General features: G+C 46.6%; 5 protein-coding genes and 1 pseudogene across 12 annotated transcripts; 1 reads left to right on the top strand and 5 right to left on the bottom strand.

Annotated features, from left to right (window-relative positions):
* Positions 1–17555: 17555 nt before the first annotated feature.
* LOC136498532 (heavy metal-associated isoprenylated plant protein 35-like) lies at positions 17556–19557 on the bottom strand. Its single transcript, XM_066494439.1, has 3 exons — positions 19256–19557; positions 19090–19165; positions 17556–18942 (listed from the first exon to the last, which is right to left on the bottom strand). Exons 1-3 carry the CDS (start codon positions 19514–19516, stop codon positions 18209–18211), a joined length of 1071 nt encoding a protein of 356 aa, XP_066350536.1. The 5' UTR covers positions 19517–19557; the 3' UTR covers positions 17556–18208.
* A 2923-nt stretch (positions 19558–22480) lies between these two features.
* Positions 22481–26038, bottom strand: LOC136496844 (APO protein 1, chloroplastic-like). 6 transcript variants are annotated; one of them, XM_066492604.1, is made up of 6 exons: positions 25756–26038; positions 25490–25567; positions 25214–25394; positions 24357–24703; positions 23046–24136; positions 22481–22949 (listed from the first exon to the last, which is right to left on the bottom strand). In XM_066492604.1, exons 4-5 carry the CDS (start codon positions 24542–24544, stop codon positions 23302–23304), a joined length of 1023 nt encoding a protein of 340 aa, XP_066348701.1. In that variant the 5' UTR covers positions 24545–24703; positions 25214–25394; positions 25490–25567; positions 25756–26038; the 3' UTR covers positions 22481–22949; positions 23046–23301. The 6 variants fall into 6 exon arrangements, with proteins under 6 accessions (XP_066348701.1, XP_066348702.1, XP_066348700.1 ...); XM_066492605.1 differs by having other exon boundaries at positions 25256–25394; XM_066492603.1 differs by having other exon boundaries at positions 25260–25394.
* Positions 26039–44359: 18321 nt separating this feature from the next.
* LOC136498123 (cysteine-rich and transmembrane domain-containing protein WIH2-like) lies at positions 44360–45272 on the top strand. Its single transcript, XM_066494064.1, has 3 exons — positions 44360–44519; positions 44612–44795; positions 44924–45272. Exons 1-3 carry the CDS (start codon positions 44486–44488, stop codon positions 44967–44969), a joined length of 264 nt encoding a protein of 87 aa, XP_066350161.1. The 5' UTR covers positions 44360–44485; the 3' UTR covers positions 44970–45272.
* A 942-nt stretch (positions 45273–46214) lies between these two features.
* LOC136497547 (lecithin-cholesterol acyltransferase-like 4) lies at positions 46215–50612 on the bottom strand. The gene is given in 12 exon segments (XM_066493382.1): positions 46215–46840; positions 46942–46995; positions 47120–47174; positions 47544–47701; positions 47785–47967; positions 48245–48345; positions 48692–48743; positions 48866–48936; positions 48939–49000; positions 49144–49262; positions 49429–49520; positions 49897–50612. Coding segments are annotated over 12 exon segments (1599 nt in total). The 5' UTR covers positions 50132–50612; the 3' UTR covers positions 46215–46423.
* Positions 50613–52585: 1973 nt separating this feature from the next.
* LOC136498054 (uncharacterized) lies at positions 52586–55080 on the bottom strand (annotated as a pseudogene).
* A 2837-nt stretch (positions 55081–57917) lies between these two features.
* On the bottom strand, positions 57918–64196 carry LOC136497455 (protein NARROW LEAF 1). Of its 3 annotated transcripts, none has more exons than XM_066493256.1 (6): positions 63883–64196; positions 61900–62427; positions 61621–61764; positions 59970–60210; positions 58810–59310; positions 57918–58632 (listed from the first exon to the last, which is right to left on the bottom strand). In XM_066493256.1, the coding sequence occupies exons 2-6, from the start codon at positions 62377–62379 to the stop codon at positions 58244–58246; spliced, it is 1755 nt and encodes a 584-aa protein (XP_066349353.1). In that variant the 5' UTR covers positions 62380–62427; positions 63883–64196; the 3' UTR covers positions 57918–58243. The 3 variants fall into 3 exon arrangements, with proteins under 3 accessions (XP_066349353.1, XP_066349355.1, XP_066349354.1); XM_066493257.1 differs by having other exon boundaries at positions 58526–58662; XM_066493258.1 differs by lacking the exon at positions 63883–64196 and having other exon boundaries at positions 61621–61779; positions 61900–62038.
* Positions 64197–70319: the final 6123 nt, after the last annotated feature.

Raw genomic sequence — 70319 nt, 5'->3', positions numbered from 1 at the left:
TCTATCCTAAACCCGGTTATCAACTTCTCTATACAGCCTATGACCTGGTGAAATGAAATGCCCTAGGTTATACCTTTGCCTTGCACATTCCATTCCATCTCCTCCTAATATTGATGCAACACATGCACCAACACGATCAACAATGATATGATCCACTTCATATCATCTTGTGATCATATTGGTTCATCGATCTTGACTTCACTTGTTTTTCACCGTTGCCTTCGTCCATTAGCACCAAGTCTTGCTCAAGCTTCACCGCCACATGGTCCATCGCTCCAAAGCCTCCAACTTGCCCTTCACGCTTGCAACCGGTCCGTCAAGCCAAGTCATATCTTGATCTTCTCTACCGTTGATCACATGACTTAGTGTCATGTCTCATGTGCAATGAGCTCCTTCATCATCACATGTGTGAGCTTTGCAACATCTTCGAGCCATCTTCCACCTCCATGGCATATGTTGCTCACACACATATACCTATGGACTAATCACATGTGTATCTCATATATACATAATTAGTCCACCTAAGGTTGTCACTCAATTACCAAAACCTAAACAAGGACCTTTCAACCTAGCCGTCTACCCCTCAACCGTGGGATACTGAGGCCAACAAAGGTAACTTCTAGCTCATACTCCATGTGTACGCTATCGGTTACTACTCTAGCGTTCAGCCAGTAACATCCGTCTTTATCAGGAGTCCTCTACTAGAGCATCCACCATGGGACGGACTGATGTACCCATAAGAATATAGCGACCAAGACTAACTTAAAGTAGAACTCACTACCTCAATTTAGGTCTTGGTCTAAACATGTATGTATGAAATATTAAGCACAAAGTTCTATATGCTAAATGAATAACATAAGAACTTAGCTCTAAGTTCATAACATAGCTATAATGATATGATAAGAGCAAGAACATAGAACTCTTCATATTGATCATACCAAGAATTCTCCAAAGTACAAGCTCTCCAATGAAGCTTCTTGCCTTGCTCCAAATACAACTACTAAAAATAGCAAAAGAGTACAAGTGTGGAGGGTGAGAGAGCTCAAGTGTGGTGTGTGCTGAGAAGGGCACCTACACCCTATATTTATACATGTTGAGGTCGGTTTGGCGCATGAAAAAATAGGAAACATCTCAAAATCGCCTCTACATGCCGCCATGCAACCGTCGGTGGAAGATGGGCCTAGATCGTGCCGCCTTGGGTGCGGGCGCACCTAGGGTGCAGCCGCACCCTGGCTAGCTTGCCTGGCCATCGCCTTTGTCAGGTGGGCTCATGGCTAGGCCTGGGATCCTTCCAAGTCGGTGCTTGCCCTGGTTCATTGTGTAGTTGGGCTTTTGCTTTATTCTTTGGTGTAGGATCTGCATTACGCTTTGTCTGATGGTGTATTTTGACTATAATTCCCTTGTATTCAAGTATGAGTCTACAAAACAGTGAATCTCCAATACAAGTGGAATTATGCCAATAGTAAAGGCATATGTGTGTAAAACATGTTAGTTTTCTCCTTTTTGGAATTAAGTTGGTAGTTGGATTTGGTCGATAAGGACCGCCAACAACATCCTCAGTTGCTCATCCAAGACAGCTTAACTTTCATTGTTTTCATCCTTGATGTCTGTTCATGGTAGTTCCCATCCATCATAAACCAGTCAACTTAACTTGAATAAATGCATAAAAGGATCACCAACATAGACCTAGGGGTTTAAACTGACAATTTCCACAAGTTTTGGTGAATCTATGTTTTAAGCAGGGTTTATCTAGAAAAATGTCAAGGAGGATCAAATCGTCAATTAAAATCATGCTTATCCATAGTGAAATCAACTCTAGAAGGTTCCAGAAGACTCGAGAGGACTCCACACCGAAGCGGGGGCCAAGCCACTACCAGGTGGGGCCGACCAGCCCCACCTAGAGGCTGATCGGCCCCTAGGGGACCCACCAGTTAGCCTCCTTCGTATGTTAGTTTCCCACCACCTCCTAGGATGCATCTACACCGTCCTTTAAGTCGGTTTGATCCAAGGGCTCACGTTAGACGCTCCGGCCTATATAACCAGCCCCTGCCCCTGCCCCCCCCCCTCCAAAGCACGCTGCCATAAGTCAAGATTAGACCAGAAATTAGGGTTTCTATAGAGAAGAGAAGAGAGCTCTAATTCTTCAAGTTTCTAGTATAGACTAGCTAGCAAGGTTCAAGTAGAGTTTGGGCTATCGCTCAGGATTTTGGATCTATCGTCTGGAGACTGGTATAGCCATTATATCTCTTTACTTATGATTTTGTGCTACTTTAATATTATGTTGCTATTTATTATGTTCCTAGTTTGCTCTAGTAATATGTTTGATATAGTTATGATTGATGATGAATATATGCATATGTTCGTAAAGCTCTTAGCTCAGTTCTCGAGAGAGTTAAGTAGTCAACATTATGTAAGCATGGTGCTTAGATATTGTTTGCCTGCGGATACATTCTGTACTCTGGGTCATGTGGTAGATCATGGATGTGACACTCCTATTGAGTCCTTTGTAGTCCACTCCCTGTTTGTAGAGCATGTAGAATGTGATTTCGAAGGAAGACAAGCTCTCTTCTTAATCTTCCTTAGTAATGTTCCTTATGCATAGATCCAAAGTTAGTTGTACTATAGATGAGAGTGTATATACTTAGGTGTAAAAAGGACTTAGTAGATAAGTAATGACTTAGGAATCTTTTGCTCTTAACGAATCTCCTGCTTAGCCTTACTATATTTTATGAGTATATATTTCTATCTCTATAATACCATTATTACCTTACACTTATCATTTATTTATCACTTGACTTACCCCTGTCATAGCATGAGAGTGGTTTTATCATAAGTATACATATTTGTCAATATCTCTATGCCAACACAACCCCATAGCTCCTCCTATGGATAAAATATAAATAATGATACCTGGTATACTCATAGATAAAATGCTACAATGGTATATTATCTGTGCACTTGCGGATACCTTATATATATAGTTTACAAGTGTTCTCATAATTACTAATAACGCATTTCTAGCATCATGCTAGGGATGACAACTTAGTTAAGAGTGATGCTAAGAAATGTCAACACTGTCTAGCCTAGTGCGGTAGTGCCGCACCTGAAGAGAGGCACTGCCGTAGTGCGGCACTACCGTAGTTGAGCCACATCACTGCCGTGACTTAATGGACCGTTGGGGGTTGGGGGTATTTATATGAGAGAATTCCTTATTTGATAATGGGAAAATGAGTCGTTCCTTTCTTGGCTCTGAAATTTTCTTCGTTCCCTATTTGACACTCACTTCAACTTTCATCCCTAATTTGACACTACCGTCAAATCCGTTAGCTAACGGTGTTAACTGGCTGTTAAAAAGACATTTTTACCCCTAGAAAAAAAAGCGGCGAAGCAAATTTGAGAGGAAAAAAAACATGCGCCTTTTTTTGCAGCTAGGCGCATGCATCAGAGGCGGGCGTAGGGTTTTTTCTCTCAAATTTGCTTCGCCGCTTTTTTTCTAGGGGCAAAAATATCTTTTTAATAGCCAGTTAACACCATTAGCTAACGGATTTGACGATAGTGTCAAATTAGGGATGAAAGTTGAGGTGAGTGTCAAATAGGGAACGGAGAAAAATTCAGGGCCAAGAAAGGAATGACTCATTTTCCTAGTGTTAAATAAGGAATTCTCTCTATTTATACCTCTCACACTCCCCTCCAACGACTCTTCTCCTTCCTCTGGCCATTCAGACCAACCAGAATAGAAAGTGCTCACTCTCTCTCTCTCTTCTCCATTGGTGACCTTGAGCTCCCAAGCATTCCTTTGTGATTTCCCCATCAATCCTTGAGAGAAAAGGCTCCAAAACTTTATTAGAGAGCAGGTCCATTGATCCCCAAAGCCTAAGAGCACTTGGTTCCCGTTTTAGCTAGTGGATTATGTTTGTTACTCTTGGAGCTTGCTCCTAGCCGGCTAGAGCGTCGCTCGTGGAGCTTGCCAACTTGTGTGAAAGCCTCGGGAGGTTTGTAACCATCTCTTGAATCTAGTAGACTCATCTCTCATCTCAAGAGTTAACTCTCTTGACTTGAGATCGAGGAAGGGTTGCAAAGCCCTAAGCCTTAGTGGCTAACCTCAACAACGTGGACTTAGGCAAGCCTTGCTGACGAGCTAAACCATAGGAGAAATACTTGTGTAACCTTGTGCTTCATTTACTTCACTTGCATTTTATATTGTTGTTGAGGTGATTTCTAGGGTTTAAGGTCGATCTACTTGTATACACTTGTGCTACTACTTTCAGTTGTCGATCTGTGAACTACATAACTGTAGGAAGCCTAGTAATTTCTTCCAATCTAAGTTTCCATTCATAGATTTTAAACTGTGCCACGAAGTTATTTGCAGGTGCGGTAGTGCTGCTGTTCTGGCCTGGCAGTGCCACAGGCTCACAGCGACAGTGCCACAGGTTGAATTTGATATTTGCTTGAGTTCTGTTTTAACAGGCCTATTCGCCCCCTCTAGGCTAACCAGAGATCCTACACAGATGCATATACTCCCTCCATCCCAAATTATAAATCATTCTAATTTTCTTGGAGAGTCAAATCATCTCAAGTTTGACCAAACATATATAATAAAATAATAATATTTATGATATCAAATAAGTACCATTAGATTATATTTTCATAATATACCAATATCAGGTCATAAGTCTTTGTAAGTTTTTTTATAACTTTAGTCAAAGTTGAGATGCTTTAACTCTCCAAGAAAGTTAAAATGATTTATAATTTGCAATGGAGGGAGTACTTGTCTACAAAACTAATTACAATGTTTAATGGCATCGTGATTGTATCATCTCTTATAGTCTATCAACGAAGTTTTATACTCCCTTTGTTTCAAATTATAAGTCATTCTGACTTTTTACACTAATTTTGCTATGTATTTATCAGTGCCTCTGACATTGGGGACGATCATGTTGGATGCCAAATCGCTCCACCAACTAACAACATTTGGCATCCAAAATGATCGTCCCCAATGTCAGAGGCACTAACGTCATCGGGCGCACAGCCACCTGACAACAGGCCACATCGCCACGGTCGCCTCCGGTCGCTGCAGCACCACAGGAGCCGACGCTAGAGAGCCTCCATGGCCCCCTCCCCGCTAACAACGATGCCAAGGACAGGACCCGCCATCATGGCCACCCCCCAGCGCCATGGACTCCCCCGCGAGACTCAGATGCTGACTGGGCTAGTTGTTTAGATACTCATCGCTCCACCTTGAATTATGCTGTCTTTTTAGGCGATAATTTGGTCTCCTGGTCTTTGAAGCGCCAACACACAATTTCTCATTCCAGTGCTAAGGCTGAATATCGAGCCGTTGCTAATGTTGTAGTTGAAATCTCATGGCTTCAGCAATTACTTCATGAGCTTCATTTCTGTCCCCGGCGTTCCTTAATGGTTTTTGTGATAGTGTTAGCAGTCATTTATCTCTTAACCAATCCAGTGCAACATCAGTGCACCAAACATGTTGAGATTGGTTTACATTTCGTTTGGGACAAGGTTGCTACCTGGGGAGATACGTGTTCTTCATGTGCCATCCACCTCCCAGTATGCGGATGTTTTCACCAAGGATCTTCCTACATCCATTTTTATAGAGTTTCGCTCCAGTTTGAATGTGTCCACTCCATGCTAGTGTTGACATTCCAACTACGAGGGGGGGTGTTAGAATATCAAGTATTTGATTAGTTGGACTCTTTGTTTTCATATTCCCTCTATCCTTTCATATCCCCATGTATTTCTATATAAACACCTCTTGATATTAATGGAAATCTGAGTTGAGTTAATCCACCAATACTATTTGTGTGATATTGCTACCTATGTACTCTAGATGTATCGGATATGGACATGTATCATTTCTGTGCTATAGCTTGTCATATATCTATGCTAGATTGCTCTTTTATATACATATAAACTACTGTGTGGTGCTTGATCTGATCTGTGCTCTTGTAGTAAGTGCGGCGGTGCCACGCCTCTAGCCTAGCAGTGTCGTAGCTAAGGAGCAGCAGTGTCGCACCTAGCTATCATAGCAAACTCACTTTTGTGCATAAACTGTCATTTGCATCATAATTATATACTTGACACAGTGTGCAACACCCCACAGGAGCATGGATGTAGGGTGAGCCCCATCACTTTCACTAAAAATGTGAATCTTGGCCTCTTATGTCATATTGAGAATTCAACTCTCTATTCACACATTTAGGGAGAGGCTCTACACCCATGGCTCAAAAAATCTTAGTTACATTTCATATCTTTTGTAAACTCTAATTGGGTTGTCATCAATCACCAAAAATGGAGAGATTGAAAGAACAATCAAGCCCTAATTGTGGGTTTTGGTGATAATAACCATGTAATTAGAGGACTAATGAAATTTATCGAGATGACAAGCAGGGAATTTAGAATTGAGGATGTTATATGAAATGGAGGGGCCCTAATTACAAATGTTGATGACTTTAAACTCAAAGGAGGTTTAAATTCTTTTATATTTCAAATTTGAGTATAGGAATGCCGTACTATAAAGGGGGATATAATAAACTTGCTAAAGTGTGCAACCAACTGTTCAATCTTATACACATACATCCTTAGTTGCTCATCCAAGATAGCCTAACTTTCACTATTTTCATCCTTGCTGTCTTGCCTGGTGCGGCAGGCCACACTTGAAGAGAGGCACTACCGCAGTGTGGTACTGCCATAGTTGAGCCACGACACTGCCATGACTTAATTGACCGTTGAGGGTTGGGGATATTTATACCTCTCACACTCCCTTCTAACAGCTCTTCTCCTTTCTCTAGCCATTTAGACCGACCAAAATAGAAAGTGCTCACTCTCTTTCTTCTCCATTGGTGACCTTTAGCTCCCAAGCATTCCTTTGTGATTTTCCCATCAATCCTAGGAGAGAAAAGGCTCTAAAACTTGGTTAGAGAGCAGATCCATTGATCTCCCAAAGCCTAAGAGCACTTGGTTCTGTTTTAGCCCCGTGGATTGTGTATGTTACTCTTGGAGCTCACTCCTAACCGGCTAGAGCGTCAGTCCGTCGAGCTTGCTAACTTGTGTGGTAGCCCTGAAAGGTTTATAACCATCTCTTGAAGCTAGTAAACTCACCCCTCATCTCAAGAGTTAACTCTCTTGACTTGAGATCAAGGAAGGGTTGCAAAGCCCTAAGCCTTAGTGGCTAACCTCAACAACTGTGGACTTAGGCAAGCCTTGGTGATGAGCTAAACCATGGGATAAATACTTGTGTAACCTTGTGATTGATTTACTTCACTTGCATTTCATATTGTTGTTGAGGTGATTTCTAGGGTATGCGGTCGATCTACTTGTATACACTTGTGCTACTACTTTCAACTGTCGATTTGTGAACTACATACCTGTAGGAAGTCTAGTAATTTCTCTCATCTAAGTTTCTATTCATAGATTTTGAACTGTGCCACGAAGTTGTTTGCAGGTGCAGCAGTGCTACTGTTCTGGCCTAGCAGTGCTGCGGGCTCAGAGCAGTAGTGCCTGCGGGTTGAATTTGACGTTTGCTTGAGTTCTATTTTAACATGCCTATTCATCCCCCTCTAGGCTAACCAGAGATCCAACACAAATGCATATACTCCCTCCATCCTAAATTATAAATCTTTCTAATTTTCTTGGAGAGTCAAATCATCTCAAGTTTGACCAAACATATATAATAAAATAATAATATTTATGATATCAAATAAGTACCATTAGATTATATTTTCATAATATACATATATCATGTCATAAGTCTTTGTAAGTTTTTTTTATAACTTTAGTCAAAGTTGAGATGCTTTAACTCTCCAAGAAAGTTAAAATGATTTATAATTTGCAATGGAGGGAGTATTGTCTACAAAACTAATTACAATGTTTAATGGCATCGTGATCGTATCAGGTCTTATAGTCTATCAATGAAGTTTTATACTCCCTTCGTTTCAAATTATAAGTCGTTCTGACTTTTTTACACTAATTTTGCTATGTATTTATCAGTGCCTCTGACATTGGGGAAGATCATGTTGGATGCCAAAACAATTTGGCATCCAACATGATCTTCCCCAATGTCAGAGGCACTAGCATCATCGGGCGCGCGCCACCGACAACAGGCGGTGTCGCCACGGCTACCTTCGGTCGCTGCAGCACCACCGGAGCCGATGCTAGAGAGCCTCCATGCCCCCTCCCTACCAACGACGACGCCAAGGATGGGACCCATCACCGTGGCCACCACCGGCGCCATGGCCTCCCCTGCGAGATCCGACGCTGATGCGCCTCTGAGGAGCTCCCCGTCCCCGCCTCTAGCGACGCCGTGACCTCCTTCTCTAGCAACGGCGGCATCGAGCCCTCCCCTGGATCCATCGAGAACTCCCCCAGGCTATCGCCCCTGGCCGCATCGGCGGTGGTGGCCCTCGCTTATGTCATGGGCATGTCTCTCTCCCCCTTCGCCGCTCCATGGGCACCGGCCTCTCCCACAGCAGCGGGCCCATCCACCTCCGCAGAGGATAAGGGGAAGACAGTCATCATCCGGGGCCACGCCAGGCGTCGTCGTAGTTCATGGCATGATGAGGGGAGATTCATGCCGGATGCCCGCCACCAGCCACCACCACGTGCCAGTCGCATCCACTCCCCATAGAGGACCATGGCATAGGCGCCTCACACCCAGCAAGGCGCACCCTAGGTCCTCCACGTATGTTGCTGTAGGGGGGGCAGGTCATGTCGTGGGAGCCTCGCCCATGGCACCACGTCCCTAGGGCCAGTGCATGCGTCGACATGGATGGCTTCATGTTGGTCGAGAGTCATCGTCGCTGGCATCGTCGGGCGTGCGCTTGAGTCTCCCACCACCACCTTGTCCCATCAACTCTCATGGGTCGCTACTTCAACTGCCTAGCGAAGGACCATGTCATCGCTGCCTACCATTTTCCATCATGCTACCTTCACTACAGGCACCTTGGTCACCGCGCTCATGTCTGCAAGCACGGCCGCTCACCCATGCACCAGCCCGCTCATGGCATAGGCTCTCTGAGGCCCCACCTAGTGCACCCAGACAATCGTTGCCCTCCGTTGCCATCCCACACTAACCGTGGTAGATTGGGGCCATGGCCGCGGTGGCACTGTTTCAACGACGGCAACGATGGCAAAGGCAACGGCGGCGCACCTGACCCATACCTTGGTCCTGGGCAAGGTCTAGCGTCCCACGAGGCGCCACATGTCATCATTGGTGATATTCCCTATCTGTTGCGCCCGGAGGCGGTCCATGGGCCTATGGGCCACGCTTGCTGAGGTCGCTGGAACATCAGCTGCTTATGTCACCCATTATGTCGCCTTCCTCCGGCATGTCGCCCAAGCCCGCTCAAGAGTATTAATTTCAAATTTCGTCGAAGCTAGATGTCACACCACCAAGATTGATCCAATGCTCTGTTTCACTGACTTGGCAGACTCAGCGTGCTCGCCGCCAGGACCAGGATCGCTACTTTTGGTCTTTGAGCTAGAGATGGCGCTACATTGCACACAGCCGCTGATGTCGTGGGCATCTGTGTTGGTGGCCGAGGACCATGATATCATGGCTTTGTCCAATGCGTCGCCCGTTGATCGCATCGACAATACTACGGGTGATGGCAACCCTGTAGGCGTTGGTGTAAGGTCGAGATGGCGACTAGAGAGGGTGAATAGTTGTTACTAAAACTTTATCGCGTCGGCTAACCAAAACAAGTGCAGAATTAAAACTATCGGTATAGCCAAGACTACACCCCTCTATCTATGTTCTCTAGCACCTCGATAAGATACTAATTAAGCAGCAAAGGTGCCGGGCTAGCTAGAGCTCACCTAACCAATTCTAGGAGCAAGGTCACACAAACCTATGTAACTAGTACTTCAAGCAATGAGGGAGCTCCTACACATGCTAGTAAGCAAAAGCACAAAGCTAACTAAGCTCACTAGCAATGCTCAATAATAAGGCAACCAATGTCAAATTAAAGAGCGCAAATACTTAGCTACACAAACTAAGCAATATGACTAACAAGGTTACACAAACCAAATTAGTCACGCAAGAGAGCTACTTCTATGCTACACAAGCAAGAAGGTAACTAGTGAGCTACACAAGCTAACTAATTACAAGAGCAACTACACAAGCACAATGTATATAAAAGTAATCACAAGCTTGTGTAAAGGGATTGCAAACCAATGGGAAGAACAAGGTTGAGACGGTGATTTTCTCATAAGGTTCACGTGCTTGCCAACACGCTACGTCCCCGTTGTATCGACCGCTCACTTGGTGGTTCGGCGGCTAATTGACATCACCCGCCAAGCCCGCATGTCGGGCACCGCAAGAACCTACCCCAAAAGTGAGGATAGCTCAATGACATGCTCAACTAGAGTTGCTCTTCGTGGCTCCCGTGGGGTGAGCACAATGCCCCTCACAAAGCTCTTCTCCAGAGCACCGCACAAGCTTCTTACAGGCTTCGACGGAGACCACCACCAAGCTGTCTAGGAGGTGGCAACCTCCTAGAGTGACAAGCACTACTGGCTTGTAACTCAATCATCTAGTGCCACTCGATGCAACCTCACGATGCAATCGCACTAGAATCGCTCTCTCACACAATCGGATGATCAATATCAAGCATATGTGAGATGGAGGGCTCCTAAGCACTCACAAGCATGGACATAAAGTCCCCTGAGGTGCTCAATGCAAGCCATGGCCAAGACCACCTTCTATTTATAGCCCCATAGGCTAAACTAGCCGTTACCCCTTCACTAGGCAAATTTCGGGACGACCGGACGCTCAGGTCAGATCGACCGGACGTAGGACCTCAGCGTTCGATCGCCCGATGCTTGCCACGTGTCATCGGCTTAAAATGATGTTCACCCGATCTTAATGGTCAAGTGATGATCGAACACAGCTGCTCAAAGTGACCAGACGTAGGACCCCAGTGTCCGGTTATTTCTAGTAAGGTTCCAGTCGCGATCGGACGCGTCCGGTCAGTCACGATCGGACGCAGCATCATCGTCTGGTCCTTCTCCAACTTCTCTACATCGCCTACGTCACCGTATGTTAGCCTGACCAAACGCACCGTGTTAGCGTCCGGTCACCTTCAGCGCTAGCGTCCGGTCAAAGACTAACGCCTACGTGCTCTCTGCTGCCACTGACCGGACGTAGGACCCCAGCGTCCGGTCACCACGTGTTTCCAACTTGAGGACCTTTCAATCAAAGTGACTCTAGATCAATCCAACATTTATCACTTTTCTGGTAGATTCTGTACCCTTTAAAGAAATAAGCATATCTCCCAAAGTACAAATCTAAATACCACAATGGAAGTGTGCATCACTAAGTTATCTAGCAGCTGTAAAAATTTGAGCTTCATTTGACTTCTAGATTTCTACCAGATTTCAATTCTTTTATCACTACTATATGCTGAAAACTGCTGCACTATAGCTGATAAGATTCACTCCAAAACTGAAGCATCTCTTATCCAATTCTCATAAAATTTGTACAGCATCTTATACCATAAGTCTAGAGCATGTACACTAATTTTTATACCAATCCAATAAGTTTTGATCACTCAAACATGGCTAAGATCATAGCTAGCTTAGATTTTACAATATAGGATAGATTTCAATAATTGAGCTGTACTTCATCAAATATGAATCTAACTTGAAACTAACTCATTTGAATACTTTCACAAGACATAAATCCATTCAATCCACTTACTAAATATTATCTTATGAACTTATCCAACACAAATCAATCCAAACTTGATTACTAATCAATTATCCATTCAATCATCTCATAGAAAGCAGCATTGCATTTTTATCTAATTCAATCAACTCATATGCACCCAAATGAAATGATTAATAAGAGATATACCTTGTCTAGCTCATGATCATCCAACTAGCAAGCTTCAACTCAATTATTTGCAAGTCATCAAATATATCCAATGAATCACCAACAACTTGAATTATAGCACTTGTATGTTGATAATACTTGGACTTCACTTAATTTTCACTTGGCATTGGGTTTGGATGTGAACTAAACTTCATAACTTGATTCAACATATGATGAACAATATGAGATCAATTGAATCAAGTCTCCAATGTCAATGGTACCTACAAATAATCATCCACTTTTTGATGGTACCCAAACAATTTTGGGTCCTCTCAAGTTAGGTGCAACATACTTAGGCATAGCCTTAGTATGAATAGCAGGATATTTTGCAATAGCAACCATAGAGGTACCATTACCACCCTTCCTAAGCATAGAATCATCTTTAATTGAAATAGGCTTAGGGGTGTTACCTAGAGGACATGAATATACCATGTGTCCTCTTTCTCGGTATGAGTAGCACTTTCTCTTTGATTGAGCCTTCTCTTCCTTGCTCATGTGGTGCTTCTCATTGCCTTGCCTCTCATGGATTGATTGAGCCTTCTTCTCAAGCTTGGTAGGACACTTAGAGGCAAAGTATCCCATACTTCCACACCTGAAGCACTTGATATGAGCATAATCTTTCTTCTCATCTTTATTCTTGCTCATCATGTTGGCATCTTGAGTTTGCATTAGATGCCTTGTCTTTCCACCCCTTCTTATTTTCTTCTTCTTTATCATCAAATCACCACCATCTTCATGGTTGATCTTGATTTGCTCTTGGGGTGTCTTCTCTTACTCAACTTGTGGCTTTGGTTGAGGCTCTTCTAGTTGCTTCACTAATTGTTTGGTTGGGCACATTGAGGTAAGGTGACCCCAAGTGTGGCACTCGAATCACTTCACATGCTTGAGCCTCTCTTCTTCTTTTATCTTCTTGAGCTTCTCAATATTAAGGCAACCATTTGCAAGGTGTCCTGCTTCATGACACCGATAGCACATGGTATGAGAGAGCTTTCTTTGTTGTATCTTCTTCATCTTTCTTTCTCTCTTTATTTCACCCTTTGTCATCTTTTTCTTGAAGCCAAGGCTACACTTGTCACCATAGTTTCTTTGAGTCTTTAACATGTGCTCAAATATGACTCTTGAGTTGTAGCACCTCTCTAGCTTGTTGCTTAATTTTTTCACTTATTCATTGAGCTTATTGTTCTCCTTCAAAAGGTTAGTTTCATAAGACATAGAAGTAGAACAAGCATCTATATGTGAAGAGCATGGCATATCTAATAAATCATCACAAGAGATGGATACATGCTTCTTGCCTACATCACAAGGGTTAGCAACAATTGGTGATTTATCATTTGATCCATGTGATAAGCTCTCATTATTTTTAAGTTTTTTTGTAAACATGTTAATGAGAGAAGCATGTTGTTCTAATAATTCATCATGAGATGCAAGAAGTGTCTCATGATTTAATTTTAGCTCATCATGTGAAGATTTAAAAGAATCAAGTAATTTCTTATGTTCTTCACAAGAGTTCTTTAGAAATGAGTTTTCATTTTCTAATTTTAATGTTTTAGCTTTCTTATTTTCTAAAGACACGGTCATTTTAGTAAGTCTACTAACAAGCTCATCATATGAATCAACATGATCAACCACATTATTATTTGATACCTTGGTGTCACCTTGTGACATGAAGCAATGTGGTGAAGTAGGAGAGCTTGTAGTAGCAATGTCATCCGGGCATGATCCATCATCATAACCATCAAGTGTACATGGGGTAGCATCATCATTTGCAACACTTGTGGCATCATCAATCTTGCCAAGTGAACTTGTAGTGGATTGATCATCATCGTCACTTGACCATGAGGTGTAGCAATCTTCCACAATCACGGAGTTGAGGTCATGCTCAACATCCTCATGCACCTCCTTCTTGGGCTCTTCCTTCTTGAACTTGCCATCATCCCATGTGGAGGAATTACCGAAGGTGCGCTTGATGGACTTCCATATCTCACGAGCGGTTCACGTGTAGTTTACTTGTTTCATCAAATCAAAACCCAATGCATCCATTAGAAAACAACAAGCATGTGCATCAAGTTTATAGAGAACTCTTTGAGCGTTGGTGAGATTTCTATGGTCCAATACATGAGTGAGACCATTAGTGACAATCCACCAAAACTTAGGTCCCTTTGCACAAAAATGATCAAGCATGTGATTTTTCCATTGTGCAAAGTTTGTGCCATCGAAAATATGTGAGTCACACTAAATATCTAGCCTACTAGACGCCATCCTCTCGGGTCGGTGAGGACCACAAATGAGAGACCTAGCTCTGATACCACTTGTAAGGTCAAGATAACGACTAGAGGGGGATGAATAGTCGTTACTAAAACTTAATCACGCCGGCTAACTGAAACAAGTGTGGAATTAAAACTATATGTATAGCCAAGACTACACCCCTCTATCTATGTTCTCTAGCACCTCGATAAGATACTAATTAAGCAGCAAAGGTGCCGAGCTAGCTGGAGCTCACCTAACCAATTCTAGGAGCAAGGTCACACAAACCTATGGCACTAGTACTTCAAGTAATGAGGGAGCTCCTACACATGCTAGTAAGCAAAAGCACAAAGCCAACTAAGCTCACTAGCAATGCTCAATAATAAGGCAACCAATGTCAAATTAGAGAGCGTAAATACTTAGCTACATAAACTAAGCAATGTGACTAACAAAGTTACACAAACCAAATTAGTCACGCAAGAGAGCTACTTCTATGCTACACAAGCAAGAAGGTAACTAGTGAGCTACACAAGCTAACTAATTACAAGAGCAACTACACAAGCATAATGTATATAAAAGTAATCACAAGCTTGTGTAAAGGGATTGCAAACCAACGAGAAGAACAAGGTTGAGACGGTGATTTTCTCATAAGGTTCACGTGCTTGTCAACACGCTACGTCCTCGTTGTATCGACCGCTCACTTGGTGGTTCGGTGGCTAATTGGCATTACCCGCCAAGCCCACACGTCGGACACCGCAAGAACCTACCCCGAAAGTGAGGGTAGCTCAATGACACGCTCAACTAGAGTTGCTCTTCACAGCTCCCGTGGGGTGAGCACAATGCCCCTCACAAAGCTCTTCTCCGGAGCACCGTACAAGCTTCTTGCGGGCTTCGACGGAGACCACCACCAAGCCGTCTAGGAGGTGGCAACCTCCAAGAGTAACAAGCACCATCAGCTTGCAACTCGATCACCTAGTGCCACTCGATGCAACCTCATGATGCAATCGCACTAGAATCGCTCTCTCACACAATCGGATGATCACTATCAAGCATATGTGAGATGGAGGGCTACTAAGCACTCATAAGCATGGACACAAAGTCCCCTAAGGTGCTCAGCGTAAGCCATGGCCGAGACCACCTTCTATTTATAGCCCCATGGGCTAAACTAGCCGTTACCCCTTCACAGGGCAAATTTCAGAACGACTGGATGCTCAGGTCAGATCGACTGAATGCAAGACCTCAGCATCCGGTCGCCCGATGGTTGCCATGTGTCATCGGCTTCAAACATTGTTCACCCAATCTCAACGGTCAAGTGATGACCGGACGCAACTGCTCAAAGTGACCGGACGCAGGACCCCAGCGTCTGGTTATTTTCAGTAAGGTTCCAGTTGCGACCGGACGCGTTCGGTCGGTCATGATCGGACGTAGCATTAGCGTTCGGTCCGTCTCCAACTTCTCTGCGTCGCCTACGTCACCATATGTCAGCCTGACCGAACGCATCGTGCCAGCGTCCGGTCGAAGATCGACGCCTGCGTGCTCTCTGCTGCCACTAACCGGACGCAGAACCCCAGCGTCCGGTCACCACGTCAAACTGTCCACACTCTACGGGCGGACACTCTACTGGTGGAGTTTTGAACCTTTTTCGTCTCCGTTCCATTGCCGAGTTGATCCACATCAACTCTAACTTCATCTCCTTTGTAAATGTGCCAACACCACCAAGTGTACAGCACCATGTGTATGTGTGTTAGTGTTTTCACAATCATTTTCTAAAGAATTAGCCACTCAAATTGCCACTCCACTCAATCCTAGCGACCATGCAAAGTTAGATCACTCGAGTGGCACTAGATGACCGATATGCAAACAAGTTTGCCCCTCTTGATAGTACGGCCATCTATCATAAACCCGGTCATCAACTTCTCTACACACCTATGACCGGTGAAATGAAATACCTTAGATTATACCTTTGCCTTGCACATTCCATTCCATCTCCTCAAATATCGATGCAACACATGCACCAAGATGATCAACAATGATATGATCCACTTCATATCATCATGTGATCATATTGGTTCATCGATCTTGACTTCACTTGCTTTTCACCGCTGTCCTCGTCCATCGGCGCCAAGTCTTGCTCAAGCTTCACCGCCACGCGGTCCATCGCTCCAAAGCCTCCGACTTGCCCTTCACGCTTGCAACCGGTCCATCAAGCCAAGTCTTGTCTTGATCTTCTCCACCTTGATCACATGACTCAATGTCATGTCTCATGTGCAATAAGCTCCTTCATCATCACATGTGCGAGCTTTGCAACATCTCCAAACTGTTTTCACCTTCACGGCATATGTTGCTTACACACATGTACTTGTGGACTAATCATATGTGTATCTCACATAAACACGATTAGTCCACCTAGGGTTGTCACTCAATTACCAAAACCACACAAGGACCTTTCAGCTGGACAGGAGGAAAGCGTCGATGCTAGGCCGATACAACATGGGCCTTCACCTACCGTGGGCTCGCCATGTGACCAGCCTCTCCTGGAGGCCACGGTGGCAGCCCAAGATCAAGCTCAGGCGACGGTGCTCAACATGTCAAGCCCGCCTGTTGTCGGATCGCCTACAGCGCAGCCTCCCGTTGTAGGTCCAGCTACGGTACGCCCAACCTATCTCCAGGACTTCATCGAGGGCCTCAAGCTGCCGCTCGACAAGCCCCTCATCCAGTCATCGCCGCGCCTCCTTGTCTCATGCGTTCCGGTGGAGAACCTCGTCCCGCGTTGCAGTGACAGGCTTGCGGCGAAGTCTGTCTACCGCGACCCCCAGCCAGAGAAGCAAGCCAAGTGTGTCATGCTGAACAAGTGGCGGCCCTCATCCAGTGCTCCACAGTAGTCGCCAGTGACATCCGACGCTGCCATCGCCACTCGTTTCCCCGACACGTTCCAGGAGCCGTTGTCTTCATCCAAGCGCGCGGCAATGCGGGAACTCTTCCCCATGGCTGGTGCTCGCAGGAGGCGGGCGACGACATAGGCGTCTTGACGGGCTCCCTCAACGTCGCAAGCTCTTCAGTCGTACATGTTCCACCGCCTAGCGGTGCTTTATGTTTGTGTTCAACCCCATCGCTCATGGCACACGGCGCCCTTCTAACTTCTTGTTAATGAAATACGTACTACGCATGTTCTGGAAAAAAAAATCATATTGGATGCAGAGCGAGCACTAATCACTCTCTGCCTTTGTGGAGATGCATGTGTAATTACGCGTATTACGCGTCAATCTCAAATGTGCGGTCCAGTTCAATCTGCCTCTCACCATCGCCTTTAGTTATTCCCCTGTTAGAACGAACAAACGCGGGTCAAGACCAAAGCAAAGCAGCAGCGTCGATCGAACCTTCCAACCCTCTCTTCTTCTCCCTCACACAAGCCACAGGCTCTATCAGCTGATCCGCAACGGGAGGTCCGGTACGGTGGTCGGTCCAGTCGGCCACGGAATCGGCGACGGCGACCATCCGCCAATCAGCGAGCGGGCCACGGAATCCAGCAAAGCAAAGCAGCCTACCTACCCCGAGCGCGGAGCCGGGGGGCGGCCGCCGTCTCCACGAGCGCCGAGATGCCATTGCCGAATCGAAAAAAGCCTCGGCTGGGCCGCGGGCGCACTTTTCTCCACTCGTGCTGTTGTTGTTGGTGTCCTTGCGTACTCGCGGGGACGCGCGAATCGCCCGGCCGGCGCCCGCACGCGATGGGACACCGCCGAGCACAGTGCCGGAACCGCGCAACAGGTCCCCCGACAGCAACACCATTCCGTCCTTTCGATTAGTTAACGTATGGTACGTTGACAGAACGGGCCCCCGAGGGGGACAACGAGCACTCCATCATGGCTTTCTTTGATTCTTTCTTGCATTGGTCACACTGTGCGCGCGAGCGGGGGGTGGGCAGATGGCATCGCCGTCGATGCGATCTGCCCGGGAAACCGACATGGCGATATGGCATGGCCGCATGGCGCTACGGCGGGCGCGAACGGCGCCCGCCGCGTGGCGTGGCGGGCTGGCGGCGGGTGTTGGTCCGTCCGTTCGTTCGTTTACGGCGGTTCACATGACGCTGCAGCCGACCGTGTTGTCGTCATTGAAGTAGTCCTCGTCGAAGCGGGACGGCTGCGGCCGGACCTGCGGGTGCCGCTGGGCCGCCGCCATCGGCATCATCATCGGCGGCGGGGGAGGGGGCATGCCGTAGTAGCCGTAGTACGGCACCGCCGAGACGGCCGGCGGCGGGTAGTAGGCAGGCACGTGCACCGGCACCACCATCGCCGGCTCCGCGCGGTGGTAGTGCGCCTGTGCCTGCGCCTGCGCGTGGTGGTGATCGGGCGCCACCGCCAAGGGCTTGGCGCCGAATAATCCGTCGGCGTCGCCGCCTTCCTCGCCGCTCCAGCCGGCGGCGGCGTCGTCCTTGCACGATGGCGCCTTCTTCTCCCCCCTGCCGTGGTCGCCATTGTCGCCCTCGGGCATGGCGCGCGCGGCGGCCTCGCGCGTGCACTTCTTGCACCCCTCATGCTTGCTCGGCGCCGCCTTAGCCGCCGCCTTGTCACCGGCGTCGTCCTTGCCCTTGCACTTCTCCTCCGCCGCCTGTGCCGGCGCCGCCCTGTCGCCGTCATTCCTGCCGCCGTCGTCGCGCTGCTTCTTGCCCTGTTCAGAAGCCGCCGGCGCCGGAGGCAGCAGCTCGGCGATCTTGCCGACCTTGGCCAGCTTCTTCACCAGGACCTTGACGTCCACGTCGCCCACGACGGTCACCCGGTTGTGCGACGGCTGGATCTCCGTCCTAAGCACGCCTGCACGCACGCCCATTGACGCACCGCACACACGTACGTCAGCACCAGGCCTTTGTCTCAGCGAAACAACAGAGCAGCACAATCCCAAACGCGACAGAGACACTTGAAATCTTTAAACTTGGGGCAGAGGAGAAGAAGGATGGTGACCTTTCAGGCTCATCGCCTTCATCACCTTCCTCCTGCACCCGTCGCAGCAGCTCACGTTCACCTTCAGGTCAATCCTCTGCACGCCACCATGGAGCCATGTCAGTCGATCAATGGCAACAGAAATAAGAGCACGCGCCGATCGAGCAAGCTAAAGCTTCGGTACTACCTTGAGCTCTTCTTCCCTAGCCATGGCGATGATGACTACGGCGCTGGAGCTCGCCGGAGAGACTGGCTCTGCGTGGGAGCTGAGCTGCTGCTGACCAGACCAGCTGACTGCTGCTGCTGAGTGCTGATGACGCCCTTCGCCGTTGCTGCCGTGCATTTTATACACGGCCACATAGGCAGCTTTATTAGCAACTGATGGACCATTAGATACCCCCAATCGTCCACGATCCGTTGCTCGATTCCGAGCTGTATTTACTTGCATTATTTTAGTCGCCCTAGCTTGAGGGAGAAGAGGTATATACCGGGACAACTCAAGCTCGTGTACTTGCAGTGCAGCCGCTCACTCTTTTTTTCCCCTCTTTCTCAGAGTTTCTGTGCTTGCGCCAGCATCATGGATTGATAGGTTGTTATGTGATGACATGTTCTTTGGCCAGCTCTAATAACAATGATATAGAGCGAATGTTCTTTCCTGAATCCGTACATGCTCTTCTCAAATGAATGAGAAGAATATAAAAATGCACCGCTTCTGAAAGTAGTTAGTTGAAAGTGCTCTAGGATCTCTGCAGTTACTATCATATAGAGTCTGTTGCTCATGATAGTGCAGTGCTCTGTTTCTCACCATCTAAAAGTGCTCATGATTAACCGGAGAAAACGTTATATACAGCTGAAAACTTGTCATGTTATTAACCGGAGAAAATAAAACAAGTGCCCATACGCATATTCAAAATTAACCGATTGCTGCAATTACACAGACAATTAACACAAAATACCCTTATACCTGCTTCCTCTATTCCCATTACCGCCATTGCAACAATCTGTAGTATATCGTATCTTTGTAACTGGCCAAATAAAATAGCATAATCAACTTCCTCGCATACAAGCAAGGTCTTTGAGACAAAAACTGAAGGCAAGAACATTTTAGCTGTAATTAAAAAACAGTAAGAAGCCAATCCAGCTTCATTGACCTACGAAACAAACTAGAGCCTCACGTTTCAACCACATGAGGAAAAAAACAAAGAAAAGAAAACGTGTGAAAGGCCTTCTCTTGTGGAACAACTGCAACAAACATAGGGCGTGTGAACCTGCATGGCAAGCCTCAAACTGGCCAACAATACGACTTGTGCTCTCGAGCTTTTTGGAGTCAATTGCTGATACTGTCTATGCAAGTCATCCAAGGGACAACAAGGAAGCTATCAGCAATGGCCATTAATGTAGCTGAAGCTTCTCCATGTTTATGCTCTGCAAAAAACATTACAGGCAGCTTATCGCCGGCAGGAGGTAAGCTTGCGCCAGAGCAAGGACGTCACGCCCGCATAGGGCTTGTTTGCATGCTGTCCTGGAAAGCATGCCTGATTCAAACAACATTATCAAGTGTTAGATTTCTAACGCTTGTTGTCGGATCAAGCTGCATGGCCTGCAGCTCCCAGGCCAGGCAACAACCAATTACCAAACACCTCCCAAGTCAATGAAGTGACAATGGAAGTCCATGCAATATACTAACAGTACAAAGAATGAAAGAAATCAACTACAGCAATAGTAGAATAAAATTTGGTTGGTGCATGTGATTAGCTTAATTGAGGATTACATATGAGAAATTGTGAACTCAAATTGTATTTGTAGGTCTTCTCGATATTTGCATAATAATTGTAATTTATATGATAAACCATAAGGATATCAGACCAACTAGCGCCCTGACGTCCGGCGCGAGGCCCGCATTCGGACGCCGCTCCCCATGCCCCGCGCCTGCACTCCATTTTGCACGCCCCACCTGATCAGATTCTACGCCGCTCAAACGACTCGCCTCACCCACGCCGCCCGTCCCCACACGAGCCCATGTCGTCTGAACATCACCAGCATTGAAAAGAGGAGACACCGAGGCGAGGCAATAGAAGGCGAGGAGGGAGATGCAACACCCAATCTACTTTTGAAACATCCAAATGAAACATTTACAACATACGTTCGAAAACAGTTGAAACACTTGAACATATGTCTGAAACACTTGTAAAAACACCTAAAACGCTTGAAAAGGCCATTGCAAAATATATGCAACAGTCTAGATAAAATGCATGTAACATATGTGTGAAACACATGCAACATTCTGATAAGCACACTTGCAACATACGGCTAGAAAAAACCTGAAACATTAGGAACAAAAGCTCGCAACATATGTGTACAACCATTGCAATATATGCAACACGATCAACTTTTGCAATATTCACATGAAACACTTGCAACATCCAGATGAAACATCTGAAACACTTGAAACATACATTTGTAACATATGTTTTCCAGTGCACAATGTCACCTTGCTGCTTAGACGAATTACGGAGCTCAATGCCACTGCGGCACATGGAGCTCGCCAATACGCCTCTGGGCGAGGACCTGCTCGTCGGCCTAGGTGAGCACCTGTGCGAGGCGTGCGAGACCCCCTGAGCAAGCACCTGCTCCGCAGCATGGGCCAGCGCACCCTGGGCGCAGCAGAGGACGGAGGCGCGGCGGGGGATGGCGGTGGCGGCGCACCGGAGTGGCTTGGCAGGGTCGTCGCCCGAGCGCTGCGCCTCAAAAGTGGTCGCGGGCCGCGCCTTGCTAGGCCAGCAGCCAAGCGCCGGAGGCGGCAGGCGAGCGGATAGGAATGAGTAGCTGATTTTTTTTGTTTAGAAACGGATGAGCAGGGGTCTTGGGCCGCGCGGCCCACCAACCATCCCGCCGTCCGGACGTCCGCTTCCTAGCATTAGCGTTAGGATATGTAGAAACTCAAATAATTCTTAAATTGAAAGTATGGTGATCAGCCATAACTATATTGTGCAATTGAGTTTGTGACAACTATGAAATGCAAATTTTCTCTGTTCTTTTTATAAAATATATAACAATATGAAAGTTTTAAAAGATTAAACTACACAAACATAGCCACTCAAATGCGCGGACCAACTTGCTGGGTAATAATATGACATGAAGAAAATGAGAAAACGTTCACGGCTATCATCCATTTCGTACAAACTAATAATGCAACATGAAGGTTCCTATTATGAATTCCTACATGTTCTTTTAAAATGGAACTTGCACAGATTCTGAAGCAATGAAGTTCAAATGCAAGCTGACAAGCTTGTCATATAAGTTGCCATTGCAAATGCTCTAAGCTGTAGGATCTCTCTGCAGTTCATCATACAACTGACCACACATGGATGCATCTTTCGTCTATGGCTCATTTATCACCATCCATTCCATATACAGCTCAAAACATTTCATAAGCACAATTAGCGAACGGCACTGAATAAGTAGCCTCCGCATGCATGTTACAAAGTACTACTATACAGCAAAAAGGGGAACGCAATATGCTGACGATCTGGTAGGACTATACATGTAGCCATACCCCCAAAGTGTCGATCTGGGGACGGGCACAAGTGCATAGGACAGGCTTTTAGTCCATGATTAACTACAGCCAGGCGCACAAATACCCGAACAAACCACTCTAATTAGTTTAATCCAAAGCATTAGCTCACAATTGTACCGATGGAGAAAGCGGAAGCCCATCTGTATGGTGATGCCTGAGCATTCTAAGTGCCTCACAGTCGGTAGGAATAAAGCAGCTGCGGCCAATAAACAAGATGGGATGGGCATTATACATGTTGCAGAGACCATCCCTTTTCACTTTCAGGCTGGCTTGTCATTGCGCGTCCTTGGTTCATGCGTTAAACCTGCAAAAGTAGAAGTCCACTGGTTCATAAGAGAGATGAATTGAATGGAATCGCTGAAAAGGCGTTGGTAAGGAATACAGGATATTCGGGGATCACCTTTCAACGAATACTTAAACCAGATCTTCAACTCAGTTTTAAATTCCGATGGATCATGATTTAGCTATGCTACTTATATTATACAAACTATGCATCTGCTGCTCCCTGAGCAATACCACAGGGCTAAGAGCCCCACCATCACAGCATGCCTGGAAAGTGGCACCTTTGGTTGGAATCTGTACTCTGGACAAGAATTGTAGGGTAGAAGTAGGAACTGCAGGGTGCAGGGTAGAAGTACAAGCGTAGAACATTGTTGTTATGCAGCCATCCGAGCTTCCTCAGAATCTGGGATGACAATGTCAGTCCTCATCATGGGTCGATACTCGTCAGGTATTTCAGCCCCCGCCTGCACACACAGTTCTACAACAGCTGGAGCTTTGCCATAGAAACTCCTGAGAGAGGATCTGAGAGGAGGGCCACTGGGGTCAGGGACATGCCACACGTAGTTGGGAGGGATGACCTCATCAACCACCGCGTCCTGCCACCCATGCTTGCCATCCCGCCACTGGTGCTTGAAAGCCCCGCAGAGCTTCACATTGTGGCCCCATGGACCGACATGGACCTCAGAGCAGTACCCACATGCTTTCACAGTGTACTTGCTCATCAGCTGCTCGACGCCTCGCCTGACATTGAGGTATGCTCTCAGTGTCCTCTCGGCGAGCTCTTGCACATTTGATGGTGAAGGTGACTGGCCTTGTTGGTTGCTGAATGTGTCGAGCTCAGCAAGTAGAGATACATAGTCTTCTGACCGGTGTGGCTTAGGCTCATCAACAAACTCACCGCGGTCAATCACCTTCTTGCCTATCATCCGGACAGGAGCAGTCCGTCGCCTCGAGGGATATTGTGGTAAGTCGACACCAGCCTGAATGCATAGCTCAACAATTGCTGGAATCCTGTCATAATCAAACCTGGTATCATGCTTCACTCTCCGTCCAAATGGGTCAAAAAGATGGTAAGACTCGATTGGGATGAGGACATCATTGATGGAACCTCTGGCCCAAGAGTGATGACTGTTCCGACACTGGCTTCCTGAACCGTAGCAGTCTTGGATCTGGTGGCCAACTGGACCAACATGGACTTGAGGGCACTTTCTGCAAAATCACCAGCCACCAACAAAAGTTCAGGATACTTGGCAAATCCTTGCAGACAATGCTGATTTCATGCATGCCTGTGTAAGAGTGTGTTCAGATAATACTGCTCTTCTTTTTGGCACCTACAAGCATGATGCATACACACACACACGCACACACCACCATGATACTACTGCTTGTAATAACAGCTGCTGATATACTGAAGCATTTTTTTAGTTACCTGCAGCCATAAACTGTAACAACATTCAGAAGTTGAGAGAGCCCTCTGATGAGCACTTTCCAGTTATCAAGGACTTCATGAGCAACCGGAACAAGCTCTGGCACAAGCAAACCATTCTTTGGGGGTTCAAGAGGCTTCTCTATATGCATTTGTGCAAGCCTCTTATCTCGCCGAGAAGCTTGCAACATCTTTTTAATTGGAACAGGAAAGGGTTTCTTTTTGTTTTTTGGATGTAATTCTGGAAGATCGACGTTCTGTGGTTCCTGCTTCTTTCTAGAAGTACCAGGAGAGTACTCGCAACAAGTCCTTCTTAGCTTCCAGCCAATCCGGTGTGGTTGGGATCCTACCTGAACATGTAAACAAAAAAGGACAAGTGTAAAATATATATATTGAGACCATTCCACAAAACCCCAAAAACTCTGAGAGATCGATGAGGCACATTGTATGAACGCTTATATGGTGGTCTTTGAAATATAAAGATTGGGGCTCTGCCCTTGAACTCTAAAAAAAAAAGACTGAGAGATCGACAAATTATTTTTGAATATTATCTGCTTGCATAGTAGTCATAATTAGTGCAAGCTGAATGAGGAACTCATATCACAAAAAGCAAAATCCCATGTGTCATTGTCAAAATGACACTGCAACAAGCATGGAAACACAATGTAAATTGGCTACGTAACTGCACGAGCTGTTTATCTTGTTAGCCGATCCTTGACGAGACCCCATAGACCATAGTAAAAACTAAGGAAGAACATGGGCATACTACTGACGTCAAACTGCATATGACAGATATTGACAAAGTATTTCACTGTAACGAACTACACAAAAATAAATGGAATAGCTTCCCTTTCAATCACCTAGAAAGATTGTATGCCACACTTTGTGTTAAATGTCCTAACCTACATGCAGTTTCAGGCTGCTTCTCCTTTGTGTGTTCAAGTAACGCATTCATAACTGAACGAAACTAACTGCAAAGCGCTACCATCACTGTCTTGTTTATTATAATTCTGCCGACGCCAATGGAGCTGAAGGAAACACCTAAATCAAGGATCAAAAGGTAAATGTAAGAAGGTGGCAATACACGATTTCAACTGCCATAACTACTAAAATGCTGAGACGGTAATGAAGCCTACTGTTCACAATCTCCATTGCCATCGCCGAAGAATGTATCCCCCGTGTGGTCAGTGCATTGGCGCAGGTCTACCTACCTACTTCAGGCAGGGGCGGACACAATAAAGGACATGGGTGAGAGAACGAAGTTAGTAGGCACAATACAGGCATACATTACACTCGTGATTCCATCAGATCCGAATACAAATAGCTTATAAATTAGCTTAAATCAGGGTTCGGGATGCTCAGTTTTGCACAGAAGGAATGGAAGAGAGTGGGGCGGGCATACCTGGTGTGGTGGGTGCTCGTCGCCGGCAAAGGGTCCTAGAGACCTGGGCAGCTGGGGCCTGGGAATAAGGCGGCGGCGGTCGGAACAGGCGAGGTGAACGGAGAGAAAAACAGCAAGCAGGTGTTCCAATAGAGGCGAGCAGGGGAAGGGGGCTTGGCGACGTCCCGCGGCGGGCGAGTCGGGTTCAAGGGGTTGCCGCCGACCAGCGAAACCGAGAGGTAGCGGATGAGAAGGAAAATGGCAAGGGGGCTAAAAATATCCTCCCGTTACATTGACACTGGGTCTCCACTTGACCCTTTTGGTCGGAGGCTGAGGTTTGCCTGGATGCGGGGAGCCTGGTTAGACCAGCTGAGTTTGGTTCCAGGGACGCAGGCTCAACTGTTGCAATGTAGTTTGTTTGGTGTCCTTTTCCAACTGGGTCTGGCTACTGGGAGATTGTGCAGAAATTCCAACTACCTCTCAACTGTCTAGTTCGATGTTTGTTTGCTGGACAGCATCCGCCAGTACTATGTGCAATCGTCTGCACCAGACAGCAACCGCAAACACACATGAGAAGAGCAGGTACCAGAGCACAATTATGAATGGACAATGAAGCTAAATAGATCATAGTTTACTAGATAAGAGCACAATTAGTAGTGTCATTACAACATTATAAATTAGAGATTACAATTACTAACTAAAAGTTACAGCCATTGCACTTCTTCAGCTTGATCCACATGGCACACAGCAGAGCACAAAGGAAAAAAATCACCACAGTTTTGCAACTGTTAGTAGTGGGTGTTGATGTAGGGTTAGAAGTAGAGATTGAGTTGATTGTTGAGTTGAAAGCCGTCATTGCTTCCTCATAAGAGCTGTATTTCTTATGCACAGCTCCACGATACCCCAATGCATACTTACTGCACTTAGCCCAACTGGTGTAGACCTTGAAAACAACATACCAAGCACATATTGTTCTGCAGTTAACAAGCAGCAAGGCCTCAGTCAAAATTGGTTCATGTGCAAGCCACCAATTTGTTCAATGAGGCTGTCTAGGTGCAGTGAAGGTAGTTGTAGATAAACTCAAGAAACAAATCGTTGGAATACACATGGTAAAGGTGCAGTAGACATCACAGACAACTGTTGAAATGCCTCGGCTATTCATCTATTGCATCATAGGCAAAAAAAAAGGTATGTGGCCTCAGACTTGATCATGATTCAATACATTCTGATAACGGTCACTGATGGCACTGCTGAAGTATCAAATAGAACAAAATAGAGGAGGGCATGTTTGTTTGCCTGGAGAAGCCAAATGTAGACAGTAGAAAACCAAGTTCATGACAGCCATGGAAGCATGAGAGACATCCAACCCAAGCCATCAACAAAGAATAGTAGGGGTTGTTGCTTGGGTATGGGCGTATCTCATGGTTTAATGACAGCCATGAGAAACACATACAACTGAGCATAAGCAGTGCCACCTAAATACAAGATTGTGTCATCATCGGCCTTAAAGAATAGAATCGGGACAACAGCAAGAAAGCCATCAAAGTCAAAAGAACCAAGCTCATGACAGCCATGGAAGCGTGAGACACGTCCATCCCAAGCCTTCAGCAGCAGGAGCACCAGCACCAGCAGGAGCTGGGGCAAAGACAGACCCACCATGTAGCATTGCAGATGCATTGACAAACCCAGCACCACCACCAGCACCATTCCCAGCCATCTAAGTTCCATGTACAACACACTTGTCATGAACCAAGCACATAATATGGAATAGCAGGAGAACAACAGATCTGGAACATAAAATAATTGGTCTCAGTTGGTGTCCACAAAAGAAATATTACATAAGTCCAACAAAGCAACATTAGTTCCATACAAGGCAGCCTTATCTTATTACATTAATTATCAGGACATGAAATGCACAGCAAGGTCCTATGAGCCCCCCTAGAATCCCACATGGCATTAGAGATTATATCCCCAACTGATGCCATTGTAGGCACCTCTTATGTCTGCAAAGCATTGATAGCTGGACCAGTGGAAGAAGAAGCAGGGTTTGCAACACACTCTGCTTCAGTTGGTACTACTTCATCAACCCCAAACCCCAGGATTCAATTATGCAGGATGCAGCAAGCCTAAACCAGCTTCACTTGTGTATTGAACTTATGAAATGGCTTGTTATCTAGGATTCGAAAGCAGTTCTTGAGAGCACCAAAGGCCCCTCTCAATGGTCACTCTAAGGGGGTTGTGCCTCGGGTTGTACAGCTCCTTGGCATTTATAGGGTTATGCCTAGGACCATACTCAGATAGGTGATACCTCACAACCCTATAAGGAGGCAGGAACCCAGGTCTACAAGCATAACCAGCATCCACTAGATAGAATTTCCCTACAAGGAGAGTGATGGATTGGCTTACAAGACAGAATTTTATGGTTTAAGATGAAATATGCATATATGGGTAATGATGTTACCTTCAGGAACACTCAGCCCCCCATCCCTCTCTATAGCATCAGCTAGAACTAAAGCGTCATGAGCAGACCCCTTCCACCTAGCTAGAACATATGTGAATTTGAGATCAAAATCAATAGCTGCCATCACATTTTGTGTACAGCTGCCTTTCCTACCCCTGAAGGGCCCCTGTATGTGCCTAGGCACCCTGCCAACACATGGGTGCCATCAATGGCACCAATACAGTCCTAAGATGAAGGATTAAACATAAGTACAGAAATACAGTCCTAAACCCAAGATAATGGACCAAGGTAGCAAACAGTTACCTTGAAAAAAGGGTTCCACCTATGACTACCTAGGATTTTGACATGTGTTGAACCAGATGGTTGTTTGATCATCTCAGCCCTTAGTTCCCCAACAGCATATAGAACCTGGTGGAAGTGTCTACTAATTGTCTCTATAGATCTCCTAAAGCTCTGATGGACAACTCTAAACCTCTGATTGTGCCCAACCACATGGAGAAACATGGCAACTTGTTCCTCAACTGAGGAATTAATTGTGTCTAGAACTAAACCCCTCTGCCTAAACAAGTCGCAGAGTGCAAAAAAAGGTGCTCTACTCATCCTAAGCATGGCTATAAACTCAACATCAATTGAGTTGTAAATGAGAGAAAGGTTCTTCTCTATGTGCTCATCTGCTTCTAGCCTAGGGCCATAAGAAATGGGCTCATCTGTAATGCCTCTGGTGTTACGAGCTCGCTTAGTGAAAGTGCATCTAGCCCTTTAGTGGGGTTTGGATGGTTGAATGACAACGTGATTAAAGGTCTAACCCGTTTGCTAAAGTGTGGACAGGTAATAGGTTATCTCACAGGTACTTAATGAAAGCCAAAATGATGCATTGTTGTATAAAACAATCTAGTTCAAGCACAAGACAACAATGCAAATGGAATTCATGCAAAGGCTTATTTATTATGAATTTTCATGTTCTATGTGAAAGCAAGCTCGTAAGAATTAATTAATGAGACATAAGGGATTGCATATAGAATGGTCTCATATTTGAAGCTTGCTAAATTGAAATGAAAAAGATAACAATACAAATGAATGATTGATTCAACACAAGATGTGACTTGATGGCTTGAGATGGTGAAGATAGCAAGGAAAACTTCGAGGTACTAAACAAGGGTGAAGGGCAACCGACGGCTTGGCGGCCAAAGAACCTAGCTAGGGTGAAGAAGGAAGTACTTGCATTTAGTTGAGGTACTAATCAAGCTACGATGGTCATATTGATATGGAGGATCAAATCTATATTGGACAAAGTGTTTGAAGTGACTTGATGCATTTGGAGTTATTCATATTTGATGAATGGAATAAAGTCATGTGCTTAAGATGGCTATGCTCAAGTGACAAGATCAATATCAACATGTTGGCACCCTTACTTGATGAAGATTGAAAGAGACGGCATTAATTCAAAAGAGGTCAACTCAAGCTGTATAAATTCATTTTTCTTTAATCTTGAGTTTAATAGGTATGTCGTACTATTAAGAGAGGTGCATCATGTTGATAGATAATGTTTCATAAGTGCTCAAACCAACCCATATGAGTTTTGAGTATTTGAGAGACAAAAGAGCTAACTGATTTCTTGCTGGTCTGGCAATACCGGACGTGTTCGGTATTCATACCAGACGTGTCCGGTACTTGCCCAGTAATGATAAAATTCTTGTTCTTGGGTTGGTTCGTCGGGAGTTCCGGCAATGGTCAGGAGTTCCAACGTCTCGCACTTTAACTGACTTGGAGAGTTCACTGTGGTCATACCGGACGTGTCCAGTATGGACGACCAGAGGCCAACGGCTAGTTTTCAAATGCCTTGAGAGTCAGGAGTTCCGACGGTCGGAAGTTCTGGCATGAGTCGGGAGTTCCAACACCTCACATATTTTAACTCAGCTACATGGTTTTCAAATATGCTGAGGGTTGGGAGTTCCGATGTGAGTCGAGAGTTCCGGCATTCATCAGGAGTTTCAACGCCTCACATTAACACTGTAACTTAATTACTATTGGCGTAGTGTAAGTCATACCGGACGTGTCCAGTATGCACGTGTCCGGTACGGCAACGGCTATAAAATGGTTAGTTTTTCTAAGGGGGTTATAAATACCCCCAAGCCTCCACCTTTGGAGGCTGCTGATTTTGCTGATACACATACATGTTTTGAGCCTTGCCAACTCTCCCAAACCCTCTCTTAGTGAGTGTGTGATCCAAATAGCAAAATCCATTTGTGGGTTAAGAGAGAATTTGAAAAAGAGAGCAAGCCACCACTTGAGCACTTGTGCATATTGTCTATTTTAGTGATTCGCATTTGTTACTCTTGGACTCTTCGGTCCTAGACGGTTAGACGTCGCCGGAGATCACCCGAGAGATTATGGTATGCCTCGGAAAGTTTGTAACGGTCGATTCTGCCGCCTCGGAATCAACTAGTGAAAGGAGGAAAATGAGTTGAAAAAGACTTCGGCTGGAGTGACCTTCGTGGTATCCTCTAGGGCTGACCTTTGCTGGGTCGCTCGTTGCCCCCTTAACGGAGAGTAGGACTTGATTCGCATTTCATTCGAATATTTGTATTGCTCTTGCTCTTGTGCAGGTTATCTATGTATATTGTCATATCTAGTAGGTATCTGCAATTTGATTTGAAGTTAGAAATCGAAAGAAGCAAGTTTAGGGCTGTTCCACTGAAACCGTGTATACCGGACACATCCGGTATAGCTACCGGACACGTCCGGTATTGATCACTATGACAGGCTATTCTGCAGAACACGTACATACCGGACACGTCCAGTATACCTATCGGACACGTCCGATATTTCCTGCCTGTGCTGAATATATTCATTATCTGTTCTAACTTTGTATTGCAGGGTTGTAACTTTTATATATATTCTTTATACCTTGTTTACTCTATGGCTAACTTGTGAGGGGTGGTACTACACTTAATTTGGAGTTTCCATTTTAGAAACTCTCTTTACTAATCGTTTTCGTATTTAAAGGTGTTAATTTTTAAAAACGCCTATTCACCCGCCCTCTAGGCGGCATCCTAGGTCCTTTCACTTAGCACTGAGATTATGGCCTGAGAGGTAGATCTATAAATATAGTGAGTTAGTTTACTTAAATGCGCTAATGAAAATCCTAACAAGAAAATAGAAAAGTAGTTTTAATTATTTGGCACGAAAAGCAATTTCTAAAAACAAGAATAAAACATAACTTGTATTTAGTACTTAAATAAAAATTAAAGTACAAGTTTAGTAGATGAAAATGCAACATTAACTTTTGAAAAAATAGATGTTGGCTAGTGTTGTGGGAGCTCTAAAATATAACTTGACGTTAAGATAAGCTCTTTTTGTTAAGTCGGCAAACACTTGAATTTATGTTTAAAGTACCATTTTGACGAATTATGTTGAGCAAAATAGTTAAATAGTGCTTAAATACCTTGCTCCTACGAGTTAGTATGAAGTATGGACTATGTCATTGGACAATTGTTAGTTAAATCCGACAAGGTTTAGACCCTTTAAAAATTACGACAAAAGCGCTAAAGGTTGTTAGTTCTAACTGAATCTTTGAATTCCGTAAGTCCGAAATGATAATAGACGATGCTATATTGGCATCTAAATTCCAACAAAAATAATTAAGCAATATATCCATGTTTTTGCATAATTGGTTGCATCTAGGTGTATACTAGAACGTGGTGTAGGTCATGGGTACGTTAGGGTTACGATGCTCACGCAAAAATTGAACTGAATTCCGTAAGCACTGTAAACCACGTTGTTGGCGCTCTGTTCGTGAACCGGCACTCCTGTGACTAGCCTATGTTGGCAATCTTTTATCTCCCTCTCTGGTTAATCTCTGGTCATGACGATTGCTTCGCTAGGGAGTTGGTAGTGTTGGCTTTAGGTTAGTGGAATTGGTTGAATTCCGACCGTGTTGATCAGCGGCTTTTGATTTGCTTTAAAATGCGTGGCACGATACCGATTGTTGTCGCTCGGCCTGAGTCCGCGGTCACCGCGCGCGTGTGCGCTGCTGGCGCCAGGCTCGCTCCGTGGCCGTGGCCACCGCCCCGCTGGCCGGCCTCTGTGGCTATCGGCTGCGCGCTTGGCCCAGCCAGCCACAGCTACCCCTCTGCCAGACCACTTTGTCCGCGAGTGCGTGTGGTTGTCTGCGTTGTGTTGCGCTACTGCGTCCGTGCTGTTGCCATGCCGTGCTGCCTCGTTGCCGCATGCGGCCGCTGCCCTACTGCTGGGAGCCCTCGTCACCATGCACACGTGCTGATAGCTGCGCTGCTCTGCCTCGTCGCTGCCACGCGCACATGGCACGCCCGCTGTGCCTGCACATGGTCGTGGTCGCTACCGTGACACCTACACTGTGCGCCTGACTCCGCCTTGGTAGCCGCACTTCCCAACCGTCACGGCCATTAAGAGCGTCCCACCGAGGCAAGCCTGAGCCGAGTGCAGGTCGGCCCCCTTCGTTGTCGCTTCCACCCGGTGCAACGCCACACTCTGCCCTCTTAAGCACGCCTCTCTGGCTCTCTACGCCCTCGCCCGCAAAGTCATCAAATACACTACGACATTTTGTCTGCCATCGATAACTCGACGTCGGTTGTCGCTCTACCTCACCCATGCCTCGCTTCGTCCTAGAGGTCGTCTGCCTTTAAAGCACACGAAAGTGGACGCCACCAGCGTGCCTTGAAAGCCAGCCGCGCGCGTCTCACCGAGCCCCTGACCCGCATGGCCATGAACGGCCCGTGCGTCCTCCTTCGGCGCCCTTTTTAAATTCAGTCCCAACCAGTGCACCTCCATCCAATTCCTCACGCAAGCAGCCTTACATGGAAGTTAGCTAGCCTGCAAACCCACATCGAGCATCAGTCGTGCCTCGTCGCTAGCCACTTTTAGTTTTCCTCGACGCTGCCATGGCCGAGCTGAGCAAACTCGCAGCCACTGCAACATGGCCACTGGCCCGCTGCCTTGAAGCTGCATCGCTGCACCCGGCCATCGGCGACCAGTAGTCGCTGGTCGAAGCCGGCCGGCCCGAACCCATCACCTGCTCTGCCGGTGTTCGTGCGTTGCTATGTTCGTACGTGAGATTTAGAGGGAGGGAGCTTTGGTGCAAAAGGAGAAAAGTACAGGGGGTTATATGCTGAATTTGTATGAGAGACATGAATAGTAAAAGGGCTGATTATAGAATTTTTTTTAAAAAAAGTTGGGGGTTCCAGAGCATTTGTGTCTATTAGCTTCTTGTCTTATTTAAAGATGGATCAAATCGGTTCAACATTGTAAAATCTGTTTAAATATGAAATGAAGTCCTAAAATCATGATTATTGTTAACCTGTACTGTGTGTTAGAGTAGATTAATTCATTTGGTGCTCACTATTTTTAGGTATGCAATAAATAAATAAATATGCTCCTATAATTGTTGTACTATTTTTTAATGGCTAATTGGTAAATGCGGTTAATCTGACATTCTTACAGTAGATTCTTACATGTGTTAGGCGTCACCTGTAATGTTTGTAGCCTGTAAATAGGTGCTATGACTGAGTTAATGATTTAACTTGTTTGACGCTTGTTAAATGGTTTATAAATAATAAAAGTATATAAAAATAGAAAATATAGTTCAACTGCATTTGTATGATGTCAGTTTTGTCAAACGAACATTTAACATGGCCATGTGTTCACATAAAATATTGATATATAGATTTATCTTGCTCTCACATGCGTTATTGCAATAAAAACTTAATAATTGATTTATAAACCTGATGTTTATCTTGTGTGCCTTTACGTGATGCTTTATGTGTGCTTTCTTTACATTCATGCATTTGCATCAGTTGCATCTCATTTATGTGCGTTAGACGATGAGCACGTGGATGTGACATTGGAGCTGAAGACGGTGTCTTGGCGAGTGGATCATGAAGATGGGACTAACTCTTTATAATGCTTTTTACCTAGGTAAGTCCTGGTGCATAACTTCTATTATTCTGCACTTTATTTTATGCTTGTGCACTAAGTTTACGGAGTTGAATGAAATCCACTTGCATATATATACTTATCCCATGAGTCTTACTAGTATAACAGTATCGCATAGATTGCTATGCTATAGGATTTCGGTAGAAGTCGAGTGATCATCTAGTCACTCGCGAGAGATAGAAAAAGATATTATTGTTTCTATTATCATGTTATTATCACATGAAATATATATATGGATAATAATTGAAGACCAGGCGGAACTGTACTTGGATGGACATGGACTGGTTAGGCAACTGAGCGAGGCTCTGGTTGCATTGGTCTTGCCTGTGTCGATTGAGGACCGTCCGTTGCTGTGGATGGTAGTCAGGTCACAGACTTATTATCCTGGGCACATACTTGCTTATGGGAGCGGAAAGACTTGTCACTTTCTTGTCATGGGTTTCGGCTCTTTCCGAACCGACTTTTAGAGGTGGTTTTTGGGTGGAGGTCCAAGCACCGCACTGAGTCCAGGACTCAGGTACAGGGGCTTGGAGTCTAAGTTTGGACGGGGACCTGGACCCCGTGACAGGAGAGTGGCAAATTGGTCTTGCTTGTGCCTGAAGTACAAATGGGCATGTGTTTCGGGGTATCCAGCTAGGATACATTGATTCGTGAATCGCCGTGTGATACGGTACACTTGGCTATGGTCTAGCACCGTAGTAAGAACTGAAACATGAGAGGTGATAAAATGGTTCTTATTGCTTACCACCTGCTTGAAAGTAGCTTAGGTGCTTACATAGAATGGTTAGCTAATGAACCGATATTAACTGCTAATAAAAGTTTGAATATAAGGACATACGTTTAGTAATGCTTTCTACAGATGTAATAACCCACAAGTCAGATAGCCTTGCATATCCTTGGAGTCTTTTTCTTTCCTCCTGACAGGTAAGTCTTGCGGAGTACAATTGAGTACTCAGGGTTTGCTTTACCCCGTTGCAGGCGACAGGAACATGTGAAGCTGACACTTGTGTGTGGAAACCTCCTGGTGGGCTCAGCGAGGGTTTCCTTTATGTGTGAACATAGAGTTTATTTAAAGTTTCCACAAAAATGTTTTTACAATGGAAAAACTTATAACCTGTTATTATGTATACAACTGATCATCGTGTTAATATTTAACTTGTCATTAAATGATTTTATTTCCACTGAAACTCTGATAACTTGGTTATATTCCTGCTGTTATAAATAATAAATATTATACTTTGATGTTGCATGAAAAGTGATGTAAGAAATGGCTAAAATATTGTAAGCTTTATTTTTCATTTATGATCCTAGTTGAAAAATGTCGATTTTTAGGTTCTCCTATGGGGTGTGCTTGATAGAACTGTTTTAATTAGCTCACTCTTAGGGCTATTTAGTGTCTAATGAAAGACAAGTGCCTCTAGAACTGAGTTATTTGAGGCGGTTCTACCACATCATCCTTCCCTTTACGCCTTTTCAGTTTGGATGAAACAAGGGCAATCATGACAACTACTATGGCAGCAGCCTAAGAAGCCATGGCACATCTTTGCTGCTGCAAATCCATCTACATGCATGAATAAAATGTTGAATTCAGGTTAAGGCTGCCTTGCTGGCCTCTAAATGCATCACATTGCAGACATCAAACTGAACTAATGGACAGGGCTTCATGGCATCGGCTACAATGTGCAGAGCATAGCCACCCAGAGGCTCCACCTCAACATCATCGACCAAATAAACCTCACAAAATCAGATCCCAAGCTCAAACCATTCTAAACAGTAAACCCTAGCTCATATACCTTATCACAATCAAATAATAGCATGGAAATATCATGGATTGGGACCAAGAACTCACAGATCGACCCAATAAACCATCAACAAGTGGGATCCCAATCTCAGACCATGTCAAATAGTGAACCCTAGCAAACCCTAGATTATATGTATCATCATAGTGCATCAAAAACATGGAAACATCATGGATTGGGACAAAGAAATCATATATCTCCCACATAAACAATGCTATGAGCACTTTGACTGCCGAAATTGGGTTGTGTAAATACTTCACAATGCTATGAGCACTTTGACCGTCGAAATCGGGTCAAGTGTAACCAACATTCAAAGATTTCACCTTGCTTTGGGCACGGAGAGGAAGCAGCCACGAAACAAGCCAGCGGCTTGGAGAGGAGGAAGCAGATCCGGAGAGAAAGAAGGTGAACGCTTGGGTAAGACGAAGCAGAGTCCACCACAGGCCCACGTCCAGGCAAACAAACACCAGCAACCAGCAGCACCGCTCGTCTCGAGGAAGAAGATGATGACGAGTAGCAGCACCCATGAGTCGGTGAGACAGAAGAGGAGTAGCCGACGCGAGCCACGCAAGGCCCGTCTACGACCCCACCGCCACCACGCACCGCCGGACGAGGGAGGAGGAGGCAACCACACAGAGGACAGTGGAGAGCAGGAGGGATTGAGGAGCAGAGAAGACGAGGAGTGAGCGGCGCCCCTCAATATAAAGGGAGGCGAAACCCTAGCGGCGGGGAGGAGGGGAAAATTTCCGTGTCGTGCGTGAGATGGGGAGTGCTAGCTTGCCAACAGCCAAAAGGGAGCACGAGAGGCCGAATCGAGCTGAGCCCGGGAGAAACGAGGGGGAGGGGCGTTCCTCGGGGGCCTGGCTCCCAACTGCTTTAAGCAGCGTGCGGGTCCGGGCCCTAGAGGCGTCTAGGCAAACAAACAAACCCCCCTACACGGGTTGGGCATGTCTCACCCCCTCGTCCAGGCAAACAAACACGCCCTTGGGCTGTAGAGTTTGGGCCTGTATGGGTTGTTTACTCGGGCCAGAGATGTTTCTTTTTAAAAAAAAATGCGATTAAAAATCCTAAAATCTGACTTGATCTTAGAAAATTTGTAAATATTTTGTTTTAACTTGAAAAATTATGAAACCACTTTCAGTTTTTAAATAATGTTCTACCTTATGGTGCCTAGGTTATAATTATTTGAATCTTTTAGATACTGCAAGCATCTATTAGAAAATAACCATCCAAAGGAGTCCATAGAAGATTCAAGTAATTTTAATTTAGGCACCATAATATAGAATATGATTTTAGAAAAAAAAATATGAAATTGGTTTTATAATTTTCAAAGCTGAAACATTTTTCTATTATTTTCCTAAGATTAAACCATATAGGAGCAAAATATTAGAATATTTTTTTAGAAACAAATATTTACAGTTCAATTTATTTTTGAACTACCAGCATAATCTGATTCACCCTGCCGGTTGACGTGACACCATGAAAGATGGATGCATCAACAAACGGGTTTGAAAGTTGAAGCGAACAAAAATCTGGTTTTATAAACGACAAATAAAAAACGACCACGGAAATTAAGAGGGTGAAAATGATTTTCCTCAGCCATGTCAAGAGGTCGGCACACAGTTGAACTGCCTAGATCATATGGACTGCAAAGTCAACAAAACCAAAAGGGTAGTTACACCCTATCAAAAAAAAGGTAGGTTTATTCTTTCTTTGTTTGTTAGAGGGAGATCTTATATTATATTTTCCTCTTGGCATTTGTATTTGATTCCCTGCTCAAAGAGGAAAAGAAAACCCTTTTTATTTGGGAGTATTTTGATTTGGGCCATCATAAAGCTTAATTTGTTTCCTTTAGAACATGGTAAAGTTTCATAAATCCTATGTTTTTCATGTAAAATTGAATTAATTTCTATAAAAATTTCTAAACAATTTTTATGAAAAATCATGTTTTCCACGGGCCTTAGATATTATATTAATGAAAAATAAAGCTTTCAATGTTAGGGATGCATCAGTCATCAATTTTGACCTCGGAAGAGACGTCGAGAGTAGACCTGATTGATGGATCACTAGTCCATCACGCACCATCGTGCACGCCGGCAAATCACCCGGTTAAGGCGCAGGGTAAAAAATATGTTTAATACTTGCACGAAAACAATATTAGGAGTCTAATGTAGATACGTCATGCACAAAAACTTAAAGATTGGAGCTCTTTTTAGATTTAATATGTTAAAACTATTTAGAATTCTAAACATGAAATGCTTGATGTGGTAGATCACATTTCCTAGCAAATACAGAAAAGACAATGCAATAAACTATTTCAGGTCTTCACACTGCATGAGAAATATTCTAAAGCTTCAGTTTTCACACTGACCATCAACCATGAGTATTGATGTTTTTTTGTCTAGAGTCACATAGAGACTAGAAATTGGAAGAAGTGAGAAAATGCCATTTACCTTACCCAGTTAATAAGGCAATCAAGCTAATCCTAAAGGGAACCTGCAATCTTTTGATAAATAAAAAGAAGGATCCTCACTAATCAAATTGGCAAGCATTGATGCGAACAACAATCCAATTACGAGGACAAAAGATGTGTTTGATGTCAGATTTCTTTACAAACCAACACAAAATTTTTCCTGTTCCCCAAATAATCAATTAAGCTAATGCTATACACACACATAGCTTGATCTGTAGTAGAAAGGACAGGTGAATAATTCAAACCGACCTTCTCAAAGAATGTGTTGATGGTTTTCCCAAAACTCAGGCCCTATGATATCAACATGCGTAGCTGTAACTTGCAATCTTGGTCTCTTTATGGGTTCCCCATAGTCATCAATCTTCACAGCTATTTCTACCTACAGTTATACGCAATACATTATAAGAAAGATGTTGTCTTGCATGACTGCTAACATTTGCAGCATCACCTTCTCTCGGTAAACACTACATCCATTGCGGAACATAGCCGGTTCATCATCATAGTTTATTTGGAATTGTTGAGCAAGCAGCTCATTCTTGTCTTTTGCAAATGTTCCCTAGAAAAACAAAACTTGAACTAAAACATCTATACCATTGTGATAGAAAGGTCACCAACTCAAGAAAATTTGTACTACCTTCAAAGCTAGCTGAAGCTCTTGTTCACTTTTTGCAGACTTCACCAACATCCAGAAGCAGGTATTGTACTGATTATTTATATGACCTGAAAGGCATAAACAAAGAATATGCATATCAGCGAACTAATCGAATTATTGTTCGTTTCTGACACGTATATAGATCGCTCTTTTCTTTTTATATTTGACAAGAAGGTCCATGCTTTCTACAACTTTGGTGGGTATGATGTGGTTTTCTTGTAGGACTTGAGGGCAAAAAAAGTCACGCAAATAAATATGAGGTCTCATTTGCTATACAAGAAAAATTGAATTGCAGTTCCAGTAGCTTACGCCGAGAGTCACATAGAGGAGAGGGAGTTTAGGGAAGGGGAGGGAGGAGGGGAGAGAGCGCACGCTACAGTTTAGGGTTTGGCCCGTACCTAGGGTTTCGCCGAGCAAAGGAGCTCACGCTCCCCGACTGGCGAAGGCATTGAGGAGGCCGTGCGGAGGATGGGGGAGAGGAAGGACGCGACCAGGCCCCACCCACGCTGGCGCGGCGGGCGCAGGGGGCGGTGTTCCCTCACGCTCACCGCCGCCTCGGGAGGGAAGGGGAGAGAGGGAGAGTAAGGGGAGGGAGGGCAGAGGAGGAGGAGGAGGAGGAGCAGGATGGGCGCCGCCGCTACGGACCGATCGCAGCAGGCGAGCGGTGGAGACGGGGAGGGCTCGCGCTGGATCTGGCTGCTCATCGTAGATCCACCGCCTCCATTGGGTGCGTGAGGTCGACGCCGTGCTCTAGCATCAGATCGGCCGCCGGCAGGGGCCCCGCGAGCGGCCGCTCTAGATCCACTGCCGAGGTTGCTGACGTGACCTTCCCGTCGTCATGCACGGCCAGCACGGAGGTTCCTCTGCCGCCAGAGGCCTCTAGCGCGTTAGGGCGTCCGCGCAGCCGTGGGGACGACCGGCGACGGAGGGGCAAAACCCTAGGCCGCGCGACCCGCCACGTTGCGTGGCGAGGAGGAAGTGGTGTGGTGGCGGCGACGGCGGTGGTGGTGGTGGTGGAGGAGGAGGAGGAGGGAGGCCGCCGCCGCGCGGAGGGCGGGCCCCCGCCGAGGCCGTCCCGCGCCGTCGCCTGAGCCGCATCGCGAGCGGGGAGCGAGGGAGGGAGGGAGAGAGCGAGAGAGAGCGGAGAGGAGGAGGGCGTGGGGGCCGGTGAGAGCCGCGGAGGGCTTCGTAGCGGGCGGGCGAGGGCTGTAGCGAGCGACGAAGGCAATACGGGCCGTCAATCGGAGAATCGGACGGGCAGGGGAGTTTCGGGCGATGTGGGCACCCTGGCTGGCGGCCAAAGCTCGCCGGCTTAATGATAGTAAATGTTAGCTTTGGATCGGGCCAGATCAAAATCTTTAGCACAAAATTCTAACCGATGCAGTGGCAGGTAGCCAGACTATTTCTCAAATGTTCTTATATTGAGTCAGTTTTTTTGGATTGAAAATTAAACGTAGTTAAGCCGTGACCCATCACGTGCTCCTCGGCTACGCGACTTCATCTACCTCGAGTCACGCCCTTGCTCCCCCACCCCGCCGCCTCTGGCTGAGCCGCCCACATCCCGTCACCGCCTAACGACCCCGCCCACCCTAAATACAGAGCAAGCTCGCCGGCGTCGTCCTCGTCCTCCCCACCGCCACCCATGCCTCCACCACCGGCGGCCGATTGGGAGCCACCTCGCCGCGCCACCCACAACCCGCCCCTGCCCATCGAACCCGCCCACGCTAACCACAGCAACTCGGCGGCGAGCACCGCCGCGACTCCCCTGCTGCCAACCCTACCCAACCGGTTGTCCCCCGCCGCCCCCACCGCCTCGCTCGCCGCCCTTCAACCCGCCACCACCATCGTGTCGTGGCCGCCTCTCCCCGAATTCCATTCAAGAGCTGCCGGTGATGCCGGAAACCTAACCCCGGAACCCTAGCTAGCCGCCAGCGTCCTCGTCTTTGTCTTCGGTGCGCTGCAGGCGCGGGCGTGGTTGGGTGCGTGAGCGTGGGCCGGCCCACGTTGCGCGCTCTACGCGGAGTGGCGATCGGTCACACCTGTTTGAGTTTGCATTGAAAATTATGATCCAAACTCGATCCTATCAGCTCTGATGATCCAAGATCAAGTTTAGTAATGAACACCAAGAATTATGGGTGCTGGTCTAGTCCGAAAGACCATGTATATTTATAACTATTATAAACATATACAAAGTGTTCGGCTCTCCTTTAAGCCGGCTTGTTCGGCTTATTTTTCCAACAAGAGCGGTGTTTTTCTCTCTATAACATTCCAGCATGAACAGGATTTTTCAGCATAAATAGTGTTTTTTAATCTCAGTCGAACACTCCGTGAATAAATCAAATAAAAAATAGGCTCGGAACCCAAGCCTTGCACCTAACCGTTGGAGAACCTGGTTCGATTGGACTTCGGAGGCTTGTGTGGTAGCGTGACTGCGTGAGAGGAACTAGTGGAGCAGTTTGAAAGGGTAGTAACTGATGAACCCTAGTAATAAGCTAGCAGTAACCGTAGGAGCGTCCAGATGGAAAAGACAAACAGATCGACGCGCTGCCTGCGCTCGTCACTCACTAATATAATATAATCCGAAGCCGCGTGCATGGACGGATGGTTAGACCCCGTTCGCTTCGTTGAAAAAATAAATCAAAATATTATTCTGACTAATTTATTATAAGACAAAAATATTATTCTAAATAAAAAAATCTAAAAAACAAATTATAACAGAAGCGAACAGGACCCTAGGTGGTTAAGGAATTAAGGATGTGTACTAGTATAGTAGACGTACTAGTGTTAAATTAAATCCACTGCACGCAGACTGCAGCGACGATCACTCTGATTGATCGACAATGGAGCAGGCAATTTTCAACGAGGAACCGCGCGCGCGCAACGACGACAGTCGACGGAGACGGGACGAGTGCAGGTCGCAGTAGTAGTATTGAATTATTGATCCCATCTTTGAAAAAGGTAAAGGATGCTGTCAAGTGGCCAAGTCTGTTCGTTTGGCTGAGGCTTATCATAAATGATCGTAAATTTTTAGTCAAAATAATATTTTTCTTTTACACAAATCAACCAGTAGTACTTCTTCACAAACCAACAATGATATGAATCAGTCAACCGAACAGGCTGAACACCGGTGTGGTTGAACCCAGACAGGTTGGGTTGGCTTCGCTCTTAACCCGTGCAAGTCATGGGCAATACGACCGGTGTTCAATCTGTTCAGTTGGCTGGTTCGTTTATATGAGAGAGAAATACTATTGGTTGATTTATGTAAATAGTATTAATGTAGGGGGCTGACCAGCCAGCTAGCCCCAGCCGATCGGGCTGCGGGTTGCGGGTTGAACCCAGGAAACCAGCGGAACCCGTCCGCCCGCTGCTCACTCCAGATCAAATCAAGCTCGCAGATGGCTGAATCGAGCCTTATGCTACCGGAATCGAGTTCTTCTACACTAAATCGATCCCTCTTCCTCTAATCAGAGCTGCAAACATTGCTTTAATTTTTCCCAGCAGATCCAGTTTGCCCCGCCCCAATCAATGATGCCACCGCATAAATCCAGTCACCTTTGCACAAATCGAGCTCCTTGCAGCCTAAATTGAGTTTCAAACCACCAAATCCCTGCATGAATCAAGCTCGTCAAAGTTTGCATCGAGCTTCTTTCCTATAAGGCGGGAGACGGAGGAAAGAGAAGCGAGAAAAGGAAAGAAGCAAGCAAGCAAATCAAATAAGAGATACAGATTTGCTTACTCGGGCATGGCAAGGATAGGTCTGTGAGCTTCCTCATCGTCCCTGCCGACGCCGACGACCTTGCGCAGCTGCTGCCGGGGCTCCATCATCGTACGCCTCGCCAGCGAAGCGGACGGCAATGGTCGGCCCTACGGCGAGCTGTGGATGGGCACGCACCGTCGCTGCCCTCCTCGCAGGCACCCGACCTCTCGCTCGTTGCCTGGGATCTGGGTTGCGCGAATGCCGGCGCTCGACCACGCCGCCGCCGCACGGTGGGACTGCTACGGCCTACGTGCTACCTCGTCTTCTCTTAACCGTTAACCAACCCGCGAAGACCGTACCCAGCCCAATCCAATAGACTGCGTGGCCGTTCACCAACCCGTAAAGACCATACCCAACCCAACCCAGTTTACACGCGCACGGCTTGGGTAGTTGGATTGAAAACCCGCTCAAATCCGGTCAACCCGGACCATGAACAGGCTCAGATGCTGGTGCTCGGTGAAACGGACTGGCTAGGGTTTCCTTGCTGCGTCGTGAGCAAACCGATGCGCGCCTCCGTAGCGCAACTGAATGCGCGTGTTGTTCTATGTAGACTGTATTCCTTTGTGACTTGTGTGTGGACCGTGGAAGTGGAAGACGAACTAACCAACCAGGGGCTAGCTAGCAGGAGAAGAGGAGAGTCCACTATGCTTAGGCCCCGTTTGTTTCTGCTTATAAGCGGCTTGTCGATGAAAATAAGCGAGAATCCCGCCAAACGCTTTGCTTCTTTCCACCGATTCTCGCTTATGTGGTAAGCCGCTTCAGAGATTTGAACTACGAGAAGCGAAAAGCGAGAAGCGAGAAAATCTTCGCTTAGATTATAATCCAAGCGTGGCCAGAAGAAGTGGAAACAAACAGGCCCATCCTACAGCAGGCAGGCATATGCGACCGCCGCCTCTATGAATACTCTCTTTTTTTTATCAAGGCTAGCAAATACAGTACTCCTTCCACCCTAGAAATAAGTTCATTTTGACATGATTTAAGATATCACAAAATAATTAATTAGAGTCTATTTTCCCTGTTTTCTCTTATTAAATATAAGTCGGCCGTCGATACGACGAATATCCCTCCCCACCCTACCGGTTACCGAGGCACGCCACTCCCTTTTTTTTTTTTTGCTGTTGTTGCGGGGAACCGAGGACTGCGCTGATGGAGTGAGTATATTTGTACGTCGCAACAGAGCGTATAGCTTGTTGCATGCCTACCTAAACAACTTACGGCTTGAATATTTATGCAAAGATAACGACATATATAATGAGACTCATTACCTACCATGGCTAGACGCACGTTTTAGAAATGTAGCCTCGTGTTTGGATTTTGATTGTGCCAACTTTAAATTACAAACATGATCTCGTGTCGAATTCGGATTTAAAGAGCCAAGGAAGAATGATGTCTGGTGGGATCATGTCGTTGTATGAATGTCTATTCTTCTTAATTGAGTGGCGGAGGTCATGTCCTTTGGTTAAAAAAAATATACGATGGGATGGACTGACTGATGAAAAAGCGCCGTGGCTATAAAAGCGCCTCCGCCTCTGACTCCATCCGCCATCCTTGCCTCCTTGTCGATCATCGCCTCCTGCTCGGCCGGCTTCCCACCCCGCCTGCGTTGCACCGATCGCCGATCCACCTCCTCCGACCGGCCATGAGCTACCAGGCTCCTCCTCCCGGCACCGCCGGTACGTACTTGTAACACGAGGTTTGTTCATCAAGATGTAATCTTTATTGTTGCAGCTCTGATCGGTTTGCTTCGGTTGTGTTTCCTCTGCAGCCTACCCGCCGCCGGGCACGGCCTACCCTCCGCCGGGCCAGCAGGCGTACCCGCCACCGGGCGAGGGCTACCCGCCGCCGGCCTACGGCGCGCCGCCACCCATGGCCGCCGGCGGGTACCCTCCCCCGCCACCGCAGCAGCAGCAGGATTCTAAGGGCGGCAACGACGGCTGCTTGAAAGGATGGTAAGGATCTGTCTATCGACCTGCCCGCTGCCACTTCAGCGTTTTCACTCGTCGCTTCTAAATACTTGACTAATAACGTCTCTGATTCTGATCCACCCTTCTTCTCTGTTTGTGCCTCCGATCTGCAGCTTGGCCGCGCTCTGCTGCTGCTGCATGCTCGACATGTGCTTCTGAGTTCTGAGTTGTCGTCAGGGAGATGGGGATGGCGCGTCCAGATCCATCCATCCTGCAGTCAGGCGAGTGCATGGAGCTGTTTTCCTGAATCATGATGATGATACATCTTTGTTTCCATTTCCATCCTGTATATGTTTTCCCGTGCTATGAATCTATGATCATGCATGGACTTCACTAGTTAAACCAGCAGGGATTTTCTGGTGTTCATGTGCGTGTGTGCTTGAGCTATGAAAACATTTCCGATCAGATTTGTATTTGTACTCTGTTTGTTTGCCGTACTCTTCAATCCTCATCGTCTCCTTCGCTGACTCTGCGTGGCCTGGTTGTGTGCGTCAGTGCGTGTGGTTGGTGGATGGACGTTGATTTCTCAGCGTCCAGTTGGGTACAACAAGTGTAATCGTACCGGACTGTCATCACGTCCAAAGCAAAGAAAGACCAGATTAGCCTGACAGATAACAGGCGACTAAATCTATTGGACAAAGCTGGCATTTTCTGCATATTGTTTTGCAACACAATTGACCCTTACGGCTGAAGAAATGACAGGTGCCGAATATGCTGCACACCCAAACAAAATGCATCGGCATATCCAGCAGAGCCGATCAGCCTGTTTGGCTAGGATTATTCCCTCGTAAACGATCGTAAATTTCTAGCCGGAGCAGTATTATTCTCTCACAACAAACCAGCCAGCGGTACTTCTTCACGATCCAGCAACGAATAAGCCCAGCCAAACGAACAGGCAGAATTACCCCAAAAAAAGAATCTTTTTTAGTATTTAGTATCCCTTTCACAGAACAGATATATATTTATTGTACCAGCTAAAAAGTGTAAAACAATAGTACAATTTTCAAAACATTTAATAAGCAAATTAATATTCTTTGCAAGAAGAGTTGTAGTCAAACACGACCTTCCTCTTTCCCCTTCGTATTCATAACCAGCACCCAGGACATTGAACACTACGTCCACTGTTCTTTCCTCTTTCCCCTTCGTATTCATAACCAGCACCCAGGCAATTGAACACTACGTCCACTGTTTGACTGAATTTGCAAGAGTCACCTAACACACCACACAAAGTAGGCAACAACTTGTGCTATATAAGCAAGCAAGACAAGCTAATCTCTCAAGCCCTTGTCTTTTCTCCCGTGAAGCACTTGTGAGTTGTACACTCCGAACTGTAATGTGCAGAGCACTCCAAACTCTTCAATGGGGACGACAGCTCTGCCCCACATATGTAATGTACCTTCAAAGTAATGAAATCCTTTACCATTTTTTATTTAAAAATAAAAAAATAGGACCTGTGTTTTTCTGTTCTGAACATTTTTACAAGAAGCGTGAACATTTATATAGTTCTAAACACAGATTTCCTAGAGAGGTCACAGCCATATGTACATCCAATTTTACAGTGCGTGCCCAGAGGTTTTAGCTGCTAGATAGACAACCAACGTGGTTCCTCCGGCTTAGCCACCATGGCTGACACCCACAGCCCTAACTTCCACATGCTGCCGCCCTTCTTTCTCCGGGTGAACGACCACGGTGGCCTGCGCCTCTTCCAGTGCGCCCTCCTTGCCCTCCCGACTTGTGGTCAGTGTACTGACCATAGGAGGAAGCTCACCTGGCCTCATGGTCTTACCATCGGTCTGGGAGATGATCTCCCAGTCCTCCATAACTGACGTGACATCCCCATGTTTCTCACAATGCTTCTCGATGTCGTAGAGTGTTGGGAGTATAACGTAGTCGTTCAGCGGGTCATAGAACGGGTCAGGTTCTCCGGCGTGCAGCCAGTGCTGGACGATCCGGAACACATGGCGACTGCAGACGATTCCCCGGTGGTCAGCAGCAACCCCAACTCTTGCCACGGCATCAAATCCATCCGCCTGTATAAAAAGGAAAAATAAAACATTTTGCCCTCAATTTTCTCAACAGAGCTTTGCTTCAAACCCCCAAATGATAAAGCAAAACGCCAATAATATCAGACCTTTGCTGATTCTGTGGGAACAGATCCGTCACCATCAACATAGACATATTTTCCCTGAAAAAAAGGGGAGAAAAAACAGGGCTCAGATCATCAGACATTATAAACTGGGGATTCATTGTTAAACGCACCAGGAATCGCAAAAAAATGAAATCATGAAACACACAAAAAAAGAACTAACCTGAGCATATAAGAGGTGACTAAGATTTGAAACCGGATGCTTTTCACTGCCATAGCTGCCAAAGACAAGCATATATTAGTAACTAAGGCAATACTGCTCATCTAATATGTGAACATCCTGTCTAAGCAGCCATCTTACACTGATGGTGTTTATCATATTTAGTGTGCAGTCCATGACGACATAAATCCCTATCTGCGAGTTACTGTTTTACCACATTTTCAATTCCCGAGTATAAATGAAAACACATTACACATGTTTATCATTCACAGTGATAATACAAGTGTTGTGACATTATTGGGATGCTACAATCTGAGACATTCATGGCTCGAGTTTATTGAGCCATTTATGAACAGCAATAATTCAACCTAATATCAATGGAAAACTAGAAGTAAAATCAGAACTATCCATCCAGGTGAGAATGTACCAGACAGTATGTGGAGTATCATAATCAATCCCATAAATGTTGTAGAATTTCACTGATTCCGGAAGCTTTGTACTGCTTAAAAGATCATAAGTTTCCTTTGCCCAATTCAATATATCCAAATTAAGGGGCACCAGAATATGCATGCCATCAGCAATGATCTGCCATTGCAATTTAATTGTCAGAAAGAATGAGCATTAGGATAAGCTGAGTTACCCAATAATTTGAAATGTGAATGACACACCTCATTACTGGAAAGAGCCTTTTCAATCATCTTAATTGCTTCCTCAGGCTCATATGACTCTAACAGGGCACTTTTCTTGCCATCGTTATCCAAATTTTCTCTCCAAATCTGTAGCAGTGGGGTGTCTGTCCACTTGTAGTTAGGGTTTGCCAGCAACTCATAGATTGATGGGCACTCAAGTAGCTGAAGCAGAAAAACTTTTTCAGGATTCTTTCTAAAATGGCAAAAATTATGGTGTCCACATGAACATACACAGGGGGTGGAATCCAACCCGCCTTTGTTGCTAGTTGTTTTTGTAGTTTTATTAGTTGTTTTGGTTGGCTTAGTTGTGTTGTTGCTACATCTTTCGAGGTCTTGTTGTTGCGTTGTACCCAGTCTGGGTTTCTTCTTTTTAATATATAATCGGCAGCTCTCCTGTCCTGATTGGTTTCAAAAAGAATGCAAGGATATAAAAGCATACCAATTGCTGCATACACCATTTGGAAATAAAGAATCTTGATTCCCATCCTTCAACGAAAGACATTCCATTCAGCAGACTAGTAGTTATGTACCCAGGGGCACCTGCAGCAGGTTGCTTTGTCAAGTAAAATAGCAGCCTAGGAGAGATGTTTATGGTAACATATTGAGCAAAGGAAAATCACAAGATGAGGGTGTATGGAATAAATGATGTTTAAATGACAAAAGGGGCCTAATCATGTGACTTCTAGGAATCAATGGCAAAACAAATCAAGACAATCACAATACTGAATAGTACCTGCTTAGTAGAGCTCTTACAATACTCTTAATATAAAAGTGTGATTTGCAGTCATTAATACTACTAGGCAGGTTAGACATCCAGCAGCTATTTCAAATATGCTCTATGTTGAACAATATTAATTAATATAAACGGTACTCAGGCAAGTGATACCTTGGAATGGTGCAGCAATTGCGATCCAACTCTTGACATATTTTTCAAATACCTACAGAAGGAAAATAACATTATTCAGAAAAGGAGCTACGACCTTGAAGATAGCGCAGCTGCGCATGATGTTAAACATGGCAAATCTCAACCAAAGATCCAAAATACATGAAGAGTACTAACATCACTGTGCAGAGAGATGAAACATTTCACAAGTAATCCCCCCATTGAATGGGTAATGAGATTGATCTTTTTCCACCAGAAGCTGTGTACACTGACTCCAGCTTTTTGGAAAATCTGTCAAGAGTCTCTGACAGCCTGAAGAAGAGCGCGTGGTATCAACAAGGAGAAGATAACATAATGTGTATCAACAGAGAATAAAAAAATACCCACAATTTTGGTCATAAACTCAGAAAACAGCAACATAATAATCAGTAACAAGAACAAAGTGCTTAATTTACCTGTTGCTTTGACGGAAATCGTAACCAAATCCAAAGAGAGTTTTTCCTTCTTGATATCCCCATTTAATCATTTCCACTATCATGTCATGATAGTAGTACACAGTGTCATCACCAATGATCTACAAAACCAAGATAGAGTAAATCATGAGATCAGAGAGCCACTGCAGTTTGTGCACTTCATTGGGGCTTGGATCAAATTCATAATCAAATGGCTTCAAAGTCCTAGATAAGTAACTTATAACAAAACAACAATAAAACTCACAAATAGATGAAGTAATGTCTTACCAGGTCTGGGTCTAATGTGTCAATGGCGTACAAACCATATCTGTCCTCAGGGACAGTGATTCTTGTTTTCTCGTTAACAGAAACAGTTTTACCTGCTCCATTAGAATAACTTCATATCATATGACATGGAAACAGGAAACAATCTAATGACATAAGGGGACAAAAACATGAATCGAAAAGGATTGGCCAAACTTTTGCTTATAAAGCCAAAAGACGATGCCACTTTTTTTTATTATTTATGGCAATTGTCTCGTGAAGACCATGCCACTTTAGTACACACGTCTGTGTCTTTTTTTTTTGGGTTCATTATTCTAACTTCATTCATTTTTTTTTTTTTGAAATCGTTGTAAAATAAGTCAATACATTAATAACACTAGAATTTAAAAGAAGGAAGTCCATGTATTAGAGTAATAGACAGCTGAATATAAACCATAATTAATAATTTGTGAACAGGAGCATAGTTTGTACCAGTCGAGGCATCAAATTTGGACCAGAGCTTCTCTCTGAACTCATGCTCAGCAACAAGGATGCGCACCCAAACTCTCTCCTTGTTTCCTTCCTCATCGACAGCTTCAAGGATGGAACCAGCAATACCAGGAACAAGGAACACTGGGTCAAGGGTGGGATCAACCAAGGGCACCTGCTCCTTTGCAATCCGAAGCCAGAGCTCTATCGCCCGGATCAACTCCTCCAGTAACGTCATGGTCACGTGAAAAGGAAAAGGTTGCGCCTTCCCAAGACTTCCTTATCCAAATTCAGCACCCAAATAGCAGCCACCTGCGGCAACTGGCCCCCAAGGCACCCTAGGCAACCCTCGAATCAAGCGAGCGGCAATGGCCCGGAGAGATGGGCGACTTCAGCAGATTGCAGTGAAATCAAGGTGAGCCTAAGATGAATCAGCTTGAGAATTGCATCGCCAGACGAACAGATGAGCAATTTCAGCAAGCTGCGAGGCACCGGCGCAGTTTTGGGGAAAATTGGAACGCAAGCTGGGCCAATTGAAACAGAGATAGCAGTCCAAGTCGGCTGCCGCGGCGAGTAATTTGCGAGAAAGCTCCAGCTCACCGGATGAAAAGGACCAAAATACACACCCACCCTCCCCTATACAAGATGAACACCAACAGAGCCCCTCCGATCGCGCGAACGAAGCCGCAGGGTTCGGAGCCAGTCGGGGGGACGCCGGCGCTGGGCTAGGGACCGCGGCCGGAATCTAGGCCTCGTTTAGATGCTGAAAAAATTTCAAACCGATGAATAGTACTACTTTCATTTTATTTGACAAATATTGTCCAATCGTGGACCAATTAGGCTCAAAAGATTCATCTCGTGATTTCCAATTAAACTGTGTAATTATTTTTTTTATCTATATTTAATACTCCATGCAAACAGCTAAAAATTGATGTGACGAAGAGAAAGTGAAAAAACTTAAATTTTGATGGCATCTAAACAAGACCCTAGTGGTGTTTATTCGCTTCCGGAATTGGGAGGTGGTCGGGTTCCGGCGCCGTGAGGGTTTCGCTTTCCCGTCCCGTACTCTAACGCCGAACCGGAGGGAGGTACACGAAGCAACCGAAGGCCACGTGGACAAGTCACACCCACGATATGCTTCTATTACTGACAGAGGTGCCCCGCATGACACGGGGCCCAGACGTCCGTGAAACTAACTGCACGGAGGTAAAGTGTGAACGTCCCAGAGAAGTCCTAATTTAGTACTATCACATGAAGTTACGTGGCGACCCCTGCGGGGCGAAGGGTGTTTGGATTCTGTGACGGGAGGATTGTGTGACTAAAATTTAGGAAGTTGTATGGGGAGGATGTTATATGAGGTGTTTGAATATTAATAAAAAAGTAAATTACATAATTTGTTAGCACTCTACTAGACTGGATTTTTTAAGTCTAATTAATCTGTTATTAGCGTATGTTTACTGTAGCATCATATTGTCAAATCATAGACTAATTAGGCTTAAAAGATTCGTCTCATAAATTAGTCATAAACTATACAATTAGTTTCATAATTAGTCTATATTTAATACTCTAGGTATATGTCTAAACATTCGATGTGACAGCGACTAAAATTTAGGAGAGACAATCAAACACCTCTAAGACTAACAGCCTGTTCGTTTGGCTGTGGCTGATCATAAACGATCGTAAATTTCTAGCCGGAACAGTATTTTTCTCTCACACAAACTAGCCAGCAATATTTCTTTACAAATCAACAATAATATGAACCAGCGAACCGAACAAGGCTGTAACATGTCAAGTCAAAGTTGCTTCTGAGAGAGAAAAAGATAAAATACTAGTGTACTAGCAGTTGATGAGGCTTCCGCGGAGGATCTAGCGATTAAGGCCTGTGTGGACACGGTGCTAAAGATTAGCCTTCTATTCGTAGCCACTTTTTAGTGTTTGGCGTCCAAACAGCTAAAGAAAGGACTAATTTTTAGCTCTCTATTAGCCTATTAGTGCTTGCAAGATAGGCTAAAGAGAGTTAAAAATGCTAACATGAGACTTTACTCTTTTTCGGTCTCATCTCTCTTTCATCTTTTAGTTATGGATCCAAACAGACCAAAGATGCTAAACTTTAACATCTTCATTTCAAAGGCTAATCTTTAGTCCTAGGCTAAACTTTAGCCCAGGGTATCAAACAGGGCCTAAGATGTGGACTGTTGGCTCCGTACAATCATGTTAATGTCTGATCACGAATGGCATGTGGTCTAGTGGCAGGGCTGTCCAATGGGGACGCTATCCACCTAGGGGTTTCGCATCTTTTTCTGGAATTTTTCTAAAAAAATTAAGGTACACGCACGCGTACGCATTCAGTGGTACTACGCGTTTCCCGCGCATTGAAGGTGGCGATGCCTCCCAATCTCTTCTTTGCGTGTGTACGGACGCGCACGCATGTGTACGTGTGGTGTGAGTGTGGATGTTGTGTACGTCCAAGTTGTACCCAATAAAAAAGGGATAATTATGTATTTGGCACTAAAACAAATTAGTCTTCCGCATTTGGCACTAAAAAATTTAAACTTTCTTATTTGGCACCAGGTTAAAATTTCCTTCCCTAGATAGCACTGTCGTCCATTTGGACTAGTTACGGCGTTAAGTGGCTAGTAAAATGACATGAATGTCCTTCTTTGTAGCAGAAATACATGATGCCAAATAGGAAAATAATAAATGGACAGGTTGTCAAATAAGAAAATTATAAATATCAAAATATATTGTGAACTAAAACATGGGATTTTTTATAATCGAAGTCTGCAAATAAATAAATAATAAATTTCAAATTCTAAGGCAAGAGCAGGTTCCGCTGGGGTAGGTTTAGCACGGGAGGGATTTGCCCTGTCTAGTTAGCTTGGTCAAAAAAAATTTGATGCAGTTTAGCAGCTCGCTCATCTCAGTTTGGTCAGTCCTATATTCTTGTCAGATTATCGCAAGACACGAAGACAACAAACAAATATTTCTCCACAAATGCTTACAATAGTACAGGTTTGAGCATCTGGTGTCACAACTAGCACCTTACCTTGGGTCTGAATCACTCCTACTTATTCCTAATCTCTCAATACTTCAATTCTCTTCCTAGTCATGTGATTTTATTTGTATGTTTAGAGAGCTAGTAAACCATGGGAGGCATAGTATCAATATCATTTTCCTTCATTTACTTGTTTCAGTGGTCTTGACTTGATATATTAACCTAAACCAGACTATTGTCACATTTCACAACATATGTTGCGACAGGCCAGCGAATGAGGACTACATCAATCTAACCTTGTTCAGGTAGCATCCGATAGGGCGTCTTGTCTGAACATTCTTGCCAGACAATCTTTTGTTGGAAATGCATTGGAGTGGGAAAGGATGTTGTACAGTTTCAGACATTCCCCGGAGGAGTTCATCCACCATCTCACACATGAGGTGCTCAAGGATGCCATGCTCTATATCGGCAACAACATTTGCACCATCCCGAGCTGGCCATTCCATGTTCTTGAGATCTTCTTCAACCAGCCGATAGATTGGCTGCCAGATACCAGACACTTCTGGCGTGATCACCTCATCTTCGTTCACCACTCTTCTATTCCTCCTCTCCCTATCTGAACATCTTGAGACATGGCAGGAGCTTCTTGGAGGAGACAGGTTGTCCAACTGGAAGAAATCTAGATCCAGCTTCCTCCTTGAGTTCCGCTGTTCCAGTATCGTCTGAGGTTCATCTGCAGTAAGTGGATACAGTAACAGCGCTATCAGTAGAAGGAAGAAACAGCTCGTTTGCAGGCATACTAGTTGATGTATCTGACTGAAAGTCTAAAACAATTGACAAAACACTGTAGTTTGCCATTCATACAGATGGTGATCTGTACTGGTTTGTGATGCCTTTTCCTTTTGCGTTTTATGAATTTTTGGACCATGTCAAGTGACCATTATCTAGAGTGTTTGATAGGACTAGATTTCTATGAGGAAGAGTTACTATTATGAACATCTTTTCCCTTTGTCCCACAGCTTTTACAGCATTAGGGCCAGAGCATGAAGAGATAAAGTGACATGAAAATGAGGTTTCAGAAATTTGGATTACACCGCCTTGGAGACTGATTAGATCAACAGCTTGAAGAAGTGCTTCATAATTGAGCTTAAAACATGGACCACACACACACAAAAAACATGCTTATGGCAGTTATTGTCGACAAAATTGACTGTAGACAGATTGTTGGAAATGAGCTACGGTTCTGATAAGGATGTGGTTTATTTTCATCTCTTCTAGACTTTGATGCTACAAATTGACAGATTGCTGGAGATGAACCACAATTCTCATGTGGATTTCTGAACGTTTTTGTAGCTTGACAGATTGTTGGAGATGAACAACAATTCTGATATGAAGTTGAGGAAGCGAGCAAGACGAACCTGAGGTAGCTGAGCAGGGCTCTGCGTGCTCCACCTCTTCCAAGGAAAATGAGGTGGTGGTGGTGGATGACTCGTCATGCGCCTCCAGCACGGACACCGGGCTCGGCGGCGATGAGCAGGAAGTCGAGCTCCTCCCTGACATCTCGCTCTCGCTCTAGGTCCTAGTCCTCGGGGCTGAAGTTAAGGAGCAAGAACTCGTCGCTCTCCTGCCTGAGGTACGTCGGCCTCTCCCACAGCGACGTGGACGTGCGGACCACCCGCGGCTGCGGCTGCTGCTGCGTGTCCTGGTCCCACTCCCAAGGGCTTGGCGACCCCTCCACCGAGCTCGTGGAGCGGCTCCGCCGCAGCGGGGGCGTCCGCTGGGTCGTCGGGTGAGGCCGCGCCGTGAGCTGTCGTCGGGCGAGGCCGCCCCTCCCGCGCACCATGCGCCGCGAGATGGGGCCAGCACCGGCCGACGAGCCCGCCCCGCCGCCGCGTTCCCCGCTGGACCCGCGCCTCGATCTGCGACCATGGGGCGAGCTTGGCTGACTGTGGGCGCCTCGACCTGAGGGACCCACCCCGTGAGTTCCTGGGCACCGGCGGCCGGCTCCTCCTTTTCCCCATCCTCATCTCCTCCGGCCTCCATTCCTCTCTAGGGTTTGTGGGGAGATTTAACTTTTTACCATTATAAGAATTGGCACCTCCTGAGATCTCACTCTAACGGCTGGCAATACGAATTTGGCACGCAACGAAGAGAAGAGATACAAAATTACCACTTTTGCACTCGTGGCATGACAGCGCGTTAGTTCAGGTGGGATCCGAGTCAGCATGGTGGTGGCAAATGACCGTGGCTGCCTTTGACCGCTGCTGCTCCCACGACCCCTGCTGCTGGAGAAAATGATTGAGCTCACCATGGCCGCCGTGCCAAGCCGCACCACCACCGCGACGCCGTCGAAACCGTAAATGGACGCGTGGCAGTGGAGACGACGGTGGAGGACGATGGAAGCAAGACTGCTACCCATGCCGAGGAAGGTGGCGCCACCGTGGCATTATCGGCAACGACGACGACATCCGCGCGCGACAAGCAACTGCAAGGTGATGGCGTCGGGTGGAGGAACACCGGGAGGCCGGCGGCGACGGTGCAGGTGCTGCTGCGTTCTAGGTTGGCGTGGCTGGTTTCTGGCAGTAAGGGTGGTGGGGACGAGCTTGGCATGGCCGTTGGCGTCGAGCTCGCCATGGCCGCCGGGGCCGAACTCGCTGGGGCTGTCTGCGTCGACGCTGAGCTCGCCGGGGCAGCCTACGTCGGGGACGAGCTCCCCATGGCCATCGGTGTCGAGCTCACCATGGCCGCCGGGGCCGAACTCGCTGGGGTCGTCTGTGTTGGCGCTGAGCTCGCCATGGCCGCCGGGGATGAGATCGCCAGGGCAGCCTACGTTGGGGACTAGCTCCCCATGGCCACCGGCGTCGAGCTCGCCATGCCCGCCGGGGTCGCACTCGCTGGGGCGTCTGCATCGGCGCTGAGCTCGCCATGGCCGTCGGGGCTGAGCTCGCCCGCGGCCGTGTTGCGCTCACCATGGCCGCCAAGACCGAGCTCGCCCGCGCCTAGGACACTCGGGCTGACCTCGTTGGGGCAGTCTGTGCTGGGGACGAGCTCACCGGGGCATCATGCGTCGGGGGACGAGCTCGCCATGACCGGGGCCGCACTCGCTGGGGCCGTCTGCGTCGGCGCTGAGCTCGCCATGGCCGCCGGGGCCGAGCTCGCTCGCGGCGGTGCTGCGCTCGCCATGTCCGCCAGGACCGAGCTCGCCCACGCCTAGACACTCGGGCTGACCTCGCTGGGGCAGTCTGTGCCGGGGACGAGCTCGCATGGCCGAAGCTCGCCAGTGGCCGTCATGCGTCGACACTGGCTCGCCATGGGCCGTCTCGTCGAGGCGCTGAGCTCCGCCATGGCCGCCGAGGGCCGTCTCGCCGCGCCCGTGCTGCGCTCCCAGGTCCGAGCTTCGCCCCTCCCCCATGGCTGGAGCTCGAGTAGAGGTCGTGCTCGCCTCTGCCAAGGCCTTGCGTGTGCGTACAGCGCGAGTAGAGCTCGCCCTCGCCGTCGGTGTCGAGCACGCCCGCGCCGGCAGGCTCCCGTCCAGGTCCCGAGCGGCCATTGTGTCCACCTTCTTCTTCTTCTTCTTTATGAGAATGCACCGGCTGGGTTAGCAGCACATGCCAGGGGCAGCCGCGGTCATTTGCCACTCCCGTGCTGACTCAAATCCCACCCAACTGACGCTGCTGTCGTGCCACGAGTGCAAAAATGGTAATTCTGTATCTCTTCTCTTCGTTGCGTGTCAAATTCGTATTGCCAGCCGTTAAAGTGAGATCTCAGGAGGTGCCGATTTTTATAATGGTAAAAAGTTAAATCTCCCAGGTTTGTGTCTCTTGTTTTCAGAAGACAACAGCGACGGGAGAAAGGAGACTCGGGGTAGAGGGAGGACGCACGCATGAGACCGAGGACCTGCGCGCGACCAAAATGAACATGGGCATTTTGGTACTTCTAATAAAAAAGCTGACATGGTCTTCCTAGTCAACTAACGGAGGGATGCCTCAAATGGACGGAAGTGTCATATACGGAAGGAATTTTCAAGTTGATGCTAGATAAGAAAGTACAAAATTTCCAGTGCTAAATACGAAAGAGTGATTTGTTTCGGTGCCAGATGAAGAATTTTCTCATAAAAAAAGGGTTGACAGTACTCTCCCAAAAAATACAATTTTAAATAATATTATATTAAATCACGTTAAATTTAATCAAATTCATATTAAAAATATTAATATTTATTATACTAAATAAGTATCATTAGACTCGTCACGAAACATATTTATAATATACTCATTTAGCGTTATAAATATTAATATTTTAACCTATATATTTTATCAAATTTGAGGCATTTTAACCGAGAATGCACCTCAAATTATGGCCATGTTTGGCAGGGCTCTGTCTCCTCTGAAAATGGTTGCGGCTCTGGCTTCTCTGAAGGAGCAGCTCCTCTGAAGGAGCTGAAGCCGTTCTGAAAAACGTTTAGCAAAACGGCTCCTTCGCACTAGACGACGTGAACCCACAGCAAGAAGCCGCACGAAGCTCGTTTTTTAGCTTCTCCTGCGCAAGCAAATAATAGCTCCGGCTCCATGCGGAACCCTTTCAAAAACAGGCGTTTGACACAGCTCCTGCAGGAGCCGAAGCTGAAGCTCCTGCAGGAGCCCTGTCAAAGAAGCTCTATATGTTTTTTTTTTTTTTTTTGACGAAGGGAGCTCTGCAGTCCCAATCCATATACCCACCGAGATACAGGGATATGTACTACATCTGTTCCAAAAAAAATATATAATTCTAGGTTTTAGATAAGTCATCAAGCTTTTTAAAGCATCATCTATCTTCAAATAGATTTACTATGAAAAAATATTGTATAATTAATCCAAAGATACTTATTCGTTATCCTAAATGTTAGAAATTTTATATAGATTAATTTTGAAATTATTTGACTTGTCGAGAAAGTGCTAATTGGGACAGAGTAAGTGCTACGTGTTCTACCAGTAAAAACAGCATTCTAAGGATACTTCAGAAAGTGAAAACATAAGGTTTCCAGAAGCTGATCTAGTGACCAAGAAACAACTCCACCGATAATGGTAGGAAAGAAAAAGTGATCAAGACCACTTCATCATTCCCTGCATTGTTTTATGATGATAGGGGGATTCACCATTGTGCATATCAAGTCTCATGAGCACAGCAAAACTGCAGGGGATACCGCCTAACATCCTACAAGTGCTGAATCAAGTTGCACCATAGTACATGATAATGCTTGTGCCAGGAAGGTGCTGGTTTAAGCTACGAATGCAGCCTGCAGGTTCAGTTTGCTGAACCGCAGGTGACCTTCTTCGGACTACTTATGACTCCTCAATGTAGAGACGCTGAATGAGAGCTTCACTTCTCCAGGTCGAGGTCGGATTCTGTGTCTGTGCGAAGCCGCTTGGGCTCCCGGTCGCCTAGGTGCAGCGACATGGCGAGCTCTTCCTCTGACGGATTGTTCAGGTTAGCAATTTGCCTTGGAGCATCCTGGTCGTCGCGTACAGGGGACATGCCCACAAAGTTTGAGATGAACTGGCGCTCTTCCACGTTGATCACAGCTGCCTCCTCCCCTTCAGTCCCAGAGGCTGAAACGTCGTGCCGAGGCAGCTGCTCAATTTTGATCCCCAAAGGCTCAAATATCTCCTCCACCTTTTCTTCTGGGACAGGAACGGCTGCTGTCGACGACTCCCCAACAGCAGAGTTAGCTGCAGCCACCAACGCAAGCCTTTGCTGCTGCACGGCATCTTTTATTGAGGATAAATTCTGTCAGTTATCTGTCGTGGAACAAAAACAACAGAAGCGTACAGATTCGATTTCGTAATCATAATAATTCTGGACATCACAGTGGTTTTTCCGATATCTGAGAAGGGATGCAAAAATGAGCAAAACACATATTACTGAAAACAAGGAAACTGCCGAACCTTTGAGTCCTTCACTGGTTATGATAAGATCAAGTTCAAGACGATCTAGAAGGCGACCAAGATCAACTCCACTGGTCCAATTTTCAGGGCCATGGTCACACCTAAGCTTTAGCCTCCCACGGTTTGCTGTGCCACCCCATATTATCCCTATGGGACGCGGCTTCTCGCTGTCCTGGCCAGTCAGGATAATAAGGCTTCCACTATCACCTTCTAGATCAAACGTTTGGCGGTTCTCACCAACAACAAGGAGGTCAGTGAAGAAGCTTATTCCTTTCTCGTCATTGTACTCAAGGGCATAAGCCATCACAGTTCCAGTTGTGTGACCAGAACTTCTGCCGATTTTGCATACTTGCCTCCCTATGAGGCTATTAAGTGGACACTGCAGATCTATAAATTTGACATCCCCAATGTCACCAACACCCCTAACTGTGGTTGTGACTGTGGAGATATCGAAGTCATGAGCAAATGGGATGAATGCCCCGTCGGCACGTACAAATGTCTCTGCAGGTTAATTAGAACATAGCATGTATGTTTGGGAATTAGAACATTGTGCACATCATTTGGAATCATCAGCAGCAAAAAGAAAAGGTAAATGTACTGCATGATTAGAATGACCAACTAAGGATTACTCCCTCTGGTGAAAAATAGTTGTCACATTTGCCTTTGCACGGTTTCGATGTTTATCTTTGACCACTAATTTCTTCTAGAATATATTCTAAAAATTCTTCAAATCATGAGATTTTGCAAGTATTTTCAAATAAAAATCTAAACATATAAGTAACATGTTTCCAAACTAAATAAATTTGTTATTGATGTTTGTAATTTTCAAGTTTCACCAGATCTTTCCTAAACGACATGTATCTATGACCAGAGGGAGTCTTTTATTTGTTCAGAGAAAAGTCCTAACTTATATTTTATTTTCTCAAAAAAAAAAACTGACATTGCTTTATTTACAAGTAGTAAACTGACGAGCAAGTTAGTGTTAATTTGATTGAAAAAGTTCATATAGAATCACAAATGTCAAACCTTGCTTGATATGAAAAGATCAAGCAAAATGTCATCTCGTGAAAATTTAAATATACAGAAAATTAACCGAGCAATTAAATCTGCAAGTAATACTTAATCTCCTATATTAACCACATAACTTATAACTGCTCTACCTGGGTTTGTTCCAGCATAGATTCCATACCAAACATCATCTGTGATGAAAGATGTTGCCCTTTCGACAGCTCCAAGATAAACACCAGGCCCAAGGTTGGGTGGCAATGGGTGATACATCTTCTGGTTTGGGTAGTCCAAGTCAACTGCAACATGTCGGTTGGTGAGGAAACCTATCTGCTTGTTGCCAGTTCGCCGTTTTACAATGGCGCCCAAAGTCCCAAAAGTGTCCTGACTTGCAACCTGGAAGAATGAAACAAGATATGTAAGAAGAAAGTTTTCAAAAGCACGCCTTCCTGACATTGCATCATTCCGAGAAGCCTTATCATAAAGATGGGGGTGGTTCGGTTCGCCCCACAGGTTCTTCGATCCGACCCTAAAAAGTGACCCAAATGGATCCCATTTCTGATCCATAGCGTCAGATAGAGTCAATGGCTCGGAAGCACCCGAACCCTTGGATCGAGTGGCTCGACCCACTCCGCCGTCGCCGTGCTTGCTACTGTCCGGGGGCTGCGCGCGGCGCCGTCAGCTGAGACAGACGCGGCGCGGGGGCGTGCGGCACGTTGCGGCGGTGGCTGGAGAAGAGTCCGACGCGCAGGTCGGCAAAAGCAGCGGCGTTGGGCTCGGAGTCGACGGATGCCGGTGGAGGCTCGGGTGGCTGTCCTCTCCGACGCGCAGGGTCAGGAGTACCACGACGCGACCTGCCAGCCACGAGGAGGAAGTCAACGACGACGCCCAGCGGGCCTCCCGGGCTGCCTATCTGTTACGGAGCCGCCGGACACTGCGGCATGTGCACGCTGCTCGTCCTGGTAGTCCATGGGGCTGATCGAGAAGGAAGATGGGTCGATTCATGGTATCCATCGGGGCAGCTGGGCAAGCAGATAACTTAAAATGGATTAACCGCGGCTCCTATTGCATATTAAATGGATCGCTGGATCGGAACCGGTTCGATCCATGGTTCAACCATCCCCATCTTTACCTTATCAGCTGCTTTTAAGTAATTCAAGTCTATTTTGCCAAAACTTAATGTGTCATAAAAATTGTAAATTTTCAAAGAGAAGCAATGACTAGGGTAACTTAGACAATGGAAGCAATGTCTACATCTTCAACACCTAAAAAGCCCAACTGTTTGAAGCAAATTTGTGTTGGGCTCCAGAGAACAACATTCAGTTGCAGACTTGCAGTTTCTCAAATGATTTGTTGTGTTAGCTGCTATACTATAGCAAAGATTTTACAGGGTAAACTAGTTCTAATAGCTTATAAAAAGTTCAGAACATCCAGTTGAACTGAACATTTGCAGGATTTAAAGTAGATCCTTTAGCCAGGCACCTAACATGGTAGGAATAACTGAAAAAGTAACTGTCAGTCCGTAGCATAATCTTATGCATGCCGTGCAATTATTTTTCCCTTTGTACTAGTAAATCTTGACAAAATTGAACGGTCCCCTTACAAACCAGTAGCACAATTCTGTAGTACATGGTTTTGCCCAATACAATCATTTCAGCATGGAACAGTGTTTTCCTCTCACAACATTTCAGCATAAGCGAACAGGGTGATTGTGCACAGCTGCACGAGTCCACATGCATGCTAGGCTTTAATCCACATGATATATATTTTGAAAACCAATCAATGCAGAAAAGAACAAAAGTGTACCTGAGAGCCGGAGCCAATACATTCATCACTGCCGCACAACTTATCAACAAGCTCAGTGAACATTTGCTCTTTTGGAGTTTGAGCTGGTGCACCATAGTACGAAAACTCAACAACATCCACATCACACCAAATACCTCCTGGACCCTGTCAATGATCCGACTAAGTGATAGCTATTAAGACCATGACAAAAAGAATTTCAAAGTACAAACTTCACTAGCATTGTTTGGGAGCATGACTAATCCAATCATCTAAAATACATATGAATTAAAGTTTCCCTACCTCAACAATGGCAGGAAGGCATTGGGTCGGATTAAGCCACTTCTTGTGAACTTTGCGAGCAACAAAGCAAAGAATTGCGGGGATATCTGTCAGAACCCCTTTCCTGATGCGGAAGCCCACCGCCGTTCCAAGGCTGAAGCAACGCAATATCTTGCTATGGAAAGCTCTTATAGTCATCAAATCAAGCAAGCTATTTGCTTGCTGGCCCTTGGGCAACTTGCCAGACTTCGGGAGAAGTCCTTTTGAAAGGTTGGCAAAGTAGTTTGCACGCCCCTCAGCTGCACAATGCTGTAGGTTTGATGTTGGCCATAAGAAGTATGCCGCACTGTTCTCTGTGTGTGTGCACCCAGAAACAATTGGTTGCATTGATGGAGAACAAGGGAATGACTGTTGATGGTAGCAATGCCCCTCCACATCAAGTGTCGATTCATCTGATTGTGCAAAGCCTGAAAGCTGCACCCTGTCATCTGAAGGCCTCATTTTGCTGAACAGACTGCCGAGCTACAATATGTAGGATAAGCTGTGACCCTAAAAATGAGAAGCAGCAAGTCAGAGAACATGATATTCAGGGCTAATAACCAAGCTGTAAGGTGTGAAATCTCAGGAAAGACTCAGAAAGCATGTAATCCTGTGAGTGTGCTTCAAAGTTATAGATTCAATGGATGGGGTTACTTTGGTCAAAATAGTGAATATGTGAATAAACAGCTAGCTGTGGAGCAGGCTGTTATTCCTCAGGAATAGATTCTGCAAGATTGCAAGGGGAGCCACCCAAACAAAGCAACCTTAATTTAGTGTCTGTGAATCGTGAAAGGTTACAGAATAGGTATACGCCACCAATGAGCTGTACGAAGAATAAATAAATCCATTTGGATGGGGAGTGTGATATTCTGATATAGAAATAAAACAGATAAGAGGAATCCACAAAAGCCATGGCTCAGGTCCCCTCCGCTCTCTTGCTGTCTAAAGACAATGGTGACTTTGCAATATGAAATCAGCGCCATGAAGGTTAAGGGACGGCACAAATTCCCCCCTTTAATCACAAGGATTGGGCATAAATCCACATGACAACTACTCGCAATGATTTCGGATTGTTCACTTGCACAGTGGATTTCGGATTATTTTGGATGATTCGATAGTGTTTTGGAGAGAGAATAAGCTGAAACAAGCTGACAAGTGAACAGCCGAACACGCAAGTTGGGCAGAGGCATCACTTACTTTCTTAAAAGAGAAAAGCAGGAACAAAAGGCCCAAAAAGCGCCACCAGGAAATGGTATGGAGTAGCCAAAAAATCAACCACTTGTTGTAGCTAAGTCTGGAGTGCGGTGCGGCGACGAGCAATGCTCCTCCCATGGGATTTCCCCAAACCTGAAAGAATGCTGACGGCAAGAAATGGCAAGCCATCGACCACGCCTCCAAAGATTGTCTCCACAAGGAGGGGGCCTCGCTTTCCATCGCATTCGGCACCCAAAGCAGATTACCAGCAACCCTCACGCTTTTCTATCTAAAGTAAAAAATAGAAAGAAAACGAGCAAACAGCCTATGCTACTACGATCGAACTCAAAAGGGCAAAGAGGGCGATAAGAAAAGGCGAAAGAAGATAACCCCCGATTGGCTATTGCTCTACTCTGCCATACATACCAAGCAGCATCAAGAACCCTCCCCCACTGTTTGGGTATGAAAAGGGGGGAAAACAGAGGGGTCTCGAACAGATGAACCAACCACCGGTAGAACGAGGACGAAAGCTAAGCTGGCTCACGAATGCAGTCGTGGATCAACCAAAAAAGAGCATAACGAGAGAGAAAAAAAAACGGCCTGGAAAGTGGAAACCAAGGCAGGCAAGAGAAGGCGCCGCCAAGATTGGCAAGATCCCGCCTTTCCGCCATTCCCTGGCTCACGGCCGGCGGCCAAGAGATCCGATCTCGGTAGGGATTTGAGGCGGGGACGAACAGGAGGAGGAATTCCATTTCCAGGCGCCTTGCTTACCTCGACGGGAGCAATGGCAGGCGGGCGAGCGGCCTCAGCAGTGCTCCCCCGGTCGACGCTGGCTATCCATAATTGGGAAAATGGGGATGAGAACCGCCACTGTTTATGACGACGCCCGGTGGGCAGAAGCCGCCAGCTTTGCAGCCTTGCTGCAGCGCAGCAGAGCAGCCAGCGACCTCCTCGATCCAGCGGCCCCTTTGCTGCTCGCGCCTGTGCGCTTCCGCTGTGAACGCACAGGCACAGCGGGAGGACCAGACCAGGGGCTAGAGCCTAGCGAGTAGCGAGAGGGAAGAGGAGCCGGTGAAGAGGGGCGGAACCGGTTAGTTGAAGAGACTTTTCCCGGCTGCCATTATAAAAGATCGTAATCTTTTTTTTGTGTATCTAAAAAAAATTTAGTGATATTCAGTGTTATTATTCTAATTTTTTCGTGTCCTCCATGTTATTTCCATCAGTTTGAACTCTAACGCCGTCAAACTGTAGGTGTGAAAAGACAAAAAAAAACCCTTAAATTCAAATATGTTATTATTTTTTTGAGCATCTTAACGACTTCAAATAAAAAAACTCAAAATTAGAAAGTTGTAGATCTCGTTGAGATCTATAATTTTCATATAAATTTTTTCATTTAATTCCGCAAAAAAAATAATATGATTTTTCTAAGATATATTAATCATATCAAATCATTTTTTTGCAGAATTAAATGAAAATAATTTTTATATGAAAATTATAGATCTCGACGAGATCTACAACTTTCTAGTTTTGAGTTTTTTCATTTGACGTCGTTAAGATGCTCAAAATAATTAATAACATATTTGAACTTAAGGGCATTTTCGTCTTTACACACCTGCAGTATGACGGCGTTAGAGCCCAAACTGACGGAAGTGGCATGGAGAACACAAAAAAGTTGGAGTAGTGGCGCTGAAGACCGCTGAATTTTTTCAGGGACACATAGGGGATTACGATCTTTTATAAAGACACACAGGGAAAAGTCTCTTAGTTGAATGACTTGGGTCTTAGAGATTCATTTAGCGATCATATTATGTGTTTAAATTCATACCGGAAAGGTCTGTTCGGCTGGACTTATTTTAGCTTCAGCTGATTTATATGGCTGATTTATTGTGAGAGAAAAACACTATTTTTTAGCTGGCTAATATTGGCTAATAAGCTCAAGCGATCAGAAGCTATAATGTGTTGCTCTGACTTGTACAGGTACGATAACGTTTAGATATTTATCAAGAAAATGATCATGTTATCTTGCGGCCGAGGAGTCAACCACCACAAACGGTGCGGGACAGTGGGGTGATATAAGATGACGCGTTGCACAAACGGTGTTCGCTGTAGACCGTAGAGGTTCCGTACGAGTTGTGTCGAGAGGAACGAAGACCACCATCGTTCAGTTCCTGGTAATCATGATGGTGATGAGAAATCTGTGCCACGAGAGAGCAGCAGTACCCAAGTAGAAAAGGTCAAAAGGCACAGGGAAAACCACCACAAAGGAGGATAAGGCAGAGGTGGCAGCATATAATGGTTGCAAACGGTGTCTCCATCCATCTCGGCCCGGTCGGGTCCTCGTTAGAAAGCGTCGTCGCTCCTCTCGCTTTCGGCCGGTTCGCTAGCTGCAATGCAGCTACATGCATGGAGAAGCAGGTAGCAGCAGTGTAGCACATGAACGGCCCCGGCGCTGCTGCATGCATATGCTGGTTGCTGGCATCATCCACCACAAAGAAGATGGGCAAGCTGGGCCACGTTGATTACCGGTCTCCAAGGGCCTGTTTGGGAGGATGGCTCAAGTCTCGGATCCTGCGCTGCATAGACCTCAAAGCAGGTTGGGCCAGGCCCCAGAAAAAACGAAATCCCCCTTCGTTTTATAGGGAAAATTCCCTACGTACCATTAAAAAAGATCGCAATATCCTGTATACTTCTAAAAAAGTTCAACGGTCTTCAGCGTTACTGCTCCAACTTTTTTATGCCCTTCATGCCACTGCCGTCAGTTTGGACTCTAACGCCGTCAAACTACATGTGTGAAAAGACGAAAATACCCTTAAGTCTAAATATGTCATTAATTTTTTTAGCATCTTAACGACTTTAAATGAAAAAACTCAAAACTAGAAAGTTGTAGATCTCGTCGAGATCTATAATTTTATATAAAATTATCTTTATTTAATTCCATAAAAAAAGATATGATTTTTCTAAGATATATTAATCCTATCAAATCATATTTCTAAGATATATTAATTCCCCTTTTTTCACGGGCAGGCTTGTCGTGGGCCCGAGTGAGCCAACTCTCGCGTCTTTCGTCACCTCCCCCGAAGAAAGAAGCCGGTCATCTCCGTCACCTCTCTCGGCGTAGCCTCACCGATGGTGGCGGCGATTGTGGTGGCGCCCGCCCTGCTCCTCGCCCTCCACCACCGCGCCTCCCTCCTCTCCGAGCGTCCGCCTCTGCCAGCCCCAGCACGGCGGCGCCCCTCCGACGGCCCCTTCCCTCCTCTCCCGACGCCCCAGCACGGCGGCTCCTCCCATCGGCCCCATGGCTCTCCCCTCCTCCCTCGGCGCGAGCGTGGCCCTCTCTATCACCCGGTCATGCGCGGCCCCATGGCGCTCTCCCCTCCTCTCCCCGACGCTCGGCCCCATCTCCTCATCCACCGCTGCCGCGTGGGCGCGAGCACGATGCTCCGACGCGGATGTGGTCGTCCGTCCTCGCCGCACTGATCCTCTCCCTCGGACTCCTGCTCCACCGGTGTCGCGGCGCAGATGGATGGCAAGCCGCCGGAGCCACCGTCGCCGCCGCCCGCGCTTCGAGGTGCTCGGCCTCCTCGCCAGATTCGCCTGATGGCACGAACGGCACCCGTCGCAGCCTCACTCTCCCTGTGTGCTCGATCTGTGCAACGCCCAGCGTCGATGTTTTGGGCCCGATGGGTCCTCAACCGACTAGTGAAAGTATACTGCGTGCCCCTAATCTCGGATGGTAATGCAAAGAGACACAAGATTTATACTAGTTCAGGCAATAGGTGCCCTAAGTCTAGTCTGAGAGAACGATCTTGTATTCCTTGCACCGAGGTGCTTGTAGTAGGGGCTTATAAGCTGAGCGAGAGAGAGAGCTAGTCCCAAGTCTCTGCGGGGAGTGGTGTGGGTCGCTTGAGATGTTGATCTCTTGTAGTGAAGAAGCGTGTGTGTTACAGAGCATTGTGCGTTGCTTGCACCTATGTGTGTGTGTGTGTGTGTGTGTGTGTCTAGAAGCGACCCCGGTCACTCCCTTTTATAGTCGAAGGGAGGCATGGGGGCGGTATATGGATTTGTTACGTGGCATTTTGTGAGCAGAGGTGGCATGTTCGAGCCCTGTAGCTTGTCACTGTGGCGGCATGGTCGGTGGAGCGGCCTTCTCCTCGGTGCACTGGAGCGACGCGCCGGTCACGCCTGATCCTGTGCGACGTGGGGGCATGGCGCGTACTACAGACGACGTGTCGGTCGCTGTATATTGACAACGTAGAGAGCCGAGGCCCAGTCGATGCAGAGGTTGAACCATTGTGGGGGGCTCGACGGGTGCGAGTCCCGAGGCTATAGAAGCCCAGAAGCGGATAGCCGAGGCTCGAAGGGAGCAGTTGGTCTTGTATGTCGATTCCGATGCTACAGGTACCCGGACTTGACTCTCCACGTCGTGCTATCCTTGGAGCAGGTGGGGTTAGGCAGCACAGTGCAGCACAGGTGTCAGTCGTGGGCACAGTGCTGAGCACAGTGGCCGGTAACCCCTGCTCTATCCTATCCTGGAAAGCATGGTGTCGATGTGACTCACGTCTCGTCGGCCACTCTACTGTATTGAGTCATCGTTCGGCTAACATCGTGGGAGTGGTTGAACGCGTTAGTTGGACGTGACGTCCTGTCAGAGAGGTCAGTCAAGGCAGAGGTGATAGGGTTGATGTCGAGCCAGCCTTGAGCGATGCGGAGAATCAGTACCTCGTTCGAGGCCTTACGCGTGGGGCCTCGGGCGAGGTGGAGAATCGGTACCTCATCCGAGGCCTTACAGGTGGGGCCTCGAGCGAGGCGGAGAATCGGTACCTTATTCGAGGCCTTACGCGCGGGGCCTCGAGCGAGTTGGAGAATCGGTACCTCGTTCGAGGCCTTACGGGCGGGGCCTCGAGCGAGGTGAAGAATCGGTACCTCGTCCGAGGCCTTACAGGCAAGGCGGAGAATCGGTACCTCATCTGAGGCCTTATGGGCAGGGCCTCGAGCGAGGCGGAGAATCGGTACCTCGTCCGAGGCCTTACGGGTGGGGCCTCGAGCGAGGCGGAGAATCGATACCTCGTTTGAGGCCTTATGGTTTCATTTTGGGCCGAGCCCGCTTCGAGGTAGCCCGAATACTGTCCGAGGTGCGCCAGGTGGTCCAGTCGAGCCTCGGATAAGGTGGGGGTTTGTCGGTGGCTGTCTCTTGGCTTCGATATTTACAAGGTTTAAGTGATTTTTTCGGTTCTTACTTAGGGGACCCCTTTTTATGGTACCCGACAGTAGCCCTCGAGCCTCGGGGAGAGTGTGAGCGCTCTTCCTGAGGTTTTGACGAGACTTGGCTTGCGGCAGCTCCTGGTGGGATAGTGTTTTGTACCGGAGGCTTCGGTGGGTGCGCGCGAGCGCACCCGTCGGGTGTAGCCCTCGAGGCCCTGGAGGAGTGGATTTATTCCTCCAGGGGCTTTTCTCATGTTGAGTGAGGGGTTTTATCACGTTTGTCGAGCCCCTGGGTCCGAGTTTGGGTCATAGGGCCTTGGCTTGGTTGTAGGAAGGGCCCCCGAGCCTCTGCTCAGAGCAAGAGGGCGATTAGAAGTTTCCCTATCTTTTTTGTGCGGCCCTCGCATATCCTTTTCATTCGGAAGGAGGGGTGGAGTATGCCAGGCTACCCTCAGTGGGCGCGAGCAGTGACACCTCTGGTGAGCTGTTATCGGGTAAGCCCAAGTGGAGGCCCGTGCCCCATTCGATAGAGGTTGGCTAGCAGTCCAGAGACGTACTCCAAAAGTACCAGAGGGCTTCTCTAGTAGGTCCCAGGGCCGTTCGATTGGCCCTAGAGGCTCGGTGCCTTCCTACAGTGGGATCCCATTCAGAGACTTCCCTACTGGTCTCGGACACGACTTAGGGCATCCCAAACAATTGCTTGCTTGGGCCTCGGCCATGTACAGGCTCGCCCATAGTCATCTCTGACTCTGTTTGTCCTGGGGCGGCTGTCGAGACCCTCAGGGGCCTAGCCTTTGAACCCTTGGACCGTAACAGGCTCGGTCCCTTTTATCGCGTTTGTCGAGCCCTCGAGTGCGAGTTCGGTTGCTAGGCCTCGGCTTGTTTGTAGGAAGAGCCCTCGAGCCTCTACACAGAGCAAGAGGGTGATCAGGAGTTTTCCTATCTTTTTTGTGCGGCCCTCACACATCCTTTTCATTCGGAAGGAGGGGTAGAGTATGCCAGGCTACCCTCAGTGGGCGCAAGCAGTGACATCTCCGGTGAGTTGTTATCGGGTAAGTCTAAGTGGAGGCTCGTGCCCCATTCGATAGGAGTCGGCTAGTAGTCTAGAGACGCACTCCAAAAGTACCAGAGAGTTTCTCTAGTGGGTCCTAGGGCCATTTGATTGGCCCCGGGGGCTCGGTGCCTCTCTACGGTGGGATCCCATTCAGAGACTTCCCTATCGGTCTCGGACACGACTTAGGGCATCCCAAGCAATTGCTTGCTTGAGCCTCAGCCATTTACGGGCTCACCCATAGTCATCCCTGACTTTATTTGTCCTGGGGCTGCTGTCGAGACCCTCGGGGGCCTAGCCTTCGAACCCCTGGACCGTAATAGGCTCGGTGCCTTTTATCGTGTTTGCCGAGCCCCCGAGTGCGAGTTCAGGTTGCTGGGCCTCAGCTTGTTTCCAGAAAGAGCCCCCGAGCCTCTACACGGAGCAAGAGGGCGATCAGGAGTTTTCCTGTCTTTTTTGTGTGGCCCTCGCGCATCCTTTTTGTTCGGAAGGAGGGGTGGAGTATGTCATGCTACCCTCGGTGGGCGCGAGCAGTGACATCTCCGGTGAGCTATTATCGGGTAAGTCCAAGTGGAAGCCCATGCCCCATTTGATAGGGGCCGGCTAGCGGTCTAGAGACGTACTCCAAAAGTACTAGAGGGCTTCTCTAGTGGGTCCTAGGGCCGTTCGATTGGCCCTAGGGGCTCGGTGCCTCCCTATGGTTGGATCCCATTCAGAGACTTCCCTGCTGGTCTCAGACACAACTTAGGGCATCCCAAGCAATTGCTTGCTTGGGCCTCGGCCATGTACGGGCTCGCCCATAGTCATCCCTGACTCTATTTGTCCTAGGGTGGCTGTCGAGACCCTTGGAGGCCCAGCCTTCGAACCCCTGGACCATAACAGGCTCGGTACCTAGTTCCTTAGTCTGAAAGGAATCGGGTGGTGGATATTCCCCTCCCATCGGCTGACAACGGCG

Source organism: Miscanthus floridulus, chromosome 12 (assembly GCF_019320115.1).
Source record: "Miscanthus floridulus cultivar M001 chromosome 12, ASM1932011v1, whole genome shotgun sequence".
NCBI classification, from domain to species: Eukaryota; Viridiplantae; Streptophyta; class Magnoliopsida; order Poales; family Poaceae; genus Miscanthus; species Miscanthus floridulus.
The sequence above is the reverse complement of the archived record's forward strand: the minus strand, read 5'-3'. Positions and strand labels throughout refer to the sequence as shown.

Excerpts from the sequence above, each read along its gene's own strand:
- LOC136498532 (XM_066494439.1), bottom strand. The coding sequence starts at position 19,516 with ATGCAAGTAAATACAGCTCGGAATCGAGCAACGGATCGTGGACGATTG. Across the intron at positions 19,166-19,255 it reads CTAGGGAAGAAGAGCTCAAG|AGGATTGACCTGAAGGTGAA; the intron begins GTAGTACCGAAG and ends GGTGGCGTGCAG. Across the intron at positions 18,943-19,089 it reads GAAGGCGATGAGCCTGAAAG|GCGTGCTTAGGACGGAGATC; the intron begins GTCACCATCCTT and ends GCGTGCGTGCAG.
- LOC136496844 (XM_066492602.1), bottom strand. The coding sequence starts at position 25,511 with ATGGCAATGGAGATTGTGAACA. Across the intron at positions 25,395-25,489 it reads GGCAATGGAGATTGTGAACA|GTGTTTCCTTCAGCTCCATT; the intron begins GTAGGCTTCATT and ends TCCTTGATTTAG. Across the intron at positions 24,704-25,338 it reads TAATAAACAAGACAGTGATG|GTAGGATCCCAACCACACCG; the intron begins GTAGCGCTTTGC and ends TTACATGTTCAG.
- LOC136498123 (XM_066494064.1), top strand. The coding sequence starts at position 44,486 with ATGAGCTACCAGGCTCCTCCTCCCGGCACCGCCG. Across the intron at positions 44,520-44,611 it reads TCCTCCTCCCGGCACCGCCG|CCTACCCGCCGCCGGGCACG; the intron begins GTACGTACTTGT and ends TTTCCTCTGCAG. Across the intron at positions 44,796-44,923 it reads GACGGCTGCTTGAAAGGATG|CTTGGCCGCGCTCTGCTGCT; the intron begins GTAAGGATCTGT and ends TCCGATCTGCAG.
- LOC136497455 (XM_066493256.1), bottom strand. The coding sequence starts at position 62,379 with ATGAGGCCTTCAGATGACAGGGTGCAGCTTTCAGGCTTTGCACAATCA. Across the intron at positions 61,765-61,899 it reads GCCTTCCTGCCATTGTTGAG|GGTCCAGGAGGTATTTGGTG; the intron begins GTAGGGAAACTT and ends GATCATTGACAG. Across the intron at positions 58,633-58,809 it reads AACCAGTGAAGGACTCAAAG|ATGCCGTGCAGCAGCAAAGG; the intron begins GTTCGGCAGTTT and ends CCTCAATAAAAG.